This window comes from Artemia franciscana, unplaced genomic scaffold, assembly GCF_032884065.1.
Source record: "Artemia franciscana unplaced genomic scaffold, ASM3288406v1 PGA_scaffold_32, whole genome shotgun sequence".
NCBI classification, from domain to species: domain Eukaryota; kingdom Metazoa; phylum Arthropoda; class Branchiopoda; order Anostraca; family Artemiidae; genus Artemia; species Artemia franciscana.
This window is the reverse complement of record NW_027062665.1, coordinates 973,897-1,045,985: the sequence shown is the minus strand read 5'-3', so window position 1 is coordinate 1,045,985 and position 72,089 is coordinate 973,897. Positions and strand designations below refer to the sequence as shown.

The window sequence follows — 72,089 nt, the reverse complement described above, 5'->3', positions numbered from 1 at the left end:
TTGCTAATACGAGATTTAGCGAGCGCTAATTTGACCCGAAAATTTTTTTAATAGAATTTGCTGATTGGCTGAAAATTCTATAAAAAACTCTGACTGGCCCAAAATTAGCGTCCTAACAGTGTCCACGATCTACCCTTCTCCTTCAATTCTCCACCCCAGCCCTTTTGCTCAATTAATAAAAAATCCTTTTTTAACAAAAAAAGCTTTAAAAGAAAATTAAATAGCTGAAAGTAAGTTAAATAATAATTCAAGCGTAAAACAGCCATAAAACATTGTCAATAAATAAATAAAAAGCGAACAGAAATTACAACACATAACCAATTCAAACTTTAAACGAATAGAAACTACCACAAACAGAAGTAGGGCTGCAGCAAACCTTATTGATTACACTATAGTAAACCGAAGACTGGGAGGATCAATACAAGATACTAGGGTATATAGGAGTAGGAGTGCTAGTATAGATGTTAAAAGGTAAGATCAGAATCTAGTAGTGTCTAGGGTTAATTTAAAGCTGAAATATCGGAAGGGTAACTACCTCCCGGGAAGTTATTATGTTGGTAGACTCCAGGATGAGAATTTGATGGAAACTTTCCAGGAACAGTTGAATACTAAACTTGAGAATTTAAAATTTGACAATCTGGAAGATGGTTGGAATAACTTTAGAAAAACAATTTGTGAAGTTGTTGATGGTGTCTGAGGGAAGAAAATTAAGACTGCAGCTAGGAACATTAGTGAAAATGTTTAATGGAGAGGAGAAGAAGTTTGTACAAGAATTTTCTAATGATAGATCATATGAAAACAAAAGGTATGTAAAGAAAGTGGAGAACGTGGAGAAAGCATCAAAATATGAACTAAGGAAATGTGAAGTGAAGGCCATGGATAAAATTGCCGAGGATCCGGAAGATGCAGCTAGACGGCATAATAGTAAAATATTGTACTGGCATGTTAATACATTGAGAGGGAGTACTCAATCCGGAATTATCCCAGTTAAAGATAGGAACAGGACCAAAATTAGTGATAAGGAAAGAGTTAAAGAGTGATGGGCGGTATATTTTGAAAATGTACTAAATCGAGATACAGTTGCAGGAAAAGATACAAAAATGAAAAAGTTCATGATACCTTGGACGTAAAGCAAGATTTGTTTTGTGAGAAAGAATTAGCGTCACTACTAAAAGGGTTAAAAAAAATAAGGCGTCATGTGCTGATTGTGTGGTAAATGAGTTTCTTAAATATGGTGGCTACGAAGTTAGAAATAAGTTACTGAAGAATGTGAATATAATTTTTGAAAAAGGGGAAGCACCTAACGATTTTAGAAAAACCTTAATTAAACCACTGTATAAGAAAGGTGATAAGAGTTAGTGTTGTAAATATCGAGGCATTAGTCTGGTCTCTGTAGGTAGCAAATTACTTAGTAATATGATGCTTTTTATAGACTGAGAGATAATTTAGACAAAGTTTTAAGAAAAGAACAGTGCGGTTTTAGAAAAGGCAGAGGATGTGTCAACCAAACGTTTACTCTTAGGTTAATAATTGAGAAGAGTCGTAGTTGTTAAACACCTTTGGTCTTCAGCTTTTAGATTATGAGCAAGCGTTCGATTCTGTTGATAGAAGAGCTTTACCAAAGGTGTGATACACCATATGGTACGGTATGCCATACCATCCTTATATGGCATACCAGACAAATACATTGAACTGATTAGTGCTATGTATGGAATAATACTGCTACAGTTAAAGTAGGAAATGAGGTTAACAGCTGGTTTTGTATTAAATCAGGAGTTAAGTTGGGTTATGTTCTATCCTTCTTTATATGGATCATTTTGATGGACATTGTATTAAGGAGCCCAGGAAAGGCAATGGGAGACCAGGGAAACAACTGGGAAGAAAAAATTCTCCTGGATCTGGACTTAGATTATGCTGATGATTTAAGCATCCTAGATGAAAGTGTGAGCAAAACAAATGAGCTTTTAATGTAACAAAAAGATTGATCAGGTGGGTAGCTTCACTTACCTTGGTAGCATTATTAGTAAAAGACGGTGGGAGCATTAAAGATGTTAAAAGTAGAATAGCCAATGCTCAGGGTGTTTTTTCACAATTAAAATTTTTCTGGAAGAATACGAAGATAAGTCTGCAACCCAGAATCAGAATATTGGAAGGTCCAGTGATGATAGTGGCGAAATGTGGGTCTGAAGCATGGGTGCTCCAAAAAGCGGATGAAGAATTACTATATGTTTTCCATAGAAATTGCCTACGGATTGTTCTGGGTACATGGCTGACTGATCGTATTTGATTCTTTTCCTATTGTTCATTAGTGATTTGCCTAAATCTATCTCCGGTTTTTGTTTAAGTGATAGAACTGTTACTACTGCTACCGACTCACCACAGCACCAAGCCGCTTGAGGCAACCACAGTTACGCACGGTCATCCTCCATTCAACTTTATTTTAGTGGTAGTGATATAACTAATATTCCCCGGAATGGAAAAGTATCAGTCTTTTCTGATGATTCTGTAGTTATCAGACCTCTAAATACAGAGAAGTTAGGCTACTCGGGTTGGTGAAAAATAATGTTAACATTTATATTCTTGATTGAGGGTAAATAGGCTTAAGCTTAATTTGAGTAAATGAAATGCTTTCATTTTTCCCCTTCTCATATTTCCATCCTTTGGTTAAAAAAACATTATTATAATGTTGAATTTTAAAAGTGTTTCTTCGGCTAAATACTGGGGGGGGGGGTTGTATTGTTGAAACTTTATCATTCGAGTACTATGTACGGTCTGATTGTAAAATTTTTCCTTGTAACCTAGCTATAATGATAAAACTTTAGCTTTTCCCCCTCTATTTGACCTATATTTATTTTTGCCTTATCTATCCATGTATACTGTAATAGCCATTGCCTTGGTATGTTTCCTTCCGTTCTCCAGTCTGTACAAAATATATATATAAAAAAAGAGCTAAGAGCTCATTTGGCACTTGCGACGAGGCAAGAAGAGCTACGAGCCAAGAGATCGTATGTTATGAGCTCTAACAAATTTCTAAGAATAAATAGATTGACTTAACAGGAAAGTCAGAGGCTTAATGCCGGTCAGGATTTAAAATAAGAGCTCTGAGTCACGATGTCCTTCTAAATATCAAAATTCATTAAGATCTGATCACCCACTCGTAAGTTGTAAATACCTAATTTTTTCTGATTTTTCTTCTCCCTTTAGCCCCCTAGATGGTCGAATCTGGGAAAACGACTTTATCAATTTAATTTGTTCAGCTCCCTGACACGCCTACCAATTTTCATCGTCCAAGCACGTCCAGAATCACCAAACTGGCCAAATCACTAAACCCCTCCCCCCAACTCCCCCAAAGAGAGCGAATCCAGTACGGTTACGTCAATCACGTATCAAGGACATTTGCTTATTCTATCCACCAAGCTTCATTCTGATTCCTCCACTCCAAGTGTTTTCCAAGATTCCCCCCAACTCCCCCCAATGTCAAAAGATCTGGTCGGAATTTGAAAAAAGAGCTCTGAAACATGAATTCCTTCTAAATATCAAATTTCATTAAGATCCGATCACCTATTCGTAAGATAAAAATACCCCAATTTTCATGTTTTCCAAGAATTCCGGTTTCCCCCACCAACCCCAATGTCACAGGATCTGGTCGGAATTTAAAATTAGAGCTTTAAAGCACAAAATCCTTCTAAATATCAAATTTCATTAAGATCTGGTCACCCTTTCGTAAGTTACAAATACCTCAATTTTCAAAATTACCCCCCCCCCCCAAATCCACCAAAGAGAGCAGATCCGGTCCGGTTATGTCATTCACGTATCTTAAAAAGGTTTTTATTCTTCCCATCCAGTTTCATCCTGATCTCACCGCTTTAAGTATTTTCTAAGATTTCTGGTTCCCCCAACTGCCCCCCCCCCCAATTACGCTGGATCCGGTTGAGATATAAAACAAGATATCTGAGTTACGAGGTCCTTCTAAATATGAAGCTTCATGAAGATCCGATCACTCCTTCGTAAGTTAAAAATACGTCATTTTTTCTATTTTTTTAGAATTACCCCCCCCCCAATACAGTGGATCCGTTCCAATTATGTAAATCACGTATCTAAGACTTCTGCTTATTTTAAGACCAAATTTCATCCTGATCTCTCCAATCTAAGCGTTTTCCATCATTTTAGGTTCCCCCACCCCAAACTTCCCCCAATGTCACCAGATCCGGTTGGGACTTAGAATAAGAGCTTTGAGACACGATATCCTTCTAAATATCAAATTTCATTGAGATCCGATCACCCGTTCGTAAGTTAAAAACACCTCATGTTTTCTAATTTTTCAGAATTAACCCCCCCTCCACCCAACTACCCCAAAGAGACCGGATCCGTTCTGGTTATGTCAATCATGTATCTAGGACTTGTGCTTATTTTTCCCACCAAGTTTCATCCCGATCCCTCCACTCTAAGGGTTTTCCAAGATTTTAGGTTTCCCCCTCCCAACTCCCCCCAATGTCACCAGATCCGGTCGGGATTTAAAATAACAGCTCTGAGACACGATATCCTTCCAAACATCAAATTTCATTAAGATCTGATCAAAGGTTCGTAAGTTAAAAATACTTCAATTTTTCTATTTTTTCCGAATTAACGGACCCCCCACTCCCCCCAGACGGTCAAATCGGGAAAACGACTATTTCTAATTTAATCTGGTCCGATCCCTGATACGCCTGCCAAATTTCATCGTCCTAGCTTACCTGGAAGTGCCTAAAGTAGCAAAACCGGGACTGACAGACCGACAGAATTTGCGATTGCTATATGTCACTTGGTTAATACCAAGTGCCATGAAAATCACTAGTGTAATTTTTATGGCACTTGGTATTAACCAAGTGACATATAGCAATCGAAAATTCTGTCGGTCCCGGTTTTGCTACTTTAGGCACTTCCAGGTAATCTAGGACGATGAAATTTTGTAGGCGTATCAGGGACTGGACCAGATTAAATTAGAAGCAGTCGTTTTCCCGATTTGACCGTCTGGGGGGAGTGGGGGGCCCGCTAATTCCGAAATAATTGAAGTATTTTTAACTTACGAACCGTTGATCAGATCTCTTATTTTAAATCCTGACCGGCATTAAGCCTCTTATTTTCCTTTTAAATCAATCTATTGATTCATAGAATTTTGCTAGACCTCATAACATATGATCTCTTGGCTCTTAGCTCTTCTTGCCTCGTCACAAGTACTATATGAGCTCTTAGCTCTTGTTTCTTTATGAGTGTAATTAAAGAAATAACTTTTGATGTGAACTATAGTTTTTGGTTTATATGGGGAAGAGAGGGTAATTGGGTAAATAATTAATTATGGACTCCTTGATAATTGATTTGATTTACTCTTTGATTTGATAACCCTTATCAAAAGCATTTATATATAAGAAATAGTTTTGGAATGAAATATTAAGCATCTCTGTATGATGCTCTGGTAAACCGCTAGGCCTGGAAAAAAAAGGAAAAAAAAATGATGAAGAAAATACGCAATTTATTCGTTGTTCAAGGAAGAAATCATCGAAATCATCGTAAATTTCTTTTTGTAATAAACTTTTACTTTTAAGACGAACCGAAAAAATAAATACTATTTCTGAATTAGTGTTGGATGGTAATTTTTTTCACTTTTTAGTTACAATGAGTTGTGGTTCGCTCTTTACTAGGTTGCAGCTACCACTGCAACTATGATGAGTCAAACACATCTTCCCTTTTACTTCGCTTGGCTTATAAACATTTTCTGCGTCAAAGCATCTGGTGGTGGATGTTCATTTTTCGTTTCGGATTAATATACAGAGACAGATTGGAAATAGGAGGATAAAGTGTTTAGCCAGCAAAAATCTGAAAAATCCTAACCCCACTTCAAATTTGTAACACCTTAAAAACTCTTCCTATTGTTGAAATAAATTTATGCAAACTAAAATCGTCAATTTCTTCTGTTTCGTGGCATATGGTTAGGATATCAATCAGGTCCAAGGATAGTCTCGAGACAGTTTCAATTTGAACAGGATATATCCCCCCTTTTTGACATATCTACAAAATGATAGGCCCGTGGAGTACTGAATTTGCATCCATTTCCATTTGACAAAAAGGATTCCCGATATCCCCTCAAACTGATATTTTTCATGGAACTTAATGCAGAGGGGATAGGCTGTGATTCGATTTTCTATTTATCTTCAAATAAAGTGTGTTATTGTTTTCTTTGCAAGACTTCAAAAATACTAGATTGGCTGAGAATTTTGCTAAAATATTTTCTTGATAAGAATATAGAAGAAAAATATTATAGATTAGTGATGACAACGTTGACGACAAAAATACCATTCATTCTTGTGCTAGTCAAAATGCGGAGAAATTTTTTTGCATTCATCTCTCTGTTGGGAGGAGTTTGAAAAGTTAAAACAAACTTAAAACTGAGAATGGATTTTGAACCACTTCAGTTTTCGTTCAGTATTTAACAATTTTGAAGAAAATTTATTTTTAGATACATTTAGATTTTTTTTTGAAAATAACGGCGCAATATGTAATTGAACCTTTATGAGAACATTAACAAAACTAGTAGAAAAACAAGGAATCAGTCTTAAATGCATTATGCGTGATGGTAGACTTCTTACCGAGAGGCAGGGAGGAGATAGGGGAAAATGTTGCAAACTGAACAACAAACTGGACATTTATTTTCCAAAAGTGTTAAAATTATGTTTTTTTGGCTGGAAAACAGTTTTTTAGAAATTTTTTATATATTTTGTAGAATTTTAATTCCACGCATGGGTTCTAAGCAGGTAATTGCGCAGTATCTGTTTCAAGAGGGGGATGATTGTAGCAAAAATAGTGACAATTCATTATGGAGCACAGACCCTAAGGCCCACTACTTCCTGCGTATATGACGGACACAAAAGATGTTTTTCAGGAAGGGGCTGGGCTAAATTCTTTTGAACATTATCCAGCCCTTGTTTATATAAGCATTTTTGTATGCTTTAAGGAATCAGCTAATATGGCTGGATGTAGTTTTGATTCCTAATTCAAATTAGCCTATAATATAATTTAGAGCCCTTTCCAAAAATTTGTCATTTGGCAGGCTAACATGACACCCCTATATGAGAAAATCAATGTTATGTTACCATACTGAATGCAGGGAGGAGTTTATCACTCCGCCACCTTGTGCCACATCTCGAAGCGTAATTTGTTCTTCCGCACGCATAATACTTATATCTGCCACACTACGTCTATAATACTTCTCTGCCACACTACGTCTCTTCAAGCCACGCCTGGAACACTTTGAGACCCATGTGGTAAACTTCCACTACGTGTTATTTCTATCAGCTAATGTTATGTCAGTTAAATCAGTGTTATATTACCATACTGATAGCAACGAGGAGTTCCACCCCCACTTTGTTTATATAAGCATTTTTTATGCCTTAAGGAATCAGCTAATATGGTTGGATGTAGTTTTGATTCCTAATTCAAATTTGGCCTATAATATAATGAAGAGCCCTTTCCAAAAATGTGTCATTTGGCAGGCTAACATGACACCCCTACATGAGAAAATCAATGTTATGTTACCATACTGAATGCAGCGAGGAGTTTGTCACTCCGCCACCTTGTGCCACATCTCGAAGCGCAATTTGTTCTTCCGCGCGTATAATACTTATATATGCCACACTATGTCTATAATACTTCTCTGCCACACTACGTATCTTCATGCCACGCCTGGGACACTTTGAGACCCATGTGGTAAACTTCCACTACGCGTCATTTCTACCAGCTAATGTATTCGGTTTTCGAAAATTGACAACCTCGGTAACAGGAATTGGATAAACAGACGATAATTTGACTGACTTTTTGCAACAATCTTTTGACCTTTCACAAAGGTCAAGCCCACATGGTTAGGCAAGAGAAGCAAAAACTTTTGTTGGGGGAGATAGGGGCTGAGAGACACATCAGAAAGCTTTTTGACATGCTGAATTTAAAATCCGAGTTTTCTAAGTTGATCCACCCTCTTTATGGATTTATCCAAAATTTTTTTGTTCATGATAATTTTAATGAATCCCTCTGGCAATTTTCTATACTTGTATTTAAGCCCGTTCCTTGTACAATTTAAGAGAGCTTCCAAAATTCAGTGTTCTGTTCTCCCATTATACTTGTTTTTACAGTTTGTAAAAGACAGTTTTTTTCTTTCAAGAAAACTGAATTTTCAAGTTTCTTCCAGAATTTTCTTAGAGGAACATAATCCGCTTAGACTCCACCATTGCAATCTTTCCTGAATCTTCTGTCCAATCATTTGAGTCCCAGGAACATATAGATAGGAACCAGAAATTGATCGTAATGTTGTGTTTATTTATTTTCTTGCCTTTTTTCAGAAATAGAGTTTGCCTGTAAATCAAGAAAAATTGACGTTGGGCTTCCACAAATATGCAAAGATCAAAGTTATTTGTAAATTTTAAATTAGAACTAAGAAGGACATGTGCTCATTAAGAAAATGGGTTTTTCAAAAAAAAAAAAAATAGCTGCTAAATTAAAAACACCGCTCATACGAGATTTTTGTTTCTTTTAACTGCAGGCCTAATTATTTTTTTAGAGAGAAAACATTTATTATTAAACCAAAACAAAAACAATAATAACAGCCACCCCAAGAAGTAAACAAATTGTCCGAGGGGGTGGCAAAAATAAATTAGAAAATAATACAGGACAAAGAAAAAAATATTTATAAAACCAATAGTAGGACCTAATCGGCACCACAAGCCTTTCAACAAACAAATTCAACAATACTAATAAAATCATACCCCTAGTAGCCAGAACACATTACTGAATTATTTATTTACACCTGTCTCCCACCCCAAAAAAATAAACAAAAGAACTAAAATTCATGCTTAGTAAAAAGGATTTCTTTTATTTCACTCTTGAAAAAAGAAATATCACTATAATTTTTTAAACTCTGATCAAGATTATTCCATCTTCTAATCCCCCTATGAAGCACAGAAAACGTCGACAGGGTCGAAACAGTCAATGGAATATTAATCAGTCATTGGAATATTAATGGAGTTTGAGGAAGGAGTCCCTCCACTAGCTATAAATAAAAGGGGTTCAGACTCGACACAGCTTTCTGAAACCAGATATTACTGTTTTTTTTTTGTTTTTTTTTTAATAACAAAAATGCAGTTTTCTGACCAAAAAATAAAATAGAATCAACAGCATTCAAAATTTTTGGAAAATCATGGCAAGAGGAACTGTTTTTGTTTCTTAGCGTGGTAATTTTGTAAATTATATTGCTAACGCCTGAAGGTTTTTATTTTATCAACAAATAGAAGCCTCTCGATTTTGAGCTTATACAATAAATAAGAACTGTTTTTACAACTGAATTTTAAAGCACCATTTGATATATTCCATCCACTTTAAATCTTTTTCAATAAGTTTAAAGACTGTCTTCTGCCGAGAATCAGTTCAGGCGTCAACTAGATAAACGACCCAGTTAGTGATAAAATTCCCGCCAACAAGTCTCCTGACGAAGGCAATTATTTCAAGCCAAGGTCAATCTTACCGCCTCAACTGTGGCAGGATATCTGTTGAGATTTACCGCAAAAGGAGGATACCACATTTACTTTTGGAAAAACGACATGCCTGCTATGTCAAAATGCTTCTGAAGAGGAAACATGGTTTTACAGAAAGGTCTCAGAGGCCAAAGCTTATATGCCACAGTGCAATTGAATGTATTCCACTTCAGCACAGTAACATGGATTAAATCATATTAGTCACCTCCACTGAATATGTAACCTTTGGTATCAAATAGTGATGGTAAACACAAGATAAACTATCTATACAAAAATTATTTAACTTTGGTAGTTCTTTAGCAAAATATAAACATTCTTGCCATTATTTACCGAAAAGAGTAAAACTCTAATCTAAAACTTTTGATTGTTGATGATGAAGAGAAAATAGGGAACTCGTCCTAGATAATCTGGAAGTGACACAAACATTGTGCTGGGTCAATTGTGTAGACACCTCAACCTCGCTAAGTGACACCTACGTGACGTACTCGCTACGTGACGTAGAGACACCTCACTACGTGAGTTTTGGGTGCCCCACTAAAAAAAAGACGCGCATATTTGACTGTGGACCTAACACAGGGAAGTTTCGTTGAAGTAGGTGTCGCAGCAAAAAAAACTATCAAGGAGGCACACTCGTGCCTCTTTAAAGAGGCGAACCACGACAATGTTAAGCGATCTTCGGTTCCAGTGGTCGCAGAGGGATGGAGAGGGATGCATTTCGTAGCCCGAGCTCCAACTAAGAAACCTGCCAAATTTCATCCCCCTCCGACTTTTCCTTCATGGGGAAAATCTGGCCAAAAGTTTTGACCCCCCAACCCCAGCCCCCCTTTAAAGTTGTCCGATCGGGCTGAAATTCACAAGTTAAGGTCCCCTAGGGCCCAGGAGCTTATCCGCGAAATTTCAGCTCGATCCGATAACTCCCTCCCTGTTTTCCAGAAACCACGCATAGCCACTTAAAGTTCATGTTCTCCTTTTGTTTTTTTTCTGCCATGCCTACAGGTCACAGCCGACATCAGATCTGGGTGTACGATGACTCATTCGACGCGGAATTCTCCAAGTAATTTTGCTTGAAAGTTTCGTCGGAAAATCTTAACCCCCCGATTTTCTAGCTTAGAAAAACCCCATTTCCCCATAAGAGCCCAAGTTAAGTTTTTTGTTGTTAAAAGTTACGAATTTCAACATTAAGTACATCAAAATGATCAGCTCGACATGGTGAGACTGACTGAAAGCTTCAAAAATTTCTGTCTTAATCCGTAAAATTTTTATTTGAGAAAAATGACAGAAACCCTTTTTTTCTGCCACGCCTACAGGTCACAGCCGACATCGGATGTGGGTGTACGAAGACTCATTCGACGCGGAATTCTCCGAGTAATTTTCCTGGAAAGTTTCGTCGGAAAATCTTAACCCCCGATTTTCTAGCTTAGAAAAACCCATTTCCCCATTGAAGGTAAAATTTCCTCTTGTAATAACATGACTTGTTTGAAAAATTCTTACACTAACAGCAGCTTGGCGCAGCGGAAGCGTGCTGGGCCCATAACCCAGAGGTCGGTGGATCGAAACCACTAGCTGCTAACTTTTTAAAATTTGTAAAATTAGGTAATTTTGTCAGTTTGAATTTATTGATACAGAAATGGAGAAAATAAACATGGAAACATGTGATCAGAATTACATTCTGGAATGTTCACAAGAATTTATACTGAAGCGGGGGTAAGGCTTGATGGAATCAAGTTAAAAGAACCATTTAAATTGATTTCCTAATTGAAGCCGTTGGTGAAATTTTCTATTGTAATAACTTGTTTGATAACAAGCATAACAGCAGCTTGGCGCAGCGGAAGCGCGCTGGGCCCATAAACCGGAGGTGGGTGGGTAAAAACCACTAGCTGCTAAATTTTTAATTAAGCTGCTAAACTATTAAAATTATCAAAATTAGATAATTTTGTCAGTTTGAATTTATTGATACAGAAAGCGAGAAAATAAACATGGAAAATTATTTCTAAATTACATCCACCATGGATTGTAGAAAAACGTACAGAAATAATATGAAAAAAACTTCGTTTTCTTAAAGAGATAAAGAGGCTGCGTCCCAAAGTCGAACCTTAAAACGTACAGGAATTAGGAGAGGCAGTTGGGGAGCTGCCGCCCCCCAAACCCCCCGCTTTTAAAGACTCTTTTGTACAGGTTTTTTGTTGTGGGGGCTGCAGCCCCCTAACCCCCCGCTCTTGGCTTCGGAAAGGCCCTATTTTAATTAACAAAACAAAAAACCTGTACAAAAGAGTCTTTAAAAGCGGGGGGTTTGGGGGCGGCAGCCCCCCAACTGCCTGTCCTAATTCCTGTACGTTTTAAGGTTCGACTTTGGGACGCAGCCTCTTTAACTCTTTAAGAAAACGAAGTTTTTTTCATATTATCAGTTATAGACCTGACGCATGGCGGCTAGTTTAATTCAAAATGCGAAGTGCATATAGAAATGTAGTTCAGTTCTTTTGGCTACTATTGAAAGATTTGTTTTTTTTTTACAAAAAAATACTTGTAATACTGCAGTGAGGAGGAGTAGCAGCCGGAGGTGCGGCCACTAAAAACAAGACAAGTATGTTTAGCCCTGATGCTAGTTCCATGAAGTTATCTCAGAGAAGGTTTTTTTGTAGGGCTAATACATATATCCCTGGTTATGTATTATATCCCTGGCTATCCCGTCAGATAAAGTTTTCCTCTCTTTTCCCTTTAAATCTTCACAACTGAGATAATTTTTACAATTCTTAATCTCTTCTTATTCAAAACTGTAACCATTGTGTACTTATGCTGGGATTCATTTCACAAGAATAAAAGAAGGTAATAGCAAACGGAAATTGTAAAAGAATTAGAAAGAGATAATAGTTGTGATATTTTGGTAAAGCTACATGTGATTCACAGGCTTTAGCATTTTCCTTCAAGTCTCCCTTGATCCATTATTTACCGGAAATCCATTACCTCCCTCATCTCTCAATATGTACCTTAATCCATTATCTCCCTTAAAATAAATTCCTATGTAGCTGCTAACATTCATTCCTCACAAGAGCCTTTGATTTTTTATACCCTCCAGATTGCTGCTTTGAATTTTTGTATATTTCCTCTTGCCCCCTTTTCAATTTTTAGCTGCACTTGAAAAATTTCCTATTGATTTATTTATCTTTTTAGTCTGAATATAATCTATAAGATTATTCTTCCTATTCATATTAGACAGAAGCTTAGTAGCTACTTGGATGACAAGTAGTTGGATGACAAGTCCCTTGTTCTAAAATGGGATTCAGATTAAACTGTAATCAGAGAGTAAGAGTAATTTATAAGGCCATAAAGAGAGGGATTCGGGCATATAACCCCTCCCCCTTTTAAATCTAAACAAGTATCCTATGATTTCTTCCACTGTCTACATAATCCATCTATTTTTGGAGCTTTTTATAGGCTAAATCCGCCTCCCACGGAAAACCCTCCATGTACACCTTTTTTCTATGAAAATTAAGACAATATGGTAGGCCTAGAACTACCAAAAATACAATGGATTTTGTTCCTCCTTGCCTTAATTACGAAACCTTCCTCATTAAAAAGTGAAAATACTTTGACGAGACAATAACTCACTGTTGACGATTCCTTTTTTTCTGGAGAAAATTTTCATTTCAAGAACATCAAGATTGTTAGTGGCACTTTTATTTCTTTGCCTAGAAAGCCTCTCCGAACGTCAGAAGAGTAAATAACTTTTCTAGAATTCCTTTGGGAAAACTTGGAAACTCACCTTCGGAAATTACTTTTTCTAACTCTACTTTCTGATTGGTTGAAAGTTGGACCCAATGGACTTTCTCCAAATCCCCTCATGGGTGGAGCAAGTTCTCCAGAGACTACTGGAAGACGAATCCAGCCTCCCTAGAGCTCTCCAGTTTGCGCAGGGGAACCAAACCTCTCTGGGATCTAGAAAGACTAATCTTCCAATCTCAAGGGTATCCTTTCCATGTGAAGACTGTGGACTTAGTGAACTTTAAAAGACTTTTCTAGTGGCCAAACTCTTTTGGGATCTTTTCCAAAAACATTTCCCTTCAACCTTATAAATTTATGTCAACCTTTGCCTAAACAGCAATGTGAAAGTGTTCCGTCTTCGCATAAACTTGAATAATCTAATTCCCACGGGAGTTCAACATTTCAACCATTGCCAAGCGACCTTGTGACTGAATCAAACCTTGAAGCAATTAAGACAAAACCCAAAGGTCCGTTAGAACCAGTTGAAATCAGGTTAGTTAACGGTGTCTGTCAAATTTGAAGTCCCTTGTGGTTCATAATTATTTCAGTCCAAGCTTTGCTATGTTTCGTGTTGAACCGAAAATGGAGCCTTCCATGACCGCTCTTGGGATGTCTTTTACTCAGAGGGGGCTTCACCAAGTCCCAGGCATGATTTGCATCGAGCCTTCGAGGTAAGAAATCCATTTCAAACTCATATTTCTAGTTTAGCTTCTCACAGATTCATCATCTTATATAAAGGATTATAATTTTGAGGGCCGTATTTAAGAGGAGGTGATTTCAAATATTGAAACCTCCTTCCCTTAAATATTGAAACTATATAATATCTACTATTTCATAATTCAATAGGTAGGAAATAGTTAAAAAAAGAACTACCATTGGAGTGCAATTATTGTTTTTGAATATTTCATTCCATTTGAGAAACATGCCAGGTAACATAAGGGCAGGGGCACATCCATAATTTTTCAGGGGGGGGGGGGGGTTAAAATAACTTTAAAATCATTTCGGGGGATTCAAACCCCTTAATACCCCTAGATCTGGCCTTGCATAAGGGACTTGGGTAGGAATCTGTTTTATATAATATTTTGGACCATATTGCCTTTCTTTTTAGAATCAAAAGAAAAAAAAAATCTTATAAAATTGACAATAGCATTGAAGTGAAAAAGGTTTACTAAAGTTCATCCTTAAATTCTTTTTTTCATTTTTTCGTTAGTTGTTCACAAGTGATTTATTGGTTTATTTAGTGATTTTTGTGCTTAGGCAATATAAACAATCAATAGAAATAGTTTTAAATTACTAGGGGGGACAACCCTGTATAAGAAGGGCTATGTAATTATCCGTTATCTGGCACAGCCAAAGCTCCCTTGGAAATGTTATGATTTTTGTAACCAGTTCCTATTTTCTTATGTAATTTGTAAGGTCTCACAATTTTCCCAATTAATCCCTCCCTAAGTAAAAATCATCGCGTCCGTACTAGGTATAATCATTTGATAAAAAGGATTATTTTTTTCATTATATGATTTCTAGTTGTTCTTTTTTTGTCTTTATTAAAAGGATCATAATCTCGAAAAATATTTTACCTGGAGCCTTACGAAGCCTTAAGAAGTAGTGTTTTATCCAGAAAAGTGTGTCATCTCTGTTAATCTTGTCAGTCTCAATTTCCAAGTTAATGTGGAAATCAATCAAACAATTCTGTTCGCGCCCCTCTCTATTCAAGCCACAAACTAGCCCCCTCCCCAAATTATCTGTAAGACAATCTTTTTACCGTGGCGGTATTCAATTTTTTACTTTGTTGCACCCAGATACCGCATGAACCCCCTTGTTTAGAACTTGTTCCCTGGCTGACACACACATAGGGAAAAGGTCTTCCGCGATACTTCGAAATTGTACCCGTTCAAAAAAAGAAAAAAAAATGTGTGCACGTGCCTGGTCCAAGGTTATATTTTATTGATTTCAAGTTGCACTAATAACTTTATAACACCTTACTTCTCTTTTTACAAAATCTAGCTTGTCAGGATGTTATTATGCGAAAAAGTAGGATTGGAATCTCACCTATAATGCTTATGCTATCCGTTTATCAGATTTTTTTCAAGTTCAATTTTATAACCTGTTACTAGCCTCAAGTCCATTCAGTTCAAAATGGGTCAACGTATAAATATGTAATAAGATATTTTTTCGTTACTTTGCAATGAATTGTGTTGTATGTGATATCCATGCATCATAGAAACTGTGTCTAATTGAATACACAAAAAAGCAATTATTATATTTTTTCAAATATAAGTAAACAGCGAGAATTAAAGCGCACATAAATCATGTTATATATGAAGGAAAGGACACTTCCAACACTGTTCCCTTAATCTTACTCTTAATTATATATTTTAACTATAAATTTGCTGAAAATATTTAATGTACAACAAATATGGCCAGGCAGTAACTCAAAGTACTTTTACTGTCGCATTGCCTTAGAAACGTATTTGGATTGAAAATCTACCAATAATAAAAATCTGAACTTTTTCTCAAATAGGTCTTGTGTTCATTCTATTCTTGATTTTTAAATTTGTGATTTGAGCATGCTTCGAACTTTTTTTTCCTAAAAAAAAAACTTTAAAACTTTTTTCACATGCTGACCAATGTCTGCGTTACGAAGGTACTGATCTCCTTATTCGACGCCTTCGGTCGGGAGTGCAACGCGTGGTTGGGGGTAAATCATCCGACACTTCCCGCGTCCCCCCCCATATTTCTCCAGGTACCCATTTAGAACGAACCTAAAAAACTGACTCTTTACGTCTGTACTATTATCAGATTTTGTTTTTTTACAATGTCACTTTTTAATGACGGGGGTCACTATTTACTCACCGTTCATTATCCTCGGTGGTTTGGTAGTTTACGGTACAATATTTTCCCGAAGTATTGGGAGGGGTGATTAGAGTCATAAATATAAATGATAGAACTAAAACCAGCTTTTCGGTACCCGAGTTGGTTCTTTAAAGATCTAGAGTTGGCGTAGCAGTATGCTAATTTCGGCAACAATAGAGATGAAACTATTTAAAATCGGGGAAGTCGATTGGTAATTTCGTTATTTAAGGACATCAATGTATTAACGTAGATGGGACGATAGCATGTCAATGCATAAAGGGTACTGATGAATTATTTCTTTCTAAAACTGTTATGTTATGGAAACAGCTAGCCAGTAATGTAAATAGCCGGAAAATCGGAAAAAAAAATCTTTTTTGTTCTATTTACATCCTTACCCTTAAGAAACAAAAATGTAAATTCAACGTTTTTTTCTATAAACTATGCACTGTTTCTCTATTAAGAAAAAAAATCCAGATATTTCCATAGTACCATTTCCATCCAACTTGTCACAAATGATAATAAATCATTCTTATGTCTTCAGAGGAGCCCAGGGATCTTCTTATATGCAGGGTTATGGTACTACTGGGCCCATATACAAGATTTTTTTTTGGTGGAGGGGCTTGCGAAAAAACCCTCTAAAACGCATCAAAAGTGTGTCTTGTGCGTTTTTACGAGTTGGGCAAACATTTCAGGGGGGTTCAAACCCCCTAAGCCTTCCCCCGAGTATGGCCTTGGGTGCCGTGTCATGTAACTTATTTATTTGATATCCTAGAACACCGGTATTCATAAGCTGCTTTTTTGGCATTAGATACCTTTGGATTCCTATTGAGGGGGTAGTCACTTTCCATCACCATGTTTACGTATCAGAAAGCCAAGTGCGCCATACAGCTCCGCCACGGTTGGCACTCATCACCAGACGCCCTCTCAGTTCCAATACTTTCTAACTGCTACCCCAATTGCTAATAGTGTTTCTTTTGGCTGTTCTAAAAATCATGAAACTTTTAAGGCGTTGCCCCATTGTCGTCACGAACCATGTAAATGAATAAGAAAAAGTAATTAGTTAAAATTGACAACGCTTTTCGTCATATATAGAATTATAATTAATTATAACTAATTATAATTGATATAATTAAACTTTTTGAACTGTTTGAAGCAGTGGGTTTGCAGTTATTTTTTTCTGATTATTCACTCGCCTTTTTTTTTGGCTCCCACTACTACTAGAAATTTATATTGAGGAGGTCTTTTCATCAAAAATTGAATTCCCACTTTCAAAGATATTTATGGTAAGACAAATATACTATTTGTTGATTCCAATTACCAAATTTGTTGGTTCCAATTACCTATTGTTGGTTCCAATTAACTATTTGTTGGTTCCAATTACCCAATTCAACCAATCAGATTTCATTTTTACTGTCCTTGGTACTTAAAATAGTGACAAAAAAATAAATGACACAAAAAATAACAACAATGAAGTACTATCTTTGTGAAAAAAATGCGTAGGTCCAAATGAAAATTTTCTTTTTTTTTCTGACATTTAAGTAGCCTCCAAAACCGAATTTACAAGCATCGTTCTGAACTTCTGAATTTTAACATATTGAAGCATGTCGGAATATTTTGAAGTGTATATAGTCCTTGCAACTGGATTTACTGGGCCTCTCCGAAATTAAAAGCCCATTCACAATGCTATTATACTAATATGAAGATTTAATAGTGCTAATATGAGTCAATCCGAATTTTTTATTGAATTTTGGGCCAATCAGAAAATTCTATGGAAAGTTTTATTGGCTCAAATTAGCGATCGCTAAATCTCGTCATTAATAAAATCTTATTGTGAATGGGATGTTACTAGAAAATGGTGATAAAACAGACAAAAAAGATTAATAGTCTTCAAACCTGGCCCGAGTCACTAAGCTTAAACCGTCAGCCAGACAGAATTTATAGCCCCATCAAGGACTATGAAAATCGTAGCTTTTAAGAATCTTTAATCCAGGAAATTGGAGCTACGTCTGTAACTGTTGCTTAAAGGCTAAAAACCTTCCCCTTGGTCGACTAGCCTAGAATCTTAATTATTGTTTTTCCTTTTTAATTTGTCAACATATTGCATAATATTCCTACGTAGCTTTGATTTTTAACGAACACCATTGTACACCAGTAAAATGAGTTACCACCCCCTCTAATCACCCATTTTCTGAGCCATATCAAAATATTTTCCATGAAACAGGGAAGGATAGGGAATAAATTCCGCCTTAATACTGACTTCATGAAAATTAAGGCTTAGAAATACACCTCTGAGGCGTCAGTTTCCGCCCTAGAACGATGACAAACCTCAAACCCGGTCTATGTGCCAAGTTTTTACTGAAAATAGTGAAAACTCTTTTTGCCACTTTCTCATACTACAATTTTCTTCAAACATTATTGAAAAAAGTGCTTAATAAGGTTTACAGCCTTCGTATTTACCTCAAAGACCTCTCATGAAAACCTGGGCCTCAAATGTGGTTCAGCGTTGCCAACGCTTTGAAATAAATTGTACCAGTTTTCCAACTAAGATGTACCAAAAGAAATTAATTTATATCATCTGAACAGCGGGTTGCCGTAACAAGAAGAAAATTTTCGATAAACCAAACTTGGACAGATATACGAGTCAGAAAAAAGCTTATAAAGCCAAAATGTTCTGAATTATTTGTAGTGTACCAAAAAAAATCTCTTATGTACTGCATTCTGCTTGAATCTCTAAATTGTACCAACAACGGTACCGTGTTGTACCAATTGTACCGTGTTGGCCCCGCTGATGCACTTCTGAAGCATGCATTTTCAACTTGGAGTGGTAACTTGCTTCAGACCGGTCGACACGCGGATTCTTTATCAAAGATTAAATAAAAAAAAACAAATTTTTTTAGCTGAAAGTAAGGAGCGACATTAAAACTTAAAACGAACAGAAATTACTCCGTATATGAAATGGGTCGTCCCCTCCGCAATCCCTCGCTCTTTGCGCTAAAGTTTTTAATTGTTTTAAAAAGTAGAATTGTGGCAAACAGTCAAACTTTAGCGTAAAGAGCGAGGGATTGCGGAGGGGACAACCCATTTCATATACGGAGTAATTTCTGTTCGTTTTAAGTTTAATGTCGCTCCTTACTTTCAGCTAAAAAAATTAGTTTTTTTATTTAATTTCTGAATGTTTTTGAATTAATGCATGTTTGGTTTTGGCTCTCCGCACATAAATTATTAAAATGAAATTTGTATATTAATTCTTTTTTTGGCTAAATTACGAGGGGGTTTGTACCCTCGTTAATACCTCGCTCTTTACAGTAAATCGTAAGTTTTGTCCCAATTCTTTAAGAATGACCCCTGAATCAGAAAGGCCGTAGAATAAATAGTTGAAATTACTAAAAATACTTTAGCATAAAGAGCGAGGTATGTATCTCCTCCTAAATACCTCGCTCTTTATGCTAAAGTATTTTTAGAACCCCTCATATGCGTAATAATCTCTGTTCGTTTTAAGTTTCAATGCTACTCCTTCCTTTCATTTGAAAAAACGTTTTCATGTTTATTTTTCATTGTTTTCTTATAGTAATGCTAGAAAATCCTGCGCCCTTTTCATCGAATTTTTCTTCCCCCATGACAGATTCCTCCAAGGAAAGATCCTCCAACATAGCCCCCTCCCCTCAGCCCCACTCCCAAACAAAATAAAATCCCCCTGAAAACGTCTGTACACTTCCCATTAACCATTACTAAATGTAAACACTGATCAAAGTTTGTAACTTGCAGCCCCTCCCCCAGGGATTGTGGGGGAGTAAATCATCCCCAAAGACATAGTTTTTATGGTTTTCGACTATGCTGAATAAAATGGCTATCTCAAAAATTTTGATCCGTTGACTATGGGAAAAATGAGCGTGGGAGGGGGCCTAGATGCCCTCCAATTTTTTTGGTCACTTAAAAAGGGCACTAGAACTTTTCATTTCCGTTAGAATGAGCCCTCTTACGACATTCTAGGACCACTTTGTTGATACGATGACCCCTGGGAAAAAAAAACAAACAAACACGCACACGTGATTTGTCTTCTGGCAAAAAATACAAAATTCCACATTTTTGTAGATAGGAGCTTGAAACTTACAGTAGGGTTCTCTGATACGCTGAATCTGATGGTGTCATTTTCGTTAAGATTCTACGACTTTTAGGGGGTGTTTCCCCCTATTTTCTTAAATAATGCAAATTTTCTCAGGCTCATAACTTTTGATGGGTAAGACTAAACTTGATGAACTTATTAATTAAAATGCGATTCTTTTGATGTAGCTATTGATATCAAAATTCCATTTCTTAGAGTTTTGTTACTATTGAGCCGAGTCGCTCTTTACTACAGTTCGTTACCACGAACTGTTTGATACTGGATAAACCTTATGAGTACAGTACTTTCATTTTATCTGAATTTCCATAAAAAAAATTCTTAATGGAATTCTAGGGAAGTATCCTGGAATATCTATGGTCAAGAAGGGGGTGACAAGAATACCAGCGATGATGATCAAATCATTGATAAGATTCAAGCAGAATTTATCAACAGTCTTAGAGAAGCTAAGACTGAAAGGTATGCCAGGGTAGAGAAAAATATATGGTTGTGGTGACAAAGCTGTACCCAAATGGATGGGGGAGGGGGAGGTGGAAGCTCATCAAATGTTCTGTTATTTTGGTATTTCAAGTCTTATTGCAGGCAAAAAATGTAGCATGATTATGAAAAAAAAATTGTATTTCAAATTCAATGCTATTTCCCACTCCCAAACAAAGTTTGGTTACGGCTTTGTATATTAATGTATATTTTAGAAGCTTTAGTTTTGGAATCGGTAAATAAATTTACAAACTGCTGGTTTGTTGATAGATGTGCTAATAGTGTTGAAAATTCAAATTTAGCTAATTTGAAAATTTGTAGTGCTGTTTCATTGAGACTTCTTGAAAAATGTTCAAGTTTATACCTGAGGTGCATTTTTTTAGAATTTACCCCAACTCTTCCTTCCTCCTTATCTCTGAATCTTCACTAACTTAGAAAATTTTGTTGGCTGGAGGAGTGGGTGGAAGGTTAGTGTTTCACCTTCTACCTCCATTCTCCTCCTATTTTTAAGGCTTGAAATTTTTCCATAAAAATGGATACTGACTAAAAAGAATGCGTTAGGGTTTGCTGTAAATCCTCGAGCCGTCTTACGGAAGCATGTGATCCAGAAGAAGCAGCATCGAAGCTGAGCCCACCTCGTCTTCACGTGATATTCCAAGTCTTACAAACCGGGAAGGGGTGGAGGTAGGAGTTCGAGATACCTTCTCTCGTTCTAATACCTTAAATAGGCACCGTTCTTAAATTTACTTTTCAATTCGAATCTTTTTTAACTCGTTAGAATCTTTCTAACTCGTTTAATCCTAGTATCTGTCTTGGGGTCTGTTTCTGAAAGTGTCATAGGCGCAGCGCAACAACGATTTTGTGAAAAGCAGCTCATCTACGCGTTTACCATAGACATGCTGAGCCTCTAATTCTAACGGTATTCAGTTGAAGTTACGTCGTATTGATCTGTAGAAATTGCAAATTTTGGACTTACTTATTCTTGATTATTAACGTTACTTTTGAAACACTAGGCTAATGATTTTCTACACTCTTTCATTTTTACCTCCTTTACAAATAAAAGCAACTTGGTAAGATGGGTTGCCCGGCTATGCTAATTCACGGAATTTTCTTCATGGAAGAGTGAAAAATAAAAAGGGGAGTTTTGCATTTTTGGGTTGCTATTCAAAAGCATTTTTTTTTGCAAATTCTTTTTCTTAGGCACCCAAGATGCAACAGAAACAATTTTAAAAAGGTAAATTGTTTTGTGTGAGAGTGTGCTATGAAGATCTAACTTCTTAAAAATTGTGAAACTTTTTGAATTACCATACAATTACTATCAACCAAGGGTATGAAAAATCCCCCCAAAAAAACTCTTTGAAGACTTTTTACGAAATTATTGAGAATTATGCAAAACCTTGATATTTTAGTCTGACAGGGTATTGGCTTCCTGCACAATATTCTTCTATTTAAGTTTTCCGTTTGTCACATAATTCTTCCTAATAGATTTTTCTAATTTTTTTGGCACTTTGTGCTCGAATCGTTATTTTTTTTTATTACCTCCCTTCCGCTCTCCGAAAAGATACATTGCCTAAAGTTTACCGTAAAAAGAATTCTCAAAAGGGAATCAAAATCTTGTACCTCCAAGTAAATTTATTAACTTAAAATGAAACTCAAAGAAGTGGGAAAATTCAGGAGAATTAAAATTCAAAACAAAAACTTGATCTGAGACTCATTATTTGAGCTAACTCTCAATCTGTATTTCTATGTGAGGCCCTTTAGTGTTTGGTTCTTTATATTCTTCCTTCAACGTTTTGATATAACATGCTCTTTCTAAGGCCCGAGACACACTTGACATTTTTTTTTACCGAGCGTTTCTTAGAAGTGTGTAAACACTAAATGTCTTATAGAAAACACTGTAAATATGCAATTATAAAATAAAATCAAGCCACGTTTTTTGTCGTGGGCTAGTTTATACAAAGCGTCTTCTACATCGACTGGAACATGACTGCGTATAGATAATAAGGTCAATCCATAAAGCCAATCTTGACCTGAGGCATTCCTGGCATAAGATTTCATTCTTCTAAAGGTAGGCGAAGAACGCTCGCATGTAGCTGTAGTGACGCAACCATTGCACCGATCTTCAAAAATCGATGTAGAGTGGGGAAAACATCCTAAACACATTTTTTAAAGCACGTTATGAAGTATTTTGGTGCCAGACTCCCCAACTGTATCCACATTCTCCTCCACAAAGCCAACCCAGCTTGCAGGTGTCTGCATCAAGATAACAATTTTTTTTTATTTATCTTTTTTTTATTTATTTTTTTTATCCTCATCACAATAAGATTTTTAGCACACATTATCCTTTCATATTAGTCAAGATCTATAAGAATACAAAATTTCCCAAATTTCTGCGGGGGATATATCCCTGTTATCCCTCCCTTGGGTTCACCCCTGTATGTGTATCACCTGTATCACCCCTTGGGTTCACCCCTGTATATATAATTGATACATTCAGTGAAGCTAAGGTACAAATTCAAATCTTTCGACTTTGCGGAGGAATTCAAAGTTTTCTAGCCCTATGGAAAAAGTTTTTATTTCGGAGTGTTTGCATCCCTGAGGATGCAAAAAATGGTTTCTGGGGATCATTTTAGACAGGGCTCGTTTGCTATCACCTAATATTACAAATATACAAAATAGTATTGCAAGTTATATTTCACTCTGTTCTGATGTAGAAAAAGTTAAAAAAATTGCAGTAGCAGACTCAAAGACAAGATTTTCTGGAAAAAAAAGGGTTGGAAAATATGAATTAGACCAATATCTTGACAGTTCTTGACGAACCCGTCCTGGAAGACTCGTCCTAGTCGAGTGGTTATTGCACTCCATTGCACTTCCTGACTGAAGGGTCATGAAACGAAGATTGGCACCACCAGTAGGGATTATAAAATCCAATGCTGTATTTCTTTACCTCTTTTGCCTGATATTTTTTTGTGGTTTTCCAAACTCCACATTGCTTTCGTAAATGCTTCTTGTATGCTTTTTCATTTATTGTTATCTTTCAGCGTTGGCATTGTGAAGGCACATTTTGAGAAGCAGCCACCGCCAAACTTACGAAAATCCAACTTTTTCCATTTTGTTATAGCACTTTACGACAAAAATGGACATCCGATTGAAGTAGAAAAAACGAACTTTGTGGGCTTTATTGAAGGCAAAAAGGTATGTAACACATTTTTAGAAGTTACAAATTTATGCTATAGCTAGTTAAAAACGATATTCAACCTACTTTAGTTAATACTATTTGTTTTTACACAGCGTTTGACATACGCTGCATAACGCATAATCTCAATAAACTTTTTCTATGCTGGAATTTCTGGCAGGACTAGGATGCATATGCATTGAAGGGTTTTACTCTACCCCCTCTCGAGGCGAGAAAGTTTTACGAATTCCTTAATGATTATCTATATGTTTTCACACAAATGACATGTTATCTGTGCTTTTATTTGTCCCCTTCTTTCCGAAACAATTATCCTTCCAAAATGATTTCATATGCATATGCCTATGAAGGGGGGGGGGTCAGGTTCTATTAAGACCATTTTTGTGTCTAAGAACCTTCATATTAATCCGAAAAAACGCCTAGAGCAGAATTGCAAGGTTTATCTCGAAATAAGGGACCCGAGCCCATTTCTGCCGTATTGTTATTTTTTCCTTTTTTATTGCATTATTAACATGACAACACAGAGAATTTAAGTAATGGCGCAAGTCACAAAGATAATACAATTGGTTTTTCACACATTCAGCTTTGGTGGCTTTGCTAAATGTACCAGGACCAAGAAAACAATCAAGAGGGGGCTAGGGTTTAGAACCCCCACCCCCGAAATGTTTGTCTGATTCCTAAAAAACGTAAAAAAACGAATATAAACAAATTTCTGATGCGTTTTTAATTTTTAAACCCCCCCCCCCCCACCCGAAAAAATTCATGAATACGGCCATGCCAGTGACATATAAGAATTCCTTCGGTGGGGCATAACTGAAAAAATACAAATATAGACAACAAACTAAAAAAAAACAAAAAAAAACTATAGAAAACACCATTATGTGGGAAAAAATAAATTATGTACATTTACAAACTATTATCATCATCAGGGGTGGACTGGCACCGCAAGGAGGCCGCTAAGTTTGACCATGGAGGAGTCTGGGGTCTCTTCCCGAAAAAAAAATTGAAAATTTAACACCCTTAAATCATTTTTTAGGCTATTTTTACTTAAGCAAGATATATTTTTAGGAGGCAGAAAATGAGCAGACGAGTAATGGAATCCATTATCGAGTCCAACTTCTCTACGCAAGCGGAGCTAGAGCAGAACAGGACTTGTACGTCCGTCTCATCGACTCACAGACCAGAACAGTAAGTCGTTCTCTTTCGTTTTATTGTTGTTGTTTTTTAATATTATTTTAGTAATTATTTAGAAAGTCCTAGAAGTTGTGTTGCATAGGAACAAAGAAAACGTAAAGTGAAAGAACTCTGCAATACATATTTAATAAAATTCTGATATTAAATAAAAGCAAAGAATGGGAGGTAAATATAATATTTTAACACTAATTCATTGATATTGTATAGTGATTTCCGTATTTAGTAACAGATGAAATGTTAGGATATAAAAGCTGCCTTGAAAGTGCGTTAACACTATTAGATAGAATTTATTTTAAGGCAAGTGGTAGAGTTAAGAGAATCCTGTCTTCGGAATAAATTCGGATAGAATATTATCCGAGGAAAGGCACTGAAGTCAGCTACCTTTTTGGTTTTTGGGTTTCCTCGAGCAGTTGTAGAGTTGATCTTCCCTAGCCCTATTAAACCTCGCTGTCAACCAAATACAAATTAAATTCGACGCCATTTTGCCAGAAGGTAGGATATGGCAGTCTATAAATTGATTGCTAATTTTGTGATGCTAGTGTGGAGTAATTTTTTTTTATTATTATTTTCTTTTCCTTTCCTAGGTTACTTATCAGGGGCAACGATTATAAAGATCCTGCAACTATATAGAATCGCATCTACATAGTGTCATCACCATGCATTTATTTTTTGGGACATCATCAGGATTTTATACCTTGCAGTTCCTCATTTTAAGGCACCATAGAACACAGATGTCAATTACTGGGATAGAAAGGGAGACAGTTATTCCCCCCTGGATTTGAAATATATATATATATATATATATATATATATATATATATATTTTGGTATTTTCATTAAATTGATGAAAAAAAATGCTCCCCTCCAAAATTTTGAAAATATATTTCTTCTTTTTTTTTATTATTAGCCCCCCGCCCTCCAAGGAAAAAGTACCCCTCTCATAGTTATGTTAGACTTAATCTAAAAGAGGCCATAAAAACAACTTTAATTTTGAACTGCAAGAAACTGTTATTTATTGATTTTTTTTTCATCTGTAAAGCCACCCTTTATTTGGACAACTTTATAGAGACGTAAACTTTTATTCGAGTTCCCTACAGTAAACCTTATCTCGGTAGTATTTCGGATAGCAAACAGTTGCTCTATGTCTCCTAAGAGATTTACTCTTCCCTCTTCTTGAATCATTTATTCGGATTGTCTTCTGCTGATAGAATATCGAATGCAGAGTAAGCCAGATAATGGAGAGAGAGACGATGAATTATAACGAAGATGGAATATTTAGAAGGGTGTTAGTGGATTATTTTGCATTTGGGTCCCATCTGTAATATCAGTTAATGATATGGTCAGTTTAAACCCCTTGGCTTTGAATAATACATCTAGTATTTTATTTGGTTGACACACTAGACTTGCAATCCACTGTTCAGTGAAGCAGGGGTTCAAGTTCTGGAGTCAGATGATCATTTGGTATGAAACAGGGTCTAAGGGCTGTAAGCTCAGTGAGTCGACTCAATCTAATTTTATCTCCTGAGAAATCTAGGGGAAAACACAGGAAGTGTCAGATGATTGCTCGCTGAAGACAAATAGCAATTCGGCCAAAAGAAGAGAATCGGTACCTGCATTGTGCGGAAAATTAGTCTGCATGCGAAAACATAAGTAGCACATTAGATAAATAAATATAGCTATTAATTTTTAAAGGTGACAAAATTAGCACCACTCATAGGAGAGGAGCAATTAATAATATAAGGGTTTGCGGACCATAGATTTATCTTTCAAATAAATAATTAACCTTTTTGTTATGTTCGTTTTGTATTTGGGTTCGAAATACACGGTAATTATATATATATATATATATATATATATATATATATATATATATATATATATATATATATATATATATATATATATATATATGAGAGAAAATTGTTCAAGTATAGTTGACAATTTTCAAGTAAACTACTGTCAACTAGCGTGTGTTCCCCGGGGAGACCCTCCAACAAGGTTGACTCTAGATTGGCATTGTGTAGTGACATACATGCGCGGAGAGGTGTAGCATAAATGGAAGACAGTAACAACGGCAATCAAAGGGGTAAAATTAACCTTGACTTGATGCCCTCTTAATTAGACAATCTGTCTTGGCCTTTTCTACAATTGGCCATGACTTTGACTTTTCCCACAACTATTCCCTTTTTTTAATTCAAAAATCAACGGACTCGGTTGATATATATATATATATATATATATATATATATATATATATATATATATATATATATATATATATATATATATATATATATATATATAATGTTACGACGTTAAAAAATGACTATCGTCATTTTGACTTTTCATTTTTGACTGACGAATTTTGACGAATCATTTTGACTGACGAATTCAGACGATTCGAACTGGAGTTATTAGGAGTTTCAGAAACTCAATTCCCAGGGATAGGAAGCATGAAATTAGGTGATATAGAATTTGTTGCCTCAGGCAGGAAGGATAGGGTACATAGACAGGGAGTAGGGCTCTCCCTGTTATTAATGTTATAAGTAAAGATCATCATCTAGTAGTCTCTTGGGTTAATTTAAAGCTGGAATTTCAGAAGGGTAACTACCTCCCGAGAAGCCATGATGCTGGTGGACTCCAGGATGAGAATTTGAGAGAAACTTCTCAGGAACAGTTGGATACTAAACTTGAAAGTTTAAAATGTAACAATGTGGAAGCTGGTTGGAATAATTTTAGAAAAACAATAGGTGAAGTTGCTGTTGGGATCTTTGGGAAGAAAGTTAAGAGTGCAGCTAAGAATACTAGTGAAAAAGCTTTACGTTTAATAGAGAGGAGAAGGAGTTTGCAAAAGAATTATCTTAGTGATAGATCATATGTAAATAAAAGGAATGTAAAGAAAGTGGAGAAACCATTAAAATATGAACTAGGGAGGTTTGAAGTGGAGGCCATGGATAAAATTGCCGACGGTCTGGAAGATGCTGCTAGACAGCATAATTATAAAATATTGCACGGGTATGTTAATAAATTGAGAGGGAGTAGCCAATCCAGACTTTTTGCAGTTAAAGATGGGAACGGGGCCATAATTAGTCATAAGAAAAGAATTAAAGAGATAGGAGTAGAACAGTTTGAGAATGTACTAAACCAAGATACAGTTGCAGGAAAAGATATAGAGGAAAATGAAAAAGCGTGTGATACCTTGGATGTGAAGGAGGATTTATTTTGTATGGAAGAATTAGCGACAGTACTAAAAGGATTGAAAAAAATAATAAGGCTCCAGATGATGATAATATGGTAAATGAGTTCCTTAAATATGGCTAGAAATAAGTTACTGAAGATTATGAATATGGTTCTTGAATAAGGGAAGTACCAAACGATTTTAGGAAAACCTTAATTAAATCACTCTATAAAAAGGTGATAAGACTGAGTGTTGTAATTATCGAGGCATTAGTCTTGTCTTTCTAGGTAGCAAATTACTTAGTAATATGATACTTTTTAGACTGAGAGATGCTGTAGACAAAGTTTTAAGAGAAGAACAGTGCGGTTTTAGAAAAAATAGAGGATTTGTTGACCAAATTTTCACTCTTGGGTTAATAATTGAGAAGTGCGTTTGTTGTCAATCAAGTATTATAGATTATGAGCAAGCGTTCGGTTCTGTTAATAGAAGAGCTTTAGCAAAGGTCCTATCCTTGTATGATATACCAGACAAATGCATTAAAGTGCTTGGTGCTATGTACGAGAATAATACTGCTGCGGCTAAGTTGGGGAATGAGCATAGCAGCTGGTTTTGTATTAAATCAGGAGTTAAGCAGGGTTGTGTTCTATCCCCTTTTATATGGGTCATGTTGATGGAATTTGTCTTAAGGAGCAAAGGAAAGGCAATGGGAGACCACGGAATCAAATGGGGAGGAAAAACTTTCCTGGACCTAGATTATGCTGATTATTTAAGCGTCCTAGATGAAATTTTGAGCAAAATGAATGACATTTTAGAAGGTTTGGGAGTTCAGGGTGCTAGAACAGGTTTGAAAATTAATGTTAAGAAGACTAAGTCACTAAGGCTAGGAATAAGTAAAGATGAAAAGGTGACGCTGGGTAGTGAAATGATTAATCAGGTGGGCAGCTTCACTTACCTTGGTAGTATTATTAGTAAAGACGGTAGGAGCAGTGTAGATCTTAAAAGTAGAATAGCCAAGGCTCACGGTGTTTATTTACAGTTTAAAAAAGTTTGAAAGAATAAGAAGATAAGTCTGCAAACCAAGATATACGTTCTATGTTCCAAGTTATATGTTCTTACATAACTGCCCTTATTTGTATTTTTTATCTTGTCAGTCTTTCGTTGTTTTGGTTTTGCGCGTATTTGTCAGAATTTATTTGTTACTTTCCCTTTTGTTTCTATATGACTCCATCAGCTTTTTAAATACATTTATGATGGGCAATAACTATATATATATATATATATATATATATATATATATATATATATATATATATATATATATATATATCCCTAAAGAGAAGAATGTAAAACTCATGTAGCGTAATACTCATGCTAGCAAAAATTATATTCATTCAAAATCAGTCAATGTTTTCTTAATTTTTCTAACTACTGAGAACAGGTTTTTAAACTATTTAGGGAAAACTAATTTTTATTTTTATTGAAACTGAATTGGATTAGGTCACTTTTTCTTATTTCGGATATAAATAGGGAATAATAGTAAATGTTTTTCTTCAAGGCAATAGTGTACGAAGGTACAGACAAAAATCCAGAAATGCGTCGAGTTCTTCTTACACATGAAGTTATGTGCACTCGATGTTGCGAGAAGAAAAGTTGTGGAAATCGGAATGAAACTCCTTCGGATCCTGTGATTATTGACAGGTGAGTTTATTTTCCATTTATTATAGTCACACCCGAGGATAAAGCAAATCACGTACGACTTTCCCGTGTGTTGGTGAGTTGGGCAATGTTAAAAGATCAAGTGTAACTTTTGTGATTACTAATCAGAGTGGAACTGACTAGTTTGCTTTTGTCCCACAAGTGTAACGATCCTATTAGTAGAAAATATGTGTCCATCATAAGTCTTGAGTTGACTATCAACAGATGTGGCTATAGCGCGGTTCTAGCATATGTTAGAAGTACATTTGGGTAAAAGGTAGAGATGTTTATCCTTGAGCATACTAAGGTGCCATTTTAGCTTTATTTTTATTTTTATAACACAAAAGAATGTACATTTGTATGGAACCTAGACCTAAGTCTTACAATTTTCTATGGTTAGACCTGTTTCTAGGCATCGTGATATTTTTTCTCACTCAACACCTCTGTTTTTAAAGCAGATTTATTTATAGTTGGTAGCTGCCCATGTGATGCTTTTTTTACATTTACGATAAAAGATGGTATTTTTAGTCCAAATCCATCAGAATCTTATGATTGGCTCTGTTAAACCGCTATGGAAATCTGAGCTAACATTGACTAGATACATGTTTCAGAAATTCTACTACTTTCGGCTTCTTTTCAGACCGAAGACCTATATAAATGATAGCATATGTTATGTGAATGCTCCTCCTTCACCGTATTTGGACGAGGAGTGGAGTTCAGAAAACCCGATTTCTACCCAATTTCTAGAAACAATTTGCTGTTGTTGCCATTTTTTTCTTCAGGGGAGATATTGTCATTAGTACACTAGCAGATCCAGGGGAGCCTGGTGGGCCCTGGGCCCCCAAGTTCTTTTTCTGGCGCCCCTTTGTCCCTTTTTTTCTTTTGTCACTCCCTTTCTAGAATAAATTTGTCAATTTGTTCAGTTATCGGCACCTTTGTCACATAGGGCCACCCCAGATTTTTTTCATTGGTGCCCTTGTCACATTGCCCCCACCCCCAAGATTTTGCTCAAGATCTGCCCCTGCATTGGTGGCACCACTTCACATACTTTTTTGTGTGTACATACTTTTTTTGATGGGCTAATGTTTGTGCATTCTTGTTGGTCAATTAAACCTAGTTTAAAACCCTAAATCCTGAAAAAACATTCCTGGTAATTGTAGATTCTACGCAAATGTACAACCCAAAACATTGGGCAGAATGGGAGGAGCTGCGCTATAGGTACAAAAGATGTTAGGGTACTTTCTCTCAAAATGACCCTTGGATTGTGCTGGGATTGTCAGTCTTTGTGCTCATTATACCTTTGCAAATATTAGTATAGTCGACAATTATTGAAAATTAAAAAAAGGAAAAAGGGGCCAATATGAAGCTATCTATACTTCAAATGTCAGGTTTGATCATATCATTGCAAACCTTTTTAACCTTAATTCTGAAAGTTTAATTGTTAAACAATCATTAACATATTTTATCCTTTCCTATTGAATATAATTATACTAATAAGGCATAGATTTAACTGATTCTAAGAATGAGTGTAATGAGAAACAACTTGATCTAGTTTTTCGAATAGATTTTTGGTTTGGTTTTTGCATCCGATAATTTGGGTTCGACATGTAGATGTGTCTCGCTCTTGATTTGTCTACCACTAGTAACAACCTGAAAGGTATTAATTTTCCAAATAGACTGTGAAATTGCCCACTTTGCATTATTTTTGGGGGTTGGGTTGTGATACTTTCTTTTTAGGTACAATGATTTGGTGAATCCAAAAACGGCTTTAGGGGGATAGAGAGGGCACTTGCCCCTGGCGCAGAAATGCTAGGGGCAAAACATTTCATACAAACAATCTAACGGTTGTGATCATGGGCGTACGGAAGGAGAACAGGTGCCCCCCCCCCCCCCAAAAAAAAAACAAAAATAAATTTACACTAAATATGGCTAAAAAAGCAGATTTTAGAAAAAGCAGTTGAAAAAAGGTAGATGGTTGGGAAAGCTGGAAATAAACAGCTGGTTACAGCAAAAATAAGCAACCCATAATGTCTTGAAAAGATTTAGCTCCAATCCAAGAAGATTAATGCTGAAACTTATTGATGATTTATGATTTTTGGTGATTACTCATTAATAAAGATTTCATAGGTATGATATTACTTCCTGGCAATGGTTTTCTCAACTGCCAATATAATTTCAGCCCCCCGCCCTTCATCACAGAGCCGGCTACCCCCCTCCCTAGAGAAGAAGCTCCGTATGCCCCATGGTCGTAATTGTTTTGTAATTTTGTTTTTAATTGAATTAATTAGAGGGAGCTGTTGGCCATTTTGTACTAATAAATGAAAACCTTGTTAAAACTTGACGTAAAAATTTCTGTTAGACAAGGGGAGAGGTGCTAATCAAGATTTCGTCCTGGGCACAGCAGAAGCCATAACCGCCACTTTACGAATCTAAGGAGAGATTTGCTGAGTCGTGGAAATGATGGCCTCCTACTGGAGAACCTTTAATTGACATCTCTTAGATGGTTCAAGGCGTTTATCCTTCCAGTGTTTACCCCCCTCCTGGGGAAAATATCCCATAAAGTATTTTCCCATCATTAATATTTAAGGTTTTCAAGAAAGGATGGTCGTATATCAAACTTCGGATGCGGTACATTTAATGGGAAATCAGAAGTCCTGGTGCACAAATAGTCAAAAGTGATAGGAGGGTGACTGGCCCCATAAAGAGCAAGGCGTTGAGGAGGAGACAGCCCCTTTCATGTACTGACTAATTTCTGTTCGTTTTAAGTTTTAATGTTGCTTCTTACTTTCAGGTAAAAACAAAATATTTAATTTTTAATCGTTAATCAAATAATAAAAAAAATACAGATAACTGTTTGATAAATTGTTTTTATAACTGTTTGATAAAAATTTAATTACCTTATGTTAAAATTCAATGTCATAGTCATAGCTCTTCACTTCACTTTTGACTAAAATCAGGGGACAACCACATTTGAACCGGTGACCTCTCCATCTACAACACATTTCAATAACCTATACTATATGTACATAACATGGGCAAATTTCATATTTACACCCCTTTCTAGTATATTAAGGGGGTTGGCCTTTTCCCAGCACCTCGCTTTTCACACTAGTTATTTAATACTTGGAAAAAATCTTCTCATGTTCGAACTAAGCGACTCCTGTGTTTCAGGAGTCGCTCTTAATGAATCGGGACAAAATTCAGACATTAGTGTCAAGATCCAGGTATTGAGTAGGGGGTAGCCCCCTTCATATACATACCAATTTCTGTTCGTTTTAAGGTTTAATGTCTCCCTTGCCTTCAGTTGAAAAAAACTTGTTTATTTTGATTTATTTTAAATAAAAATGAGAAATCTAGCTCTATCTCCACGTAAAATGCCCCCCCCCAACAGTAAGATCTTCTAGACAATTCAATCCCAGTTAAAATTTACCCCGTATAATTACCCTTAACATCTCCACAAGTAAAATTGAGCCGGCAAAGAGAAAGTAAGGCAAATAAAAATAATGTTTTATAGGAACTATGGCATATGCCCCCAGTGTAAAATTCCCCCTGAAAATTTCAGGCCCCGGAAACTTCCTTACCCATAGAAAATCCCTCCAACAGAGTTCACGACCCTTCCCCACCTTAAAAAAGTATGCAAACTTCCCAATAACAAATAGTATATATAAACAATGTGCAAACGTTATAACTTAACTACCTTCTTCCAGGGGTTGTGGGGGTTATATTATCACCAAAGGCACAGTTTTAAGACCTTTCAACTAAGCCAAATAGAATGGCTACCTCAAATTTTGATCAGATGAATTTTTAAAAAAAGGGGCATGGGAGGGGCCAAGCTGCCCTCCAATCTTTATAGTCACTTAAAAAAGGCACTAGAACTTGTAACTATCGTTCAAATGATCCCTCTCCAGTGTTATAGGACTATTGGTTCGATACGTTCACCCCTGGAAAAATTAAACACATAAATACGCATCTGTGATCTTCCATCTGGTAAAAATTACTAAAGTCCCCATTTTTAAGATAGGAGCTTGAGAACTCTACTGTTGGGTTCTTGGATACGCTGAATGTGGTGGTGCAGTTTTAGTTACGGTTCTTTTACTCTTAGGGGATATTCCCCCATTTCCGAAATTCAGGCAAATTTTCTCAAGCTCGTAGCATTTGATGGGTAACACTAAAGTGAATTAATCTTATATATTTGGAATCAGCATAATAAGCCGATTCCTTTGATATCACCAGTCAATTGATACAGAAATTCCCTTTTTTAGAGTTTTGGCCTCTATTGAGCCGCGTCTCTTCTTATTTAAAGTTTGTTACCACGAACTATTTGATAAAAAAAAGTATCAATTTTCAGCTTTATCCATTTTATTTTATATTTTATTTCATTATATATTTATTATCCATTTTATATTTCATTTTTTTTATTTTATTATCCATTTCAGATTTATCCATTTTCAGCTTTGCTAAATTATCTTGGAATTACCGAAATGACAAATTACCGAAATGACAATTTTTTTCTCAATAGACATTTTTTTTTTTAGAAAATTGTTTTTAGACTTTGGTTTCCATGCGATATTTCGAACCTTCTTAGTCCCTTTAAGTGCTTAAACCATAATTCCCTCAAAAAACATTTTTGACGTAAAAAAGAGCATAAAAAACAGTGTAAAGTGATGTGTTCTTCTCATTCTAGCTAATTTGTGTTGAAAACTGCACACTTACCAGAAGTGTCACCCCTTTGTCGGTAGGTTAGGCAAGTAAAAAAAACACCACTCTCCGCAATCTTGATTAATGTGGAATGCTTAAAGTTTACGGCCACTTAACAACTAAGGCTAACATAACTAACACGTAACACTAGTGCTTAGCCTATAACATAGAAATCGTAGCAGTTTTGTGCGACACTTTCTGGCTTTTCATGGAAAAGTGCGGTGTTCTTTGTCGTACGTAGGCCTACTAGAGTAAGACAATGACCGAAAAAATGCGACAGAAGTGCAACAATTGGCAACCCCGAAGGCAAGGGACAGAATGGATAGGAAATATATAATTTGGGCTATATATTTGCACACAAGGGAATGAGGGGGGGGGGTAAAGTATTTGAACTGTTTGAAGTCAGAAAACAATTCTAAGTTCATAATATACAGACTAATTGTACCTAGCACACTTTGCATGCAGACCGCTATATTTTACCCCCCCCCCCCTCTATTGTGCAAATATATGGCTTAAATTTGTCTCTAAAGTAACAAAAAACCTAACGAAGAATCTGGTTTGTTCTCAAATTTTGTACATCGCAAACTTGAGTGAGTGGCGCATAATGCTCACGTACTAGAATTTTTCACGGAGAGAGAGCCAGATTTCCCGATATTATTTAAAAACGATCAAAAATTAAATTAAAAAAACTAGTTTTTTCAATTGAAAGTAAGAAAGAACATCTAAATTTAAAACGAACAGAAATTGTTACGTATATGACAGGAGCTGCCTCCTCCTCAAGACCTCACTCGTCACGCAATTTTTTTTGAATATTAAAACAAAGATTATTCTTCTGATTAAACAGCCATTGTGCTTCAGGAATCGTTCATAAAGAGTTAGGACAAAAAGTCAAAACCTTAGTGTAAAGAGCAAGGTCTTGTGGAAGGGGAAACTCCTTTCATATACTTAATAATTTCTGTTTGCTTTTAGTTTCGATGTTGCTCCTTACTTTCAGTTGAAAAAAACTTGTTTAAATTAATTTCCGATCGTTTTTAAATAATACCGGGAGATCCAGCTCTCTCTCTCTCCATGAAAAATTCCGGTACTTGTGTATTATACACAATTCACTTAACTTTACGATGTGTAAAACGCTAGTTCTTGGGTTTAACACAGCGCAAACTTGAGAGATTGGCGTATAATACACAAGTACCAAAATTCCTTCCCCCATACGGAAAAAAACTCAAACAAAATTATTAAATTTGGAAAGCCTTATTTTCGGTGGAGGGGGGGGGGGTATTTTCCGGGGTGGGGAATTTTTCAGGAATTTGAAGTACACGTATAAAATTATGGGGAAAACCAGTGGAACAAAATTTCTCTTTGCAGTGGAAATAATCTTAGGGTTTTTGGGGGTCCACTTTTCCTCATTCCCTCTTGTGCAAACGTGCCAAAACTAGGCGCAGTAGATTGAATAAATTTGAATTAAATCTAAAAAGTTTCGTATTCCTTTTAGGAAATTTGAAGTCCCCTTACTCCACCCTTTTTCCCCCAAATAGTATCTGAGAATCTCAACTCCATCCTCCAAGTCTCTCTTGAGGTATTGAAATTTTCACTTAATTATTAGGTCTAATTACCCCCACCCCGTCCCTCCAGAATTTTCACCGCATTAGTTTTAATCTAATTTTAGACACCAATATTTTATCTGAGCAGTATTTATAAGCTCAATCTTTGCTAATTTTTGCTCTTTAAATCCTCTTGTTATGTATCATAGACAGACTGAAGTGTGATGTAGGACTGCAAGCTTCCGGTCCGGAACCCAATAGCTTTATAATTCAGTTGTATTTTTCACCCCTTGTTATCGGCCAATTAAATCACAAAAATTTCCAGACCATTGGAACAAATTATATCACCCCATAACTTTTCTAGAGAAGGTTTGCCACTAATTATACAAAATTCCGCAAGAGTAGTTCCCAAACATAAAACTGTCAACAATACCCACACACCTTGGTAGCAAAACTTTGGGGGGCTGGTTCACAAGATGTCGTGTGGCGCTTCTCACAATAAATTCTAAGACGGTGTCAATAAATGTAGGAGAATAAGCGTATTGTCCCCTCTTTGAAGCAACAGTGATAGCTATGAGGACAAGACATCCTTTTCGTGACTTAGCACCAAGGACACAATCCCTCGGGTAAGGTCGTTTACAATACCAGAATAGGCACGTACTTAGGAGGGTCCAGACCTTCCAAACCTAGACCTCTAATTATTTCTATACTAAAAACAAAGCTTACAGGATTAGGACATTTAAAAACAAACACAAATACTGATTTGAGAATCAGTCATTTTTTAACCCGCACCCCAAGCACAATATTTCACCTCTTCCCCTTTTCATATGGCTGTCTGAAAGTTTCAACAGGATCCTAGTCGCCAGGCAAAACAAGATACACTTGCCAAAACCATAAATTTGGAGATGCTCATTTACGAAGAACCCCCCCCCCCCCAGTCTTTAACATGTTTCTTATCCATTTAAAGGGGCATTTTTTTTCTTGTCCAAAAATGGGACTTTCACTCCAAAAGAATGTATTCCCGATATTCGAACCTTTTACCGAAGGGAAAGTGTGGGGCTGAAATCCACAACCCTATGATTAAAAGTCTTGTCGATTTTTTTAACATCAATTTTTTTTATAAATCCAATTTTTTTAATTCACGTTAAGTTTACTGTTAAATCTCTCTCTATATATATCAATAATATAAAATTATATTACAACTAGTTCCTTTATTTTGTCTATTTGTAATATGTTTTGCTGATACGTTTTTTAGATCCTGAATCCAAAAATGAAATCAGCTTTTTTTCAGCTATACCTTTTCAAGTATAGCACTATCATCCACAATAATGAGCTGGTGGTGTTTTTGAAATTAATTGTTTGATTATTTTCACATTTCTTGAAAATTTGAGCTCCTAACCAAAATTAACGTCGCATTTGAATCCACCTCATTAAATACATATAAAACAAGCACCAAACACCGTGGCATCGATACTACTGTTGCCTAATCTGCCTCTTAATCGATTTTTTGGTGTGTGCTTATCCCCCCTCCCTTAAAGAATCATCAAACTTAAATGTTATATTTTTAACTTCTTTAAAGAAAGTAACTCTTATTATAGTAAGCACAGTAACATTGACTTAGAAAAAAGTAATATAGCTCCGAGACAATAACTTTTCGTCCTGCCGATTCATACGTACATAATGGATGGCTTAGGAAAGGGGGGTTTTTTAACCGTAAGTTACATGCCTTAAAGGCCCTTATAGAGCTGAAACACATCATAAGTAACCTAAGTAGTATTTGATTTTCGCCAGAGCTGGTATTTCATGGTTTCTTAGGTCGTTATTACAAATATGAGGGTAATATTGCAACATAGAAGTATAAAATCAAAACACATTAGTACACATTTTACAAATAGTGTTAGATTTTCACCCAAGTTGTTACTTGAGAATTTCTAAAATTATTAATACCAAATCTGTTTCTTATCACAAATATAAAAGTCCAAAATACCACAACAAATCTAAGGCATAACAAAACCTTTATGTGCTTTTTGACAAATTATCTTAAAAAACCTAGAAGTAGTGGAAAATAACGCGTGTGTATTCAAATTTCGATTAAATTTGAATTGAAATCCAATATTTTAAGTTCTGGGCAAGAAATATCACAAATATTCTTCCAAAATATTAGAGGGTAGTTGGGAATGGAACACAAATTCCTAGAAAAAAAGTGTTATTTTTTGAAAAGAACCTAAAATGAGCGGAAATAGTCATTTCACAAGGGAAGCTTGCAGACAGCAAAAAAAGATTTCTAGGTAGATTTTCAGAAAATATTTCTACGAAAATTTTTCATCAATGTCTAGGTTAAATTGTTTTCGGCCAATCGAATTGTTATTTTTTTTAATAAGCAGTTCTGATTGGTCCAGAGATGTGGTCTAGATGCTAATGTCTAGCTAGACATATGTGAGGATGGGCCTTAACAAGACGATACTGCTGTCTTTGCTTTTAACAGAAACGGAATTAAAACGAAAAATAGTAACAAAAACATGTGTCGTCTCAAAATAATAACACTAAATTCAATGTCACAGATCTATTCGTTTAAAAAATTGATAGTTTTATTTTTCTGAATACCAGGTTAGTATTCTGTTTTTTCCTTCTATTTTTTTCTTTTTTTTAGTTAGCATTAAAAAACTGTTCAACTGTGTAAAATTCTCATTAGATAACAAATGGTATCAAACCTATAGGAGAATTTAAGGGGGTGACGGATGAACTCTTATTTTGGTATTGTCTGTTCATGTCACGGTTACTTTATTAAACCCCGGTTGTTTTTTTTTTAAGTGTGACTTGCCATATCACTTTCTGCTCTTGTCGGGTTTTGATATTGTTCATGTTTAAAATTTTAAAATAGTTTTTAAAATGTTTTAAATTATAAATTTACAAAGGAGGTAAAAGTGTTTTAGACATTGGCACAAAACCTGTTCAAATATAAATAGTTTTCATTTAAGCACAATAAAAACACATAGGCATTAGGAGGATTTAAGAAGGTGATATGGTGACGCTTTTCGGTAGTGTTTATTCATTTCAGGCTTCGAAAGTTCTTCATAGTACTAAGTGTAGTTTCAAGTTTGACTTTATATTTGACTTTCTTCAGTTCCTTATAGCACTCCTTGCTTTTATTAAAAAGTCCGTTTTCGAAAGATGTTTTCATTGAGTTATTTATGAAAAATGTAAAAGTTTTCCCAAGTTTGAAAATTTTCCTGCGACATTTTCATTTCTAGTCTCTACTTACCCGGTCGATAGTCCGCAAGCCCATGGGACAGTAAAGCGCAGATACAGTGCGCTGTTTGACTGAAAATTTTCTTAGAAATTAAATTCTAAGGAGAAGGACTAACATTCTAGTGAGATGAAAATTTCCACTGTGAAAACTTCACTATGTTATAAGGATTAAGCTGGAAGTTGATCTTCTTCGCATATACTTAAGCCTGGCACTGGATTAATATTAAAATATATTAATATATTTTAAAATCATCTTCAGTTTTAAGATTTTTTTAGTATCAGATTTCCTATTTCCTTAAGTTGTGGTATCAAATAAATCGGAAAATAATATTAAAAGATTATGCCGTTCTAGCACCGTTTTAATAAATAATAAATCAAACTCGTGTATCTTCACTAATTTTAAACTATGTTGACAAATTAATAATATATATTAAAATATTGACTTTATTCCTTGTATTTAATGTTTCAAGGGAAATACATTTTCAAAATAAATATTCTGAAATCCCAACTGAATTCGAGTCATCAGAGTAGCATACCATCAACAGGTATTGGACGTATTTTTTTATTTTTTCCTTGTATTTAATTTTTCAAGGAAAATAAATTTTAAAAATAAATATTCTGAAATCCCAACTGAATTCGAGTCATCAGAATAACATACCATTAATAGGTTTTGGACGTGTCTTTTAAGTACTCGACTTCGCAATGTCACAAGAAATGATTCCTCTGTTGAGAAATTTAGGGTTTATATGCTAGCTTGACCACCAATTTGGTCCATAGGTTGTTCTGACTTATAATCAAGTTAAATTTTAACAGCATCTAGCATAAAAAAAAAATATGTTCATAATAAATTTAGTTTTTCTAAGACCATGGGATAAATGACAAGTCTACCAACCGTAGCATATTTTGTCCACATTAGTAGGTCAGTGTTAAAATAACATGTTACTGGCATAAGATATTTAAACATACATTCCACTTTTCTGATTATCCTGAGATCACAGCTGAATTCAATTATCACATAATATTACATCAATAGATATTGGTTATAAGTTTACGTAAACTTCGTCTGGAAGAAGTTAATTCCTCTTTTTTGGGTTATTTCATTCTACCCATGTTTTATAACTGATGTGACCCGTATGCTAAAATTGAATTATGGTCAACACTAGCATTCATTGTATAGAATTTGACCGACAAAATGATTTTATTTCTTAAGACCGTCGTGACAGCTCACATTTTAGCTGAGCAAGACACATTCTTTTTGTTGCTTCAAGTCAAAAGCTCGTGTCGGATATGTTGGCTCAAAAGTAATATGTCAAATTTTTGCAAAAGTTGAAATTGAGAGTTGAAAGTTAAGAACCCCGGCCTTCCATAGAAAAAACAAGGTCTATCGCGTTCAACATAAAATCTGTTTTGTCGCGTTTTAGATGCTCAACAAAATCCTGTTTTGACAAGATAAAATGTTTTCAATAACAGTAGAGGGTAACGGGCTGCAAGTTTTGAGGTTTCTTAAACTCCTGATGAATTTATGCTGAGTAACATATTGTCTCTGGAATTACTTAAGCCCAGCTATTGGTAACAGACAGTGGCTTAGTTCAGGCTTGTGCGTAAGAATATATTTACGTGGAGGGGCAAAGTTTTCACAACAGTAAAGCAGAAAAAATACGAAAATCGTTCGAGATTGCGGAAGAATCGCAGCCTTTTGTAGATGAACGACTTTGAAGGGTTAATTTGGAATTTTATCAGGGCTGATGTAAAGTTCTGTTTCCTACAGTGAAAAGTTCCATTTGGGCTCATTTGCGTAGTTCTGCATTCTTAACTTAATTAATGCTATATTTTTTTTTATTCTGCCTACTGACTGTAACAGCCACAAGGCAGTTGATAAGCCCATTCTTAACAGCAAAATAACGACAGTCGCAAATATCAAATAGGAAGCGTCGTCTTAGAAAGCTAGTCTTAGAAAGAAAGAAAGCTAGAATAGAAAGCTAGTCTTAGACAGACTAGTGAAAATTATCGTGGATATCGACTGGAAAGCCTGGATACCCACATGGAAAGTTATATGACAATTGATTACGCTCCCACTAATATAGTCAGATTATCTCAATAAACTGATACTAATAATTACATCTCAGCTGTGATTCTAAAAGATTTCACCATTTATTTCATAGTTATTGATTTTAAAAATAAACAAAACCGAAATTTAGGCTTTTTAATGCCATAAATGTAGTAATGGATTCGGCACTAAAAACTTCTATTCTCTACCAGAGGCCTAGATTTACTTTCCAAGCTTGGCCAATTCTTTTCTTTTCGAATATCGGTCCGGCAGCTTTTTATTTTACTGGAGAATATCGGACGGCGAGGCCAGCTGGTTTTACACCGGTTTTACACCAGCTTGGGAATAATATTTTGTAATTGTGGAATATAAGTTATGGAAAGTTGATTTAAGTGGCCCCTATTCTTAGTAGTAAAAATTTAAAATAATATTGCTAGCAAGTTTGCCACTTCAAGCACAAAGATTTTTCTATGTATATTTAAAAAGAATGGGAAAATAAATATGCAATTTTTTCACAGTGGCGAAATAAATAAAATTAAAATTAACATGAAACATCAAAAGGAATTGGTGTTTCGAGAGGGTTCTCAGAGTCCTTTCTAAGCTTTAGGAAAGAAAATAACAAAAAGATAGAGTACGAAAAACAACGTAAAACTCCGCTTTTTGCTTAAAGAATATGGTGAAAATAAGAAAAATAATCGCGAGGTCTATTTAAAAAAGGTCTCTTTCCTGGTAAGGTAAAATAATTTGCTATATTTGGCTCACTGTTCAAGTTAAACTTACTTGCTTTATTAATGAATATGACTGAAAATTTATGCATAAAACTATAGATGCGTAGTATTTACTGACCGTACAACTGATTTATCATTATGACCTTAAGGAGGAGATTTCGTTGGTCTCCTCATGTTCTTATGTGATTTTTTCTGCAACGGTACGTAAAACGGCGACTTAAACCTGGGGTTGAAAAGTCCCTTTACCTTGAACATGGAGAAAAAAGAATCACGGCTTTATATAACAGGAAATAAAAATAAGGCACATAATTTCTGACTCTGTGACAGTTCCTGCTTAAGAAGTATAAGTAAAGTGTGACTCGTGCGAATAATAACTGAAACTCTAAAAAACGGATGCTTGGAAATATTATACACATAAATAAGAACAATTTCACCTCCTGCTAACTCAAAATATGTAATATTTGAATAGATTTAAAGGTGCACATCAAAACCTATTAGCATCAGTAAATTTGCATAATTTATGACAAAAGAGGGGAATACCCTCCAAAAGTGACCTTGATAAAAATTACACCATCTCATTCTGGGTCGGGAAAACCACCTCACAGAACTTCCACGACTTTTACCGCAAAATTTAAGTTACTGTAATTTTTTTTTTTTTGTCTCGCAGGCGTGTCTTTTTTTCTTTTTTTTACAAGGGATGATCGGTTTTTAAAAGTAGAAAGTGATGGTAGGGCAGTAAGACCCTTTTACGCGATCTGTTGGCCCTCTTGACCAAACTTGGCATCACATCAACATTTAAAGGTAACCATTATAATAAGAAAGGTCAAAATTTAACAAAAACATGACTCAAAGGGTAACGCCACAAATGAAGCCCCAAGGACAGGGACCACAAGTTTTGAACGGTTGCGCATTTTATATAAAAAGATTTGTAAATAAAACATTCGAAGAAACATTACTGACTTGAAGATCTTCCGCTTATTTTGATCAAAACTATTTTAGGTTTTGAAAGACATTTGGGGGAGGGACTAACATAGACCTAGGCAAATGACCTGAAACCGTTTTGGATCTCCATGGACCTTACTTTTTTGTGTACAAATGAAAAAATTATGCCAAAGACACACTCATAGCCTAATGGCTAATGGATAAACTTCAGAAAAATTGCAGTCAGATTTCAACATTTTGAACAAACACTGAGAGCAGATGCACGGACGGACGGACTCTAGATACGACGGATTCTAGGTCCAACTCTTCCCTGTGCTCTCCTAAAACGACGATCGAAGGGATATTCAGATTGAATTGATGGCCATAGAGTATTGGTAGCGGACTCCGTCAAACCGAAATTGTGAATTCTAGTGATTTTTTTATGAGTTCGGAGATTTTTTCCTTGCCTCTTTGACTAAGGATACCTTCAGGACGAAACCTTATGTGATATTAAAAGCGAAAATAGTCGTTCCATCAGAAACAATAAAATGCATTTAAAAATATAAATCAGGAAGGCAACTTTATGACACGTCCTCAATCTGATATTACAAATAAACATAAATTAAATAAAACAACATTTTTTCTGGCAAAAGTAAAAAAGCGAGACTAAAAATTAAAACGAGCCAAAATTATCTGACATTATGTGAGAAGGGCCACAATCTCAATCCCTTATTCTTTATGGTAAAGCTTCACTTTTTTCTACAACTTTTTTGAGAACGACTTTTCTAACAGAGGAGCATTGTCAACAAGGTTCTTATTTAAACACATTTTTTTTATTTATTTAATTGATTTTAATTGTTATATTTCCTTTAAGCCATAAAATTTTAAGTTCATATATTTTCCAAGGCAATCGGTAAATAAATGCTTGCAATAGAAAACTGGCTATATTTTTGGCATACTTTGTATACAGCTCTGTTCATATACAGCTCTGTGTACAGCTCTGTACACAGCTCTTTGTATACAGCTCTGTTCATATACAGCTCATTTCTGTTCATGTCAAACAGTTCGTGGTAACGAACTGTAGTAAGGAGCGACCCGGTTGATTAAAATTGATTAAAAACAAATGACGGCTCTTTTGCTAAATGACATGATGAAAAATTATACAATATACTGCTAAGTAAACGAACAAAAAGGTTTGTTTTCCCCAAATAACTGAGTTGTTTGGTTATATTTACCCAGCCATTCAAACCAAACCTTTGCTAAAATTATACTGATATTGATGAGTTGCCCCAAAAAAGGAAATAGTAACGATTCCATTGTACATAATGGTACCCCTTGTTATACCTCATTACAATGTGATATCATATTTCTTGTGGTGGGGGAAGCAGAATGTCTACATTTAAAAGGCAAATAAAAATCAAAAGAATTAGGGACCTGTCCAGCTTTTCCGTAAACCACCTGCCTTATGTTGGAGCAGAATTTGGCAATAAAAGAGCGACTGCCGGCTTGTTGAGACACGTGTCTATGATAAGTAGCAAAAAGTAGTAGAAATAATAGAGGTTTCTGGAATAATATTCAAATATTTCTCGGGCTCTTTTTTTATTATTAATCTTTAATGATAATACGGATGAAGCAAAGATTTTTTTAATTTAATGTTTTATATTTTTACTGTCATTTTAGAGTCAGTTTTCAGACAAACCCTAATATATATATAGACAGGGATGTATATGGACGTACCCCCTTATGTAAATAAAATAAAGAAACATGTCTTTATGTGACACGAAGTCAGCAATTATCTTAAGTTCCGAAAATATAGTGGACCCGACTGATATTGTGAAATATCATAAAAAAAGTGCTCAGAAAAAAAGGCGTCTTAAACATCATCGTGCAACTTTTTGCATTTATTCCTAATCTACGAGTGCAAATCTTGAAAAATTTAGTTTAATCTTATTCTTTTGGGGCGGGGGATGAATTGTTCTTCTTTTCTTTTCTTTTCCTCGCTTTGCTTTTTGAATTAACAGGCAAAAATGACATCATTATTATTGTAATTACGCTCAGGAAAATGCAATTGATCTCACAAGTAAGCAATATATTTTAAGATAATATTTTAGAGACACCACGGCAACAGCCACAGTAAAATAGCAGATCTGTTGTTATACAAGAAGCTATAACAACAATTCTATTTATACGAGTTACATCAGAAATAACCATTTTTTGTATATTTTGCTCTAAAACGATCTTTGGATTCAGAAATCTTCTAGTTATCTCTTTCCCCCCTCTCTCTCTATCCCACTGTCTCTTTCTCTCCCCAGCATCTATCCCCCCCCCCACACTGTCCGTATGTTTCTTTGGCTAACACTCAAAATGCCCAGAAAAATGGCAACAACTCAAAATGCCCACGGCTCAAAATGCCCACGACTCAAAATGATAATGATTGGATAAATTTTAGGTTTCAGTCCTTAATTGGGATGATACGAAGGGTTTCTCACTCCCTAAACCCATGTAAACCAGGTGCCGGTGCCGGGAGGCGCTGGGAGGGTGCCATTTCATCCAAGACAGGGTAAAATCCCAAACACCAATCATAAAACTGTTATTTTTAATCAAAGAATCATTCTTACCTTCATGATGCAAGTTAATTGGTAGATTTGTATCTCCTGGTTTTGCTTTCTGTGTCGGCACAATTTTACACGAAATTGCTTCTTTACTTGAACGCAAACAATTCTAAACTGATCAAGAAACACAGAAAACAATTATTTTTCACCCACCTGTTACCTCCCGGTACCTTCCCGTTTGTCAGTTTTTACCCTGTCTAGGATGAAATGGCACCCTCCCGGCACCTGCACCCGGTATACACTCATTCCCAGCACCCTTCCGACACCTCCTGTCACCCACCTGGCACCTTCCACTTATGTCAGTTTTTAACCATGTCTAGGATGAAATGGCACCCTCCCAGCGCCTCCCGGCACCGGCACCCGGTGTACACGGGTTTGGGGAGTGAGCAACCCCTCGTCTCATCCCTATTTAAGGACTGAAACCTAAAATTTATCCAATCATGCGCATTTCGAGTCGTGGGCATTTTGAGCCTCGGGCATTTTGAGCAGTGGGCATTTAGAGTCGTGGGCATTTTGAGTTGTTGGCATTTTTCCTAGGCATTTTGAGTCGTGGGCATTGTGAGCATGGGCAAAAAAATGTGGTAATTTTGGGAACCACCCGTTTCTTTTGTCTATCAGTCTTGAAAAATTTCTTTTTCAAAGGTAATATAACTGGCCAGGCAGTAAAAGATCATCAAAATCTTTTAGTTCTATTTTGGGTCTTGTTTTTGTTGTCTTACTGTTATTTGTTTTACTGTTATTTATTTGTTTACTGTTGTCTTCGTAGTTACTTTTGAGCGAGAATAAGCTAGAAATAGCTGCCAACTTTCGTCCGCATTTCCAATTTCTAATATTTTTAGATAATAGTTTTGGTCGAATTTCTAAATAATTTTTTTTCAGATTTTTCATCAAGTTCTTCCTGAAGTGTAACCAAAACTGTTTGAAAAATGCAGGCAATCCAAGGGATATGCGGCGCTTTCAGGTAAGTAATTTATCCAGTAAGACCAGCTAACGGAATTTAGACTCATATCCTGTTTTGTTTCATTCAAATTATATCATCTTCCTCAAACCAAGTGTTTCTCCACTTTTCCTACGTTTGTACTCCTAATAGTGCTCTGGACAGGGCCAGATTCAGGAGGTGGAGTCACCTCCTGGTTTGCTCCCCCCCATAAAAAATTGTTTTTCTGACTAGTAAATTGTTCCTTAAAATGTTGGGAAAAAAAGTATTTGACAAATTCTACGGGAGGTTAACTCCTTCGCCTTCACTGTTTGGTAACCCATCATCCCAAAAAATCTTTTGCTACCCTCCTCGAAACTCAAATCCTGGATGGGGGCCTCCCTCTGGATTTACCTTGTTCTTCTGGGTACATTGTTTCTCATTCCTTGTGAAGTTAGAAAGATACCAAGTACGCCTTATGACTCTGGCATGAAGAAATTTCCACGAAAAGTCATTATTTCATTGTAATTGCATTAAGATGAAAATTGAGAGTTTTTTCTCTACCTGAGCACTTTATTTATGATCAAGTTTTTCCCACTCCCGTCAATAATTCTACAGAAAGGTCAATCCCGGTTACAAAACCCAAATTGCAAGAGACTTAAATTTCTTTTTTATGGTGGTGATAGCAAATTTCTCTGACATTTGGAGGCCACATTAGACAAGCTCCGTTGACATTCCCTAGCATGGCTATAATACTCATTTGGCAAATTATAAGAGACATCCATTGCCAGGGGAATGTCTTCTACAAGAAGTGTGTGGCTTAATCAAACTGTTTACACAAAAGGGACCATATGCCAATTATCAGTTGCGGGTGTCTGTTTAATGAAAGATGAAGAGCGGAAAATAAGTTATACTCACCACTTGAAGTTTTCACGTGTCGATGCGAAGATGGATGGAACCGAGTCTAATGTGGGCTAATCCAGTTCATCTATAATGACCTTATAATAAATAAAAGAGTGTATAGGGGCAAATAAGCAATGCATGTGACAATTTTGTTGGGGATGGGAGGAGGGAAGGTTTGTGAATGCAGTGTATAGGAGAAGGGTGTTGGAATTATGTGAGACCGCGAAAATGTCATGAGGTATATGAGGTAGGGACAATAATTCCCCTGGGCAAGCTCTGTAAAACACCGAACTTTCAGACGAGGAGCAGACATTTTACGCGTTAAGTTCCTCAAAAAGTTTGAGACCTGATTACTCAGATTTTCAGAGACACGTATAGTGAATTTCGTTAATGTAAAAAAAGCACTTGCACTCTTTGACCGTAGTGATTTCTTTTTCCTCCTATGATTGTCATAAAAAAGTTTTTTCCTTTATATTTCTTAATAAACTGATCATTCGCATTAACTAATAGTACATGCGTCTTGTAAAATAAAAGTTTGGAGCAAAAAAGCAATGCATGTTTAATATAACACATTGCGTTGATACCAACCTTAATCCTAAATCCCTCTTAGCTGTCATTGTAGCCCACCAGATCATGCATACAATATATTTAAAAGTTAAAAGTGTATTTGAGTGTGTTTTTTCTTTTATGCATCTATTTACAATAACAAGCCCTTTGGCTTACCATTATTCCAATTCGCTAAATAAACAAAATTAAAGTTAAAAGCTTAGAGGTGGTATCAATTCCAAGGCTGTATTTCTATTATATACGATGCTTGTCCCTGCTTCAGCTGAGGTAATCAAAACGATATAAACCTTTTGCACGAAGCAAGGTCTAGTGGCTGGTTACCCCTCGGTCTCCTGTCTGATTCGTTTCCTACCATACTTGTTTCCTACTCCTGATTGCGCTGTTTCCAACTTTTTTCCTTACATATATTGTTAGAAAGAGGACCTTCTAGCATAAAACTTATTTCTGCATCTTAGATATCTGAGAACATTTTAATTTAAAAAAAGTGATACCTCTTTACAACACTCAAAAGACCCAAATCTGTTTTCTAGTTTTTTCTGCTCTACTGTAAAATTTATGTGTCATAACATGCCGTCTTTTGAATAACCACAGACACCTTATAATCTTGAATAAGTTCAGCAGCGATTTTGCTCCTTTATGTTAGCTGAGGGGAGTTGAAAAAAAATTAGCTAACACATCTTGGATGTTGAAATAGTAGTTTTGAAAAACCAAATGGATTAGTTAACAGTATTACACCATATTCGTAATGTCATTCTTGTGGGAGTTAGGGGCAGGATAACCGAGTAGGTCACAGCGGTACATTGTTTACATTCTTTTATAAGCACACTCTTTTTTATCTCTTTGACGGACCTTGAATAAAGAATTTAATTCCCAAATCGGATAAAAGATTTTAAAATTATTATTTTTTAAAGGAAATAGCATTTTGGAAGCCGTTCAAGAGCATAAAATGGAGTAGATTACTAGAATTCTGCCTTCTGCAAATAATTGATTACTTCGTAAGCTTTTGTGTGTTGGCGCTTGCGGCTGTTAAACCCTTTTCTGAATGACGCTTCAAACATAATCTGTATATTAGACAAAGTTTGATGGGGGTCTCATATTTTATAATTCTAGCGCGTATACATACTTTGTATGATTAAATAAAAACTCGCATAGCGTATCATTAGCCCCAAACTTTCTCATTTAAGGTCATCATTCTCCCACAAATTTCTGTTGATGGAATCAGTTACGGAATTTCAGAAAATATGTTTGTCCACAATAATTCAAAACATGGACGAAAATTTACAAAGAGACTTCATGATGCTACCGACGCATTATATCATCCTCACTTATCAGCACCAGTCATTCATGAAATCTTCCCTTGTGAAGCATGGACCGGTGTGAACACAACTGCGATGATCAGAGGAGACAATTTTCATGATGGTATACAGGTCATGTTTGGCAGTTGTCCTGTTTGGAGTGAGGTAAATCCTTTGATCATAGTTCTTACATTTTATTGCATTCTTATTTGTATATAATGTCCTTATTCTTATAACGATTTGTATTCTTCTTTTGACTAATATTTCTTCTTTGTGCGTTTCTGTTACTTTTTTCTTTTCTTCTTCTTGTTCTATTTTTTAATTTTGCCGTCCCCTTCTATCCATTTTCAATTCCTTCAAGTGGCCAGACCTTTACCTTGCTACATCTCTGTATAACGTCACTTTTCCACGTGTATCTATGATCTATAATTTTTCTCTTCATTGAGGTCATTATCATTATTTTTTTCAACTTTAAGACTCACTTTATACCAGGGAAGGACTGGAACACCAACGTGCATCCTTGGATGAAATGACTTCTTTGTGCATTCACATCCTTGTCTTCAATTCTTCTTGTCATTTTGCCATCCATTTACTTTTCTTGCTTTTTCATTTTGTACTTCATCTTCCCAGGAGACAAAGGTTCCAGATCCCCACATAAATAAATCCCTGCCTGATATTTCCACCTTTCAGGTGTATTTACGGTTTTTCTACTTTCATTTAATATTTTCCTTTTTTTACTTTCTTTATGGTACCACGGATGTTCAGAATCCACTGCATTCCTTCCAGATAGTATTCCTTTGCACAGTGTAACCATTTCGTTTGGAGAGTGAAGTTTCGCACCCCTCCTCCCTCCATGCCCGCCTGATCTTTGTAGCAACTAAACATATTCTAATCTAAGCTCTTAAATGAGACACCAGTATTTGGATTATGTTTTCATGGAATAGGTGACGCGAATTCCAGTAGTTTAAAATGATTTTCCATCTCAATTATCTTCATTTTTTCCTCTACAATTTATTTTTGTTGGAATAGTTCAGGGTAAAAATAGCCTTTGAAACTAAATTTCCTCTTTCTTTGAAGCAACCTTCGACTAGAAGATCATACGCTTGAATTTTGGAAAACCCACTTAAGAAAAAAACAAACAAAAACCGTTGTAATAGTTTTTCAAAGTTTTTGAAAAACTATTGGTCGCCTGCTCGAAGAACTGACCAGGTGTAGTAGTAATTTGTTTCCAAATCCCTACAGAGTAGTTCACTACACAACAATTTAAAAACTGTATTTCCAGTTTATTTTCTCCCCTTGGGACTTATTATTCTACTTATTTATTCTGTACTATTCTATACTACTATAATATTCTTATTCTATACTACTTTTTCGCTTCTTCTCTCTCTCTCTCTCTCTCTCTCTCTCTCTCTCTCTCTCTCTCTCTCTCTCTCTCTCTCTCTCTCTCTCTCTTTTCTTTTCTTTTCTTTTCTTTTCTTATCAAACAAAATGTCTCTGGAAAAGCTATGAGGATAAACAGTTTTTAATACTTTGTATGAACATATATTAGATATAACCCTTATTTAGGTAACGTCCCAGCACACTATCAAGATTCAAGTTCCCCCCAGACCTGTCCCTGGCGTCATTGATGTGAGCCTAACCGTGAAGTCAAAACCAGTATCCCTAAAAAGCACCTACAAGTTCACCTATATATGTAAGTATTGTGCACTTCTTTTATATAACATTTTACAGTAATAGGATAGGCTAGTGTGTAAACATAGTACGATACTAGTATAATTTAGGGTAAGAATTTTGCTGAATATTTTTTTTTCCAGTTTAAGCTACGAATTTCCAGTTTAATCTTCTTCGTAGATTGATTGATAATTGATATTAATCCTCAAAAGGTTGGTAACAAAAAGTAAAATAATAAGATATAGAACTTCAGTTTTAATATGATTTTTCTGTCTATTTTGGTTTACAGTTTATTTTTGACAAACAAAATTTGCAAGATACAAAATTTGATAATTATGGTGGTGTTGGTGTTTACTAACAAAAACCTTTTTTATCTAAGAATTACAAGTGCCGATGGGAAAGAGGATTTGGGCTAGTGGAATAAAGTCTGTAAATGGGTATGGATGCCTTTACAACCCTCCAAACTGTCACCTAACGGACTATCCCTTGTGGTGAATTTAATGTTCCTGGTTGCATGCAGCTCCAAAGCAGAGCCAGAATGACGAAGGATATGACTTGAATGATCTACCTATCTGTTAGACACTTGAACAGCTTGTTGATCTAAAAAAAAATACATAGGTTGGAGCAAGTCATCTTGTCTTGGCCTGCTTCTTAAAAGTCGACCAAATCGTTTTGAGGTAAATTCTAATGTATTCACTTGTGACCCTCTGACTTTTGAAATCTATTATAGCAGAGACCCTATTGGATGAAAACACAAGAAAGGAAAAACTTTATCTTTTATGAGTATCAGAGATAAGTCCCCCCCCCTCCAATACGAAATATGAAGTGATCTTTCAATTTTGACCACCTTTTCACATAAAGCGTGTTTTCAGGCACCTATTTTACGCTACTCATTGTTAGTTTACTCTTTTTTCTTTTTCTTTTTTTAAACTGAGTGGAGCTACTATCGACCATAAAAATAGTGGGGTTGAGATTCCCAAAAACATACGATCCACCATGTATATATATATATATATATATATATATATATATATATATATATATATATATATATATATATATATATATATATATATATATATATATATATATATATATATCATGAAAAGAGAAATCACCAATGCAACACCACAAACACATAAAAAAAAAAAAAAATGAGGCCTTAACCCTACTCATCCATACAATCATATAGGTCAAACAGCATAGCCAAACACAATCAACCATAAAGAATGATCCATGGACAGGCAGTCATGTCGTCAATAAGTATAAGTCGTCATTTACCAAACAATAGAAAAAATAATAAAGACAAATAATTCAGAGGCAACAACCCAACACAAGGGCTCATCAGGAGAATACACTGGCCTATAGGGTTTCGCCACTTTAATATATATATATATATATATATATATATATATATATATATATATATCATGAAAAGAGAAATCACCAATGCAACACCACAAACACACATAAAAAAAAAAAATGAGGCCTTAACCCTACTCATCCATACAATCATATAGGTCAAACAGCATAGCCAAACACAATCAACCATAAAGAATGATCCATGGACAGGCAGTCATGTCGTCAATAAGTATAAGTCGTCATTTACCAAACAATAGAAAAAATAATAAAGACAAATAATTCAGAGGCAACAACCCAACACAAGGGCTCATCAGGAGAATACACTGGCCTATAGGGTTTCGCCACTTTAATATATATATATATATATATATATATATATATATATATATATATATATATATATATATATATATATATCATGAAAAGAGAAATCACCAATGCAACACCACAAACACATAAAAAAAAAAAATGAGGCCTTAACCCTACTCATCCATACAATCATATAGGTCAAACAGCATAGCCAAACACAATCAACCATAAAGAATGATCCATGGACAGGCAGTCATGTCGTCAATAAGTATAAGTCGTCATTTACCAAACAATAGAAAAAATAATAAAGACAAATAATTCAGAGGCAACAACCCAACACAAGGGCTCATCAGGAGAATACACTGGCCTATAGGGTTTCGCCACTTTAATATATATATATATATATATATATATATATATATATATATATATATATATATCATGAAAAGAGAAATCACCAATGCAACACCACAAACACATAAAAAAAAATGAGGCCTTAACCCTACTCATCCATACAATCATATAGGTCAAACAGCATAGCCAAACACAATCAACCATAAAGAATGATCCATGGACAGGCAGTCATGTCGTCAATAAGTATAAGTCGTCATTTACCAAACAATAGAAAAAATAATAAAGACAAATAATTCAGAGGCAACAACCCAACACAAGGGCTCATCAGGAGAATACACTGGCCTATAGGGTTTCGCCACTTTAATATATATATATATATATATATATATATATATATATATATATATATATATATATATATATATATATATATATATATATATATATATATATATATATATATATATATATATATATATATATATATATATATATATATATATATATATATATATATATATATATATATATATATATAACTTGGACATACATCATAAAAATGAAAGTGATAAAAACTGATGCCAATTAGGACTATCTTGGTGTGAAAAGGGGTTGAAAAAAGAGACCCCTTTAATAGTTTGTGTCAGTGAAGTACTAATTTATTTAATTTATTACTAATTTTGTTCTAATTTAAGTAATAATTTATTTCTATTTACATTGCAGCACCTAAAGAGCCCAATCTGGAATATGGATTTCAGCTGCTTTCCAAATGCATACCCCGACATTTTGGTGATCCGGAGCGACTTCCAAAGGTACGTCACTTTTTATTGATTGTGCCTTTAAGTGAGTAGATTTGTATCTTTTTTATGACCGATTTTCGAATCCCCTTCTTGAATCCGTGCCTTGCTTCTTTGTACAGCTTTTTACTGCTTTTTTGAATCACCTTTCTAAAAAAAAACCAGTAAATATGACTTACTTGCATTTTCCCCTAGAGTTGCACTGCTCTTAAATTTTGCCCAATTAAAATTATTTGTCTTGTTATCTGTAGTTAGGTTTTCTGCTCTTTTTTCAAATCCGTCTCTTATATCTTATTAAATAAAGTAAAAAACATGTTTTTTAACTGAAAGCAAGGAGCGACATTAAAACTTAAAACGAACAGAAATTAATCCGTATATGAAAGGGGCTTTTCCTCCTCAACGCCCCACTGTTTACGCTAAAGTTTAACTCTTTCTCTTAACTTAACTTTTTAAAACAGTAAAAAACTGTTATCTTCGTTCCCCTTTATTCAAAAAAAAAAAAAAAAACTGTTTCCCTGTTATATCCGCAGACTTTCGTTGAAAGCAAAATAGGACGACCTTTAGGCACTTGGAATACCTTCAGTTTTTTAATCTGGAAGTGCCACGTAGGCTTCTTGTTCCGTTAATGAATTTCTTCTTCAGTTTATTTAGCTAGGCCTTGTTTCTGGTGACGTAAATACCTCAGCCAAAACTTTGTCACATGTATATCACTTTGTCTCTCCAAATTAATAAGCCTTATTTCCCTTTATATACTTATATTTTTACAGGAGACAATACTCAAACGTTCTGCAGAGTTTATGGAAGCATTATTGGCAACCGTGCAGCAGCATCGACCGAACGGGTTGAATTCGCTTCTTCCAACAATGAACGGCAGCGCTGCCGGTGTGACGGTATCCACCTTCAATGCTTACGGTGGCCAAATTGCTGCCAGTATGCAAGAAGCTGGCTCTCAGTGGCCTGAAGGTTGGTAAATTAATGATTACCACTTACTCCAATGAACATTAAAAAAAAAAAATAGAATTTTTAGGTAAGGTACAGAATACCTTCCCCCAACTTTCGCCATTTTGGAGATAATATCTGAAACTGTCCGTACATCAAGTGCATTCCTGTCATAAAGTCCTGACTCTTCCTTTTATTAGAAAATAATCCTTAAGATTGGACAGAAAAAATAGTTGGTGAAAGATGGAAAAACTAATAAAAGGAAAATTGACAAAAATTTGTTTAGAAATAAAATTGAAAAAGGGAAGGAACAACAATCTTTGGTGATAACAGATGGAAGTCCAAACCTGAACTTGAATGAGGACACACCCTTGCAGGATTTGACAGTAACGCGGAAATAAGTTTCGGAGAGACATACACGAAAGCTATTAAAAAGAGTACTCCCCCCCAATAACTTACAAGTACTGGGAGCCTTTAATGAAATTTTTCCTTAAAGTTCTACTTTAATTAGATCGTTTTTGAGGCCAATCATACTCGCTTTCTCGCTGTCACTTATCTTCTAACTGCATATTTCTTTGGTCTTGCTGCATATTTCTTTGCTCTTGCTGTGGCATATCTTTTACCGGCATATTTCTTCGTTCTTCACTTTCATTTCTAATTCCATCTACTCCTTGCTGTTGCATGTATTGTAACCGCATGTTTCTTTGGTATTCATATTTGTTTTGACTTGTTTTAATTCTTGCTGCCAATTATCTTCAAACCGGATATTTCTTTATTCGTCTCTTCTGTTTTTCACTCGTAATTCTCGCTGACGCAAGCATTCTGACTGTATCTTCATTTTTGTTTATCATGACTTTTTTTTAATAGCCTTTACCTTAGCTGTTCGGATTGGTCAGATCCGGCCAGATAAGATTGGTTTTGTCATGTTTGATGGTCTAGGTTCTTTATTTGTCCTCGAGGCATAATAATAACTCCCTTTACTTGCTCTACCTAATCTAGACATTATTAAACTACTTAAAATGCCTTTTGTAAATGGATTAATTACACCTGGTATTTTATGCATAGCTATGTTCCTTTTGTTATGTCGTATGCATCAATATATAAAAAGGATGTGTTCGGGCGGCGGGGGAATGATATAATATATTCTCTTGAAATGTACTCATAGATATGACGTCAATCATAAAATTTTTCTTGCTAATCATTTGTTTCTTGTGTAATTTTGCTTGCATCATAAAATTATTAGGAATACATATAGCCATCGAAATATATGGCTGAAACTCAACAATCAATGTGGTTCAAACTGGCATGTAGGCTTAAATAAATACGATCGGAACATTCGTTTTGTGAACTGTACTTATTTACCTTTTTTGGGGGTGGGGGGCTTAATTTTATCCATTTGGGTTTTTTCAGAATAAAATATACCAACGTAGGAGTATTTTTTATCCGCCTATATAGGTTTGGGACTTCCAATTTCTCAGCCAGGCATAATGGGGTGCCGTTCATGAAAATACCGTAGCTGAAATTATTGATAAAACAATGTTGAAACAAAATAATGAATAAGTAATAAAAAGAAAAATAATGATATATTTATATTTGAAACAGAACTGGTGCAATACTGTACGGTGGATATTAGTGAAAATTTGAGTAATCCATTCCCCAAAGAAAAAAAAATTAAACTTGGTTGAGGTCTGATGATTTTCGCCTAAACAGAAAAAGAAGAAACACTGTAAGGTAGATATTCGTTAAAAATTTGAGCAGTCCCCCCCCCCCCACAAAAAAACAAAATAATCTTACCCTTTTGGAATCAGTACTGGTGATCTTAGCCCCACCGTATCACTAGGGTAAATACTCGCTTTACGGAAAAAATCCTTTTTGAGGTTTCCAAGAAAGTAATAGAAGCAGGTGAATAAAGCCTTCAGGAATCAGCTCAAGTATCAAATCAGGATTGAGGCCATATATCAGCTGTTTGACTCGGTTGTTCTTCCTGTAAATTTTTGTGCTTGCCTGTTTAAACTGAACCGAGCTCTAATACTGATTGACGTAGGTTTTTATTTTTAGTTGAATACCATCGTTCTTCCGGAGGTGCTGAAGTTAGTACAGGAGCGCCTTCCCCTCCGGAGAGTAATTCAAGTGATGCCTCAATGCCTGTAACCTCTCAAGGGGATGTTTGTACCAGCTACTGGAATACTGGCACTGATGCTACAGCCATGTTTTCTGCTGCTGGAATGAATTCTGCTGCAGCTTTCTTAGCTCCACAAGCTAGTAAGTACTTCTTTCTTGATACAATTTTCTAGTGTCTAGTCTGAGGAATCATTTCCATTCATTATGAAGATTTTTTCGTGAGAGAGAAAAAAAACACAGGTAAATTTTTGAAACGTTCGGAAACTGCAGGAGAAATCAGAAACAGTATCTATATTTGGAGCAGTGGCGTGGTCAATCGTAATTGCCATCCCCCATGTCACCTGCGCGTCCATCTGGGTCGTTCTAAAATACCTAAGGGCTGGGTTTATCAGTAGACCCACTGGGCTTGAGTCTAGGGCCGTACGATGCCAGGGGGCGCAACAAATGATCCCTGAGTAATTTTTTTCTGAACAGAAACTGGCACTACTTCCACTATCACAGAATTTTGGATATTTCCCCGAAAATCTCACAAAAGCGGAGCGACAAAAACGCTTGGGCCTGGAAGTGTCAAAGCTTTAAATTCGGCCTTGTATAACTATATAGAAAACATTAAAAAATTATTAATGTACTAATTATAAGGTTAGACAACCTCTTAACTCAGAGCAAAATATAGCAGTTTTTATTTTGCATTTTTCTAGGGCCATTGAGAGTGGAGATATAAGTCTAATCTCTCGGGCCACATGTTTTGTCACAAAAGTGGAGCGACAAAAACGCTTGGGCCTGGAAGTGTCAAAGCTTTAAATTCGGCCTTGTATAACTATATAGAAAACATTAAAAAATTATTAATGGACTAATTATAAGGTTAGACAACCTCTTAACTCAGAGCAAAATATAGCAGTTTTTATATTGCATTTTTCTAGGGCCATTGAGAGTGGAGATATAAGTCGAATCTCTCGGGCCACATGTCACGTGACAAAACCAATCTGATCTGGCCGGATCTGACCAATTCGAGCAGCTAAGCTAAAGGCTATTGAAAAAAAAATCGGGCTTGATTTGGGCCCGATCTGTGCCAGAATATGTTGCTAAAGTTGAAATTTATGCTACAAGTTTAGTTGGGTTTTATTAGATTTATAACCATTTGCGATCTGTCCTGGATAATAAGTTATTGTGTGGCAAACTGTAGAATGTGTTTTCGATAATCTATTTTCAGTTTGTCTAGTCTTCCTTATCTTCCATTATCTTCCTTATGATCATGGTATGTACGAAGTTTTTTCAAGTCAAACTTCTTTCGTTATATCTCTAACCAATTTATCAAGCAGGAATGGTGATTCACGTCTCCATTGAAAAAGAAATTCCTTGAGTTTTGTGATGAGAAAAATCCAAAAATGGCCTGGAAAAATTCATTGGTCAAAATTCTAAATACCCTCGTATATGATTTTTTTTTTCAGTTTTGACATCCAAAGGAAATCACTCGAAACGTTCAACAGGAACTAGGGCAGTATTGAACACCTCAAGGGAGGGACACTTCGTTTTTGAGGCCCCTTTACCAAAATAGCATTAAAATTAACCAGATGAAAAGTGGACTATTTTCCATTTCAATTTTTTTTTCTTTGCTCTCTTTCCCAAAAAAATTAAAGGAGAAAACAGATTGCACTCGGTACTCTTAATTTCTAGCCCCCTCTCAATTTTCTTTTTTTCTTTTTTATTTGCATTTAATTCAACAATAATAAGTCATTTATGACTTACTGGATAAATGAGAGAATTGAAGTAGCTCAAAGAAAGTAAATAAATTAATATTTTCCACGACAAAACTACAAAAGCAAATGTATCAGAACTATTGAACAAGAGGATGATAAGGACTTTACAGTCAACAAATTTTTAAAATTTGAATCCGATTATATCAGACATCAAATTATCATTAGCCCCAATCTTACGAGCAATTGCACTAACTCTACAGAAATCAATGAACATCTGTAGCCAGGGGTGGAATCCAGAGGGGAGGGGTCTGCTTTCCCCCTACCTTTTTTTTTACCATCCCCCTATATTTTGAAAATACCTTCTTTGGGGTTTTTCATTTACAAATGCCTGTTTTGAATTTTCATTAAATAATTTAAGAAAAAAAATTGAAAATTTATCCCCACCTCGGATGTGAAAAATATATTCCCCCCTAATTTTCATCAAGTAATGCCGCTGCTTACTAGAAAAAAACTGAAAACTATTATATTTTGCATATTTTGAATAGGCCTATTATACGCTGGACATGAATCTGATAGAAAACAATCGAACGATTGTGAATACATTGAATAAAGTCTAGGTAAAGCCTTATGGGAATATCAACCAGGATTTGAGGTGAATTTAGCCAAACCAGCTCTTAATTTACTCTTGGCATCAACAAGTGAAGAATAACTCAAAAACTAAGAATGATGAGTTACATACCGTGTGAACCAAATTTTTGACCTAGGTATCTTAATTGGGGCTCCTCATCAGTTATGTTGGTTCCTCTATTGCTGTGGTAGTAATGTTTTCTCATCAGTGTCTGGGAGCCTGAATGTCGACCTTCAATTAACATTTTTAATTTTTAATAGTTTGCTTATGATGATTGTGAAGATTTTAGACGACGTATGAAATGATTTTATGGGGTCTTACGTTAGTCTGGCGTGAAAGAGCTTGTTTAAGTGAGAAAGGTTATGCCTGACGTAATGCAACTTAGCTACTTAACAAAAACAGCACATGCAGTGTGAATTCCACCTCATACAAAATCACCGCAGTATCGGGGCCAACTTAACTAAGGAGTCCCCACAATTATTGTAGCTATTTCAATAATTTGCATTAAGGCCGAATATTCACCTTCTTCAGTATTTAATGAAAGGTCTAACTCTTCTAACAAAGTAGCTCCTCAGTTTTCTTCTGTCCTAGAATTTCAATCTTTCTAAGTAGGATGATAGCTTTGTTATTATTCGATAGTTATGATTCAGCTTTATCCATATACTGAGTTAAATTCGCTTTGCGCCTTTTTAATAAAAAACAGATCTGAAATTAATCGACAATCTATGAAAAAAGGTGTTTTTCCAATTACTTAGGACAAGTTTAGATCGTTCTCTAACAAAAATTAGTGGTAATACCATAGTTGTGGATCGGTGAATGGAAAGATCTGATACTAATGAACTCATTGACATAAGCATCTTGTTCTTTCGGTAATAGATACTGCTGTAGCATAGTCGTAAAATTACAAATCAAACAGTTCATGGTAACGAACTGTAGGAAGGAGCAACCCAGGTCGATATTAACCGAAACTCTAAAAAACGGAATTTTGATACCAATAGTTACACCAAAAGAATCACATTTTAATGCTGATTTTAAATTTACAAGTTTCATCAAGTTTAGTCTTACTCATCAAAAGTTACGAGCCTGAGAAAATTTGCCTTATTTTAGAAAATAGGGAGAAACAGCCCCTAAAAGTCATAGAATCTTGACAAAAATCACAATATCAGAATCAGCGTATCAGAGAACCTCACTGTAGAAGTTTCAAGCTCCTATCTATAAAAATGTATGTATGTTTATTACTAACAAAAACGTTCGTACAAAAAATAAAATAATCTAGTTGCATTTTTAAGTAACCGAAAATTGGACACCGACTAGGGCTCCTCCCCCACCCTTTCTTTTATCAAAATCATCCGATCAAAACTATGAGAAAGCCATTTAGAAAAAAAAATTAATATACAAATTTCGTTTTAATTATTCATGTGCGGTGAGCCAAAATCAAAACATGCATTAATTCAAAAATGTTCAGAAATTATTCCGTATATGAAAGGGGTTGTCCCCTCTGCAATGCCTCGCTCTTTACGCTAAAGTTTGTTCACGAAGTGAGAAACCTTCGTTTTCCTAGCGAGCCAAGGAAATTGTCTTGTTAAAAAGTTGCTTGACTAGTTTTTGTCGTATGAGCACGTCACAAATTCTAGAGTGTTTATTATATAACCGATAAGTACGAAAACTTTTTTTCTTTAGTTCAATAAAGTTTCATCCGTGGCCATGCTTTACTTTATTTCATGTTAAGTGAGAAGTTTTATTTTAAATAGTGACTTCACAAACTTCACAAAGTTTTTTTTTCTTTTGCAGGGATGGGAAGTTTCATGCATTCTGGCTCTCTCTACTCGGCTCTTCCAATCAACTGTAACTACCCGTTTCCGTCAACTTCAAGACAATTGTGTGGCTGATTTTATTACAAAAAGTACGGGGGTATTGATGCCAGTTTCCTATGCTAATTCATTTAGCATTATTGGATACAGTGTTGCCAGATGGGTCGCATTCACCACTTGTAGGCTTTTCGAAGCAGTTTCTCATTAAATTCTTTATATCAGTGTATTTTTTATAGTAGAAAACTGGTGCTTTTTCGCTTTTACGGCTGCACTGTCCTGACCAGAGATTTGGTAACACTGGTTGGATATATCGATGAGGCTAGTCATATCTATTCTATATCAAACTAGAGTGTTTTTTACGCTAGTCTTCTGTACGTTATCTAGTTATAAAAACAATCAAAATACGTTCGAAAAATCAGTGTAGTTTTGTCTTAGTATGCAAGTTCTACGCTTAGTATGTTACTGTTGTTACCTCTTTTCTCTTGCGAATTGCAATGACATAGTTACAGGTTTTCCGGGATAACATTTTTTTATAAAAATTTTCCATTTTCTTGGCATATTTTGGCGTATTTTTTGTGCATTTAGAAAATATTATTGAAAACTACAAAAGTTTGACATAAATAGAAAAAATCATCAAATCAGCTGTCTCTATCAAGGCTATATGCAGGGGGTTCTAGCAGGTTTGCCCCCCCCCCCCTGTGTGTGTATTTGAATCGTAAAAACGGAATAAAATGAATATAAACCAATCTTGTACATGTTCTCTGAAGTTTTGTGGTACCCCCAGCCTTTCCCCGAAAAAGATCCCTTCGAAATAAAAAAAAAAAAAAAAATCCTGGATACGACCCTGGTCCATATGACTGCTATAAATTGCCGTCATTGGGGTGTGATGCATATAATACAAGTTTTTTTCAATACTTTTCTACAGCTTAACCAAACACCATCTGAAGCTAAATTCTGACAAAATTCTAGTTTTGCATTGGTGGCTTGATTTCATGCCCATCAGTGAGAAGAATATCTTCATACAGGCAAATATTCGGTTCGTTTCTGCTACGAGTCAGAAAAATTTATTACTCCAGCCTTAGAAATTGTATTTACACGTCCAACTAAACTTGGTATCCAAATAACTGTTAAGAAAACTAAAAAAAAATTACTTTCAATAAGATATACCAAACGATATATCATTGCTTGTTACTTTTCGCTCGGCGAAATCTACTATCATTTCTCCACGTAGCTTAAAGCTCTAATGCATTCATAAAAATTTTCTACTGAAATAATTAATAATGGATTTTATATAAGATAAAAAACTCTGGGAAATGGTTTATGACGGATGTGCAACTTATTTCGAAGGAATTTTACAGATTATGTCAAAAACTCCATTCTTTCAGAAGCCTGAAAAAAGCCCTGGACAAGCTTTACACCTTGGGGATTTCTTCCATTTGTTTCCTCCAGTAGAAGGATTTACATATTCCCCAACTTATAGGGGAATATGTACAGTGGTGTAAGAAATTATATATTAGTGAAAAAGATATTATATTGTTTGAGTTTTCGTATGCAGCATATCATTAGCGTTTTCACTGTTTTGATTATTATAAATGTTTTCCGGATTAACCAATGTTTGTTTGATAATATACTATTTAAATTAATTGTTTCGCCCTCATGTATAGAATACAAACCACGGACTAGGACTCTATATCTAAGAATTAGGAAAAAGGATTAACTTAACAACTTCAAAACTGTGAAACTGCTTTATTAAACATGTCAATAAACAAATTGAGTGCGCAATTTTGCGAAACCAGATTAAAAGTAAAAAAGGTGAAGAATCTGGCCCTGGACTTTATAGTCCTTACCGGCAGTGCCGATTTCCGTTTCTTGACCCTTCAGCCAAGAATTACGATGGGAGATTGGAGGCCAACCATCCTATGCTTTCACACACCCTTCCTGTTTGCCTTCCCAAGATTTCTCCAGGCACCTAACTAGGATTTGAACTCTCATCCTCTCGGGCAAAGGATCCTAAATCCAACACGCCAATCCACTCGGCTAGGACGAAACTAAATTGTTAGCCTAAAAACAATTTGTTGTGATATCTTTGTCAAAGCGGTATTTACAGCCCAACCAGTTGTCCAATTTACGTTCTTATTAATTATTTTGACATCAAGATGATAAGAAGTTTGTAAATTTTCCAAAGTATGTTGTCCCTATTCAAAGACACAGGAGCAGCTGAAATTTTGAGCTTTGATATGGAACTTGCGTTGCTCTAATCTTGAAGGCCAAGAAAAAAAAAACAAATCTACTTTCAAACATTTTTTGTCAGTAGTAATAAAAGAGCCCTAAGGGTGTTTCTTAGTTTCTTTGCCATCCGGTAAAATCTGTACTTTGTGTTTCCTTTTGAATAACGGAATCATATTTCTCAATGAAGCTCCACTCTACTATTACAAAAAAAAACGGAAAGTGAATACTACTACTACTAACAACTCACTGCAGCACCTATCCTAATGTCAACACAGCTACGCACACCCCTCCTTTCCAATCTATTTCAAGCCTTTTTTTACACCCACCCAAGAAGTTTCCCATTTCCTTAAATCTTTGGTTACGATATGATTTCACCTCAACCGGTGACAACCTGCTTTTCCAATAAGTTTCCACTTCCTTTAAATCTTTTATTACGACATCGTTCCACCCCAGCCGTGGGCGACCTGCTTTTCGTTTAGCCCAAGGTGGTTGGCCGACAAGGACAATCTTTGGCAATCTGTCATCCTTCATCCACAGAAAATCTCCTTGCCATCTCAGTCTTTAATTCTTCATAGCCAAAGAATGTGGGCTTGAACCATATTTTTCCTACAGTCTACTGTTTGAGATGCGGTCAGTCAGTCGGGTAACCAAAACAATTCATAGACAATTTTTCTGGAAAACATCTAGCAACTACTGTTCCATTTTTTGGAACACCCACACTTCAGAACCATGCCATCATTTTTTGTTTTGTAGGCTTATCTTTCTATTATTCCGAACTTTTGTCAACTATGAAAAACCACCCTCGATTTCGCTATTCTACTTTTAGCATCTTTAATGTGGCCACCAACTTTACTAATAATACTACCTAGGTAAGTGAATCTGTCCACTTTATCGATCTTCTCTTTAGGAAAATAACACATATTTGCGTGCACCAAAAAATGAACCAAGAACCAATAAACAGCATAAAAATACATAGACTAAAAAAATGCTAGAAAAATGTCCAACTGTTTACCCAATGAGCGCAATGGAAAATATTTCAGAGTAATTAAGTTGAATTGCACAATACATTAAAGCCAATACATTCACATTGCCTGTTTCATATACTTTTCACTAGATTAAACAGCAAAAGTCCCTTTAAACAGTCTTTAACTTTTTTTTATGTTCTACGTATTTTAATGAGCCTTAATTTTTTAATACTTTGATATGTTATATTTTTTTTGACGAACTTGTTAAAATGAGGGTTTTAGTGTCAATGAATTGTCAATGAATGAATGTAAATTATCCCTTCTGTCAGTTAGTTTTGCATCCTTTGGTGTATTAAGTTTTAAGTGTATTGTTTTTCTTTAGCTTTTTCTTATGCTTTGTGCTTTTTTTGTTTTTGTCCCCAAAAATATGAATTCAGCCCTTCCGGGCATGTGATAGCGATTTTTTATATGCTTTATTATCATATGGCACTAATCTTTTAGCTATAGAATACTTTTCAGCTATAGTATATTTTTCAGCCATGAATAAAATTGGTATACATTTTTTAACGAAGGTTGGTTTATACATCAGTTTAGATGTATTCTAATTGTTCATATATTAATGACAGTATTCATCGATTTACCTCCAACACAGAAAGAAGACCTCTGAGAACCTCACCCCCTCTGCCTCAAGATCCCCGTTTGAGGATGTTCATGAGTTCCCTCCAACATTAGATATGATGTGCTGTTTTGCTGTTTAACCTTACAATCCCCCCCCCCATCCTCACGACTGGAACATGGGTATTTGCCCATTTATATTCCTGACATTAAGAAGAGATATGTAAGCACATTTAGGAATATGTGTAAACATTATGGAAGTTGCAGTTTAGAAACTTAGACTTTGATTTGTTGGAAGTGAAGGTATGGAAATGTATGAGAATAAATAAATCACATATAATTATGCATAATTGCATACCCTTTCTAAAAAGTTCAAGGACAAAAAATGAGAAGAAGAATAAGAAGATAAACAAAAAGGTGGGAGGAGGAAGAAGAAGAAAAGATGAGAAGAAGAAAAATTAGAAAAAAAGCAAGAAGGAGAAAAGGTGGGAAGAAGAAAAAGAAGAAGAAAAAAACAAAAAGGAGAGATGAGGAAGAAAAAGAAAAGATGAGAAGAAGAAAAATAAGAAAAATTTGAAGAAGGAGAAAAGGTGAGAAGAAGAAGAAAACAAAAAAGTGAGAGGAGGAAAAATAAGAAAAGATGAGAAGAAGAAAAGTGAAAAGAAGGAGAAAAGGTGGGAAGATAAAGGAGAACAAAAGGTGAGAAGAAGACAAAGAAGAAAAAGTAAGAAGAAGAATGAAAGGTGGAAAGAGGAAGAAGGAGAGGTGAAACCTCGGGTAACGAGAAAAACTTTTTGGTTTCAGAGATTATAGATTATAGATTATATAGATTATAATCTATTATAGACTATAGATTATAGGAGAACAAAAGGTGAGAAGAAGAAAAAGTAAGAAGAAGAAGGAAAGGTGGAAAGAGGAAGAAGGAGAGGTGAAACCTCGGGTAACGAGAAAAACTTTTTGGTTTCAAAGATTATAGATTATAGATTATAATCTATAATCTATTATAGACTATAGATTATAGGAGAACAAAAGGTGAGAAGAAGACAAAGAAGAAAAAGTAAGAAGAAGAAGGAAAGGTGGAAAGAGGAAGAAGGAGAGGTGAAACCTCGGGTAACGGGAAAAACTTTTTGCTTTCAAAGATTACAGCCTTTATACATTCTTAAACTATGATAAACACTCTGCATATTTGGGGGATGTAAAACCCTAGTGTGAGTTCAGCTGAAACAGGGTGAAGAATGCCAAGCTTTCTGCTAAAAGACTTTAAGGTACTTGTATGATAAACCCCCTACCACTCAAGTTGTTCATCCATTGACGCATTAACGAACTTTTTTTGTTAGTTTCTTTCAGCTTAGCGTGATACAAGACAAAGAGAAGTGACAAAATAGATGGAAAATATCTAATTTGGACTATATATTTGCACATTTGGGGGGGGGAGTGAGGTGGTGGTAGAGAATTGGACAGTGTGAAGTTAGAAAACAATTCTTACTACTTAATATACAGAATAATTGTACCTACCACATAAGGCATGCAGACCCGCTATACTTTACCCCCACCCTACCCCTAATGTGCAAATATATAGCCCAAATTTGTTTCTAAAGTATCATATCTTTATCATCCTTGGGTATATTTCATTAGGATTGAGCTTAAGAAAAACATACGAAAAGAATATTAGGTAGGGGGTATATCATATAAGCACCGACTTTAAGTTTTATGCTAGCTATTCATAAATAAAATATATCCATTTATATAATTCTCTACATTTTTTACAAAGTTTGACAGTCGTAAAATCAAAACAAGCCTTTTATTTCTAATCAATGTGTAATAAATATTTATTTGAAATTTCTTTTGCCTAGTTACACTCACCATACATTTCTAATTCTTCTATTTTAGTTCTAGAGGGTAAGTCCTGTATTGTAACTCCTTAAAGATCAATGTGAAGAGTCCATTTTTTTGGCCCAAAAATTTGTATCCTTGGTATGATTTTAATCCAAATTTCATTAGACACAACTTAGTTAATCTAATTTTGGTTCGTTGCAAACCTAAATCAAAATGCACAATTAAAAATAATATACAAAACTATTACCCGAGAGAAACTACCAGAAAACGACAGTGGAAACAGAATATACTTTCACCGAAGTTAATAGAGATTCAGACCATCTTTAGATAAATGAGGTTTGATCCTACGTACTCGGCTTTGATAAAAAAAAAAAAAAAAAAAAAAAAAAAAAAAAAAAAAAAAAAAAAAAAAAAAAAAAAAAAAAAAAAATTAGTAAATCTCTACTATTGACACTTTTCGATGTCTGCTTACATATTCGATCTCAAAGCGGAAATAACAGTCTTCACTGATCAATATAGTCTGCCATTTCGAACTTTTTATTTCTTCCATAGCTTGAAGGTGTAGTTATTAATGTAATATCTGGAGTAATTCGATTTTTACCTTATTACTCTTGGCTAGGGTTGACTAGGTCATTCAATCATTGAAGAATAAGGGGAATAATAGAATTTCCCCGGGAAATATCGCATTATTCTCGCTATATGACCCCAAGTTACGCGTCACTGAATTTGTATGGAGTCATGGTTTTTGAAAAGAGTAGCCTGGTTAAAGTCCTTTTCCGAAGGTTAATCAACAGAGTGAACTTTACTGTAATGGAGATATAGCGGAAATTTATGGAAAAAGGAGACGGTTATAATTTTTTTTCTTTTTGGAGATTCGCAGGAGTGGAGTAATATTTACAGATATATTTACATATTAAGAATATGGTGCCTAACCGGAGTAATACACAAATTAAGACTTCTGGTTTCAAAATAATGTTTTTAATAGTTACGAAATCTAAATGTTATGAATTATATCCCAAAAATTGAAACTGGCTGGGTGACGAAAGATAAATAATTTTAGTCAGTTTTATCTCGAAATAGATCAAATTAAACCTGTGACTTCTAAATGGAGGATAAACAATGTTAATATTTTTCTGTTTTGTTGACTATGAAGGAATAGCAATGTTTATCTCTACTCATATTATAGGTAAGCTGCTTCTAGACAAAAATTAAGCAACATTTTCTTCTGGAAAGCCCGCATATAAATTGAGTCACTTTTAAATACTAACTACTACTAATAATTCGACTCAGCATCAAGCCGCCTAAGGCCAACTCAGCTACGCAACCTCCTTCTCCATCTTAATCAATTCAAAGCCTCCCTCTTTACACCCTCTCAGGAAATTCCCATTTCCCTTAAATCTTCCTTTATGACATCCTCCCACCCCAACTATGGACGACATGCTTTCCGTTTAGCCCTAAACGGTTGGCTAAAAAGGACAATCTTCTGCAATCTGTCATCCTTCATCCGGAGAATTTGCCCAAGCCATCTCAACCTGTCTCACATTGTAGCCCTAGAAAGTGGGATTGAACCGCACTTTTTCGAATAATCCGTAGGCAATTTCTCTGGAAAACATCTAGCAAATCTTCATCCGTTTTTTGGAACACCCATGCCTCAAAGCCATATTTGACCACTGTCATCACTGTAACTTCCAATATTCTAAACTTGGTTTGCAGACTTACTTTCCTATTCTTCCAAACTTTTTTCAACTGTGAAAAAACACTATTATCGGCTATTCTACTTTTAACATCCTCATTGCTCCCACCGTCTTTACTAATAATACGCCCAAGGTATGTGAAGCTGACCGCCTGATCAATCTTTTTGTTACCCAACGTCACCTTTCCATCTTCACTTATTCCTAGCCTTAGCGGCCTAGTCGTTTTTAACATTAACTTATTCTATACCTATAATATAACCTAACTTAACCTATTCTAGCACCCTGAACTCGTAAAACCTCTAAAAGTTCATTCACTTTGTTCACACTTTCATCTAGGATGAATGTGTGAAGTGAAAGGATAGAAGAGTAGGACTTTTAAATAAGTTGATGAGTAAATAAGTTGAGTCACTTTTTTTCCAAAAAAGAGTAAAATTAAACCAGTTAGTTTAAAAGAAGTTCAAATCAATAAATCAATCAATCAATATTTATTAATTCAAATTAAAAATATACAAAAACAATATTGTGCCCCAACAGAGAGCATAGCTCGTAAGGCTGGGGCAGCACAAATGCATAAAAAAACACAACGTCTCGTCATACTAATAATTCCAAAAAGAGAGAGAAAAAAAAAGAAAAAAAAACATATGAGAGAAAAAAACACATACAAGATAGGAGATCATAGAGGAGGCCACCCCAGCGCAAGAACAAAGGTATTATTATTTTTCTGTTTTGTTCACTATGATGGAATAGCAACGTTTATTCCAACTGATATTATAGGTTAGTAGCTGAGAAATAAAACTAAGGTGCATTTATTTTTGGAAAGCCCGCTACAATACAATAAAAAGCAAATCATTAAAAACTGGTTGGCCAATAACAATACTCTAATAAAGGCCAATGTCCCTGCCCCTTGATTTTGAAAACACGTTTTTTTTGGCATTTTCTCCGAAAAAAAATGTTTCTGGCCTCTATTAATTTTGCAAAACACAATTTCCATTTCTTGATTTTTAAATACAAAACTACCCCCACACCCTTAGATTTTCCGGAATTGAGGCACCTGCTAATGTTACATACAACATAGCATTATTATTGTGCTAACTTTTGTATACTTTTTCCAGGGTAAAAAAAGCTGACCTATTGCCCAAAAGTACCAAGACTAAACTTCCCAGTGAGAAAACTTGGCACCTAAAACTGAAAAAAAAATTTCTGTCAAATGTAGGTAAGTCAATTGCATGTGCATAATTGTTGCGCGACAACCGAAAACTTTCTGCTTTAACGTAATAATAAATAAATAAATAATTGCCCAAAAGATGACAGGTCTGTTAAGTGTTTTGGGAAATTTATCTTGTCATACGGAAATCAGATAGGAGAAAAAAAATGAACGTACATTTTGATCCCACATTTAATACTCTTTCCAAATATAATAACCATTACCGTCATAATTTTGTCCGTCATAATCATTACGGTCATAAAAATGTAAATCATTACTGTAATCATTACGGTAATGATATATTACCTTAATGGTAATGGTAATGATATATTATATAAGGTAAAAATATATTTCTCTCCCCCTTCATTATGCATATTGAGAACTCCACTACCTCTAGAATGTCCTAATACCATCGAAGTTACTGTTATTAAACGCTTATGGTTGCAGATTAAACAGCTACCAAACTCTTTCAAATATATAAATCGTGTGAAAATGTGTACGGTCAAAGCCAAAAATGAAAAAAGAAAAAAAAAGTATAAGCTATAATTTTTATTTTCTAATACCGGCCCCAACCCGTCAGAAAAATTCTTTGATATTTTAATTTTAATTTTTTTTTTTTGAATACAAGTCAATTATGTATAACCGACAAAATGAAGGTAAAACCAGCTTCTTTAACCTATTTTGACTTATCAACCCCAAGTTAATTAAAAAAGAGATGTGAACATCCTAAATTATTTATACTCTTCTCTTAATGGTTTTAATGATATAAATACTGAGAAACAGCTCTATGCTGAGAACCCACATATTTTGCCGCGTTTTATTTGGTCTTGTTTCAGTCTCGTTTCCTTAATAGATTTTTTTACGTATTTAGTAAGCTCAAAGCCGTTTTATTTGCGATATCCCGTAAGGTACCGTACCATTTTCCGTAACTAAATCCCGAAAATCGAAACTTGTTCGTCCAGGTAGTTCCACCCCTTGTTTCATAAAAATGGCGTTAGAAAATATTTACCTGGTGGATATGGATTTTATTTTTTTTACCAGCCAGGTTAGTATTTTTCCAGATATGTGTACGGCACTGTTTTTCTGTGCCTACTGTAAGGTATCCCCTTGGCTTTAGCCAATTACAGTACTTATTGTCTTTTTGAATCCTAAAAAAAGTCAGACTTCACTTTCAAAATCCCCAGGTGGGTAAATGTATGACAGTTCATATTATTGACTTATCAATAAAGTGAATATACCACTCGATGCCTTTTTTACGCTTTTTACGAACATAATAATCGCTTCTATTGCAAATTTAAGCACGTTTTGACCTAACCTAGCCTAAAAAAGCTAGTAACACTCAAGAAGCATTCGCCGGTTTTCAAAACTTTTGCCAGTAAGCTGCCTAGCTCTTTTCCAGTGTTTCATTTGTCAATGGCAAAACCGAAACGAAACAAAACGAAGGCTCAAATAAAACGGAATTATGCGAAACAAGACTGAAAACAGTAGCCCAAACTGAAACTACCTTGTCTCGAATAAAACGCGGCTTTTGTTCAGTAAAACAAAATCGTCTTTCTATCACTTCTTAAAAATCGTAACCAGGACAGAAAAATAGCGATGAAACGCTTTAGAGTAAAAACTACAGCCCCTTCTATGATCTCATTGTAATAAAGAAGTCAATGCTTTAGCAAATTAGACCCAATTAATAATACAGTAAATGCCATAAACCTTACGCTATCCCTGACAGATGGGGCGATTGCTCTTACGGCTGGTCATTTTTAGACATGCAATAGAATTTTCTCTCCATTGACAGCTCACTTTTCTATGTGCAGCAGATGGAGGGCTATTCAAGCCATGGGGGGTAGTTACATGCCCCCCAATTAAGCAGGTGTCAAGAGTTAGGCAATCAACTTGACGAATAATTAGGAAAGTATAGAGACTAAACAGGTATTAGATTTTATTTCCTATTTCGACTTTGATACAGAGAATAGGCGTAAGTAAAAGAGTTCAACCCTTAGTTGGGGAGGATTCTTGCTCGGTTTGTAGGTAAAAAAAAATGATTTTGGGTCTATAAAAATAAAAAAAAACAGTTTTTCCAAGCGATGTAAAGAGCGAAGTTGGAACTTGAAACAAACAAAAATGATTATTTGACAGCCTATTTAACATACATTAATAAAGTTAGCGCAAATCAATCAACTGGTGATATTCCTCTTTGTTTTTAGGATTATAGAAATCTAGGGCTTACTGAAAACACCAAAGCCAAGCATAAAAAACAAGAACATTGATTTAGGAGTCAAAATTAAGTACATAGCCTCACAACAACAAACTAATCTATAACGCTTTTCATATTCTTACAGGAGCTGCGATATAAGTAACTTCCA

The 72,089-nt window shown here is 35.2% G+C and overlaps 1 protein-coding gene across 3 annotated transcripts; it reads left to right on the top strand.

Annotated features, from left to right (window-relative positions):
- Positions 1–13,459: 13,459 nt before the first annotated feature.
- Positions 13,460–62,829, top strand: LOC136041675 (transcription factor COE1-like). Of its 3 annotated transcripts, XM_065726392.1 has the most exons (12): positions 13,463–13,984; positions 20,623–20,745; positions 23,805–23,958; positions 25,025–25,144; positions 29,884–30,026; positions 46,696–46,777; positions 49,387–49,662; positions 51,064–51,190; positions 53,917–54,005; positions 54,758–54,953; positions 56,988–57,191; positions 61,167–62,829. In XM_065726392.1, exons 1-12 carry the CDS (start codon positions 13,875–13,877, stop codon positions 61,262–61,264), a joined length of 1,722 nt encoding a protein of 573 aa, XP_065582464.1. In that variant the 5' UTR covers positions 13,463–13,874; the 3' UTR covers positions 61,265–62,829. The 3 variants fall into 3 exon arrangements, with proteins under 3 accessions (XP_065582466.1, XP_065582465.1, XP_065582464.1); XM_065726394.1 differs by lacking the exon at positions 61,167–62,829 and having other exon boundaries at positions 13,460–13,984; positions 56,974–57,167; XM_065726393.1 differs by lacking the exon at positions 20,623–20,745 and having other exon boundaries at positions 13,462–13,984.
- Positions 62,830–72,089: the final 9,260 nt, after the last annotated feature.

What these genes read in the sequence shown, in the direction of transcription:
- LOC136041675 (XM_065726392.1), top strand. Translation starts at nt 13,875, where the DNA reads ATGTTTCGTGTTGAACCGAAAATGGAGCCTTCCATGACCGCTCTTGGG. An exon ending in ATTTGCATCGAGCCTTCGAG is followed by an intron (nt 13,985 to 20,622) that starts GTAAGAAATCCA and finishes ATGGAATTCTAG; the next exon opens with GGAAGTATCCTGGAATATCT. An exon ending in TGGCTCTCAGTGGCCTGAAG is followed by an intron (nt 54,954 to 56,987) that starts GTTGGTAAATTA and finishes TTTTATTTTTAG; the next exon opens with TTGAATACCATCGTTCTTCC.